Source organism: Mixophyes fleayi, chromosome 8 (assembly GCF_038048845.1).
Source record: "Mixophyes fleayi isolate aMixFle1 chromosome 8, aMixFle1.hap1, whole genome shotgun sequence".
Lineage (NCBI taxonomy): Eukaryota > Metazoa > Chordata > Amphibia > Anura > Limnodynastidae > Mixophyes > Mixophyes fleayi.
Window position 1 is genome coordinate 5,515,771 of NC_134409.1, and position 72,089 is coordinate 5,587,859.

Genomic DNA, 72,089 nt, shown 5'->3' on the forward strand with positions numbered 1-72,089 from the left:
CTTTAAGGTTTATTGGTAAAAAAAAAATATATTCCGCAAAGGGAGGGTACCTCTTGTGGGCAAATTATTATGGTAAATAGTTCAATCCTTGTTTGGATTTGCCATGTTTTATCATTTAAAGAAAAATGTTTTGTTTATGTCAGCAACAGTTATATAAAACACATGAAGTATCATTTATAGAAGTAGAAATATGAACCTCCCGCAAGGCTCGTGCCATCTGTGCACACGCACATATATGTGTGTATATATATATATATATATATATATATATATATATATATATATATATATATGTATGTATATTGTTTTTACAAAGGAGGGTATAGGGTTTTAGACCAAGATGAAAAATATATTTTCTAATGGGAGTAGCTGGATAGGCTGGGCAGCACAGTGGCACAGTGGCTCAGTGATTAGCACTTCTGCCTCACAGCACTGGAGTCATGAGTTTAATTCCCGACCATAGCCGTATCTGTGTGAAGTTTGTATGTTCTCCCCGTGTTTGCGTGGGTTTCCTCCGGGTGCTCCAGTTTCTTCCACACTCCAAAAACATAGTGGTAGGTTAATTGGCTGTTATCAAAATTGATCTTAGTCTCTGTCTGTGTATATTAGGGAATTTAGACTGTAAGCTCCAATGGGGCAGGGACTGATGTGAATGAGTTCTCTGTACAGCGCTGCGGAATTAGTGGCGCTATATAAATAACTGATGATGATGATAAGTTGGGAGTTCCTTCCTCAGCGCAGGCTAGGCGCATGAATGTCTATAGTTTTGTAGGATAATACTATTTAAATGAGATGGGAGGGGATGGATGTGTGAGTCGGGGGGGGTTGCACATTATTTTTCAACTTTCAGACGCACTTTACAGCATACAGTTCCATGAACGCATTCAAACACACAAAACTGACACGTGTAATAAGGACAGATCAATGTCCCCTGACTGCCATAATTAATATGACATAAATTAAGCTAAATTTAGTTTTGTTTTTATAAGACACATATCTAATGAATCTTATTTAAACATAAAAGAAACTTAAACTTATTTTTCTCTTATAAAACTTAATAGTAATTTCAGGGGAATGAAGGGGGGTGAGCCTAAAATGGTAGAAGGGTGGACTTTATACCCTGCGCATTTCCAGTCACACCCCCAAGCAGACAACGGTTGGTTTACCAGGGAGGGGAGGGGCATTTGGAAGCACCAGGATGTGGGCGTGCACCACTGAAATGGATACATTTGTGAAAACAGAAAACCTCTGAGCAGCCACGCGTTTTGCTCTTCTGTAACCTCGTTAGTTTACTTTAGTATCCTCTCAATCATAAATATTGTAGTCGGTCCTGTGGCTGTAGACAAATGCCCATTTTACCCTTTATTAATTAGAGGATCGTTAATCAATTCACAGAGTGGAGCTTGTCCATTGCACACGAGTGTAAGTGAAGGGGTTAAGGGGGGTCCAGGAAGGTGAACGCGGCCAGAGGGGCTGCTCTAAACACATCACATGAAGAGAACATGATCTGTTACATATTAAGCAACATGTGGCATGAAACAAACCTTCTCCGTTGCAGTAAAGCCATTCCTGCTCTCATAAATGCATTACTCATAGCATTGCGTGCTGATAGCCTGCCTCTGAGGGGGGAGGTCCCTGAGGGTCTTGCTGATATCCCTAATGGTATCCAGAAGGGCAGCCGTATACCAGCCCCTGGTACCCCCCTTGCCAGCTCTGATCTCCTAGATCACTAAGTGATTTCACATTTCTACTTTTTTAGAGAACAAAAACGCTCATTCCAACCATCTGGCCCCCGGTACAGACCCCTTCCCCCTCCTATTCTAGCACCTTATTGACTATAAATCTCTGGTATATAGAGCAAAGTCTAACAAAAGCAAGTCGATAACACAGTCTGATAGGTGTCAGTCTGCAGCAAGCAGGAACCTCAGATCTAAGGAGCTGAGTTGGAAGGAAATATTAGCTGTCGAGGTTGGGGGGAGACAGGAATAAATAAAACCAGACGTGATTCTGTGTACACACAAATACACATCAAATATACATCAAATCCACTGTAACTCTTATAACAGAGAATAGACGATGACCAGCAATTACCAGAGTGATCTCATAAATTGGGATTAGCGGGCTGTGTATCTCTATATATAATACCACGCGTCCATTTGCGTGACAAGATGGCTACTGTTACCAAACCAACAATTCTTGCACCTGTTAATAGGCAGCACCGAGCGCGGGATTGGCATTCGTTGGTTGGCGCAAGATACGTCTTAAAAATTAGATTTTGTTTTAGAGGAAGTCATATTCAAAACAGTTGATGGAAATTCTGTATATTTAAAGATCTATCTAAGTTTATGGAACAACCCTGGGCCAATAAAAAAGTTGTGTGTATCATCAAGCATGGTTGCCAACTTATCAGGAAGAAATTGGATCCTGTTATATTTCTGCCCAATTAACAACAAAAGAAATGAATGAAAGGTGGGTGCTAACGTTATAGTAGTTCAGCCTCATAAAACAATAGATGCACATTACCTGATTATCTCATAGAACGCAGGAGAAGGTGGTTATGTAATAAGCCCCAAAACCTCAGCTGATCTATGTCACCAGGCACGGGATGTGGCACCAAAATAATATGATTAGTAAATGACATACACTGGATTTTTTTCATTCTATCATTCAGCTTGTACTCCTATACAATAAGATGGCAATTACCACCAAAATGTGTCAATAATTAATAATATATAATTTGAAGGCAACTTGATACAACAACGATGATGTTAATTGTACAGGACATTTTGTACGTCTTGAAAACTGTATTTTGAAATTCAAGAATGTTTTTAAAAAAATTAGTATTGTCTAAAATCTGAATATGCATATGACTCACAGGACATGCTTTGACTTGTAGTTCCACAGCAGCTGAATAGCAAGCTCACTGAAGCCTGCTCTAAACATTAGAGATGAAAGCATCTTGTGCTCTGAATGCTTCTGTAAAAATTCAATTGCAAAAGAGCGTCTCAAGGTACAATCAGCTCAAAGAGAGAAATATTCCTCCGTTAGGAGTACAAATATGTATACTAATGCCCCATATGTTGCATATCACTTATGCAATATAATGCATGATGCAATTATGTATATAGGGCATGATTTAAATCAGAACGCAACTTGCACGCAAGTTGTGGCTTAAAAGAAAAGCACAGAACATGAACACAGTCCGGACTTTATTCAAATCCAAGCGGATCTCAAGATGCGTTTTGAATTGATTCTGGGTGTAAGTGCGCTCTGTCTAAACGTTACTTGCTGTATGTAGACAGACAGAATGTGGTGCGGAACATGCACAGACGTTTGTGCAGTACAAGGTCACGTGCCAATGCCTGCTCTGTAGCTGGTGCAAATGATACGGCTGAAACAAGCGTGTTTAAGGGAAACCCTGGACTTGAATTGGCCACAACTTTGTCGGAATGACAAGATGCAGGTAGTCATAAGTAGAGATGCTCAGGCTCGGTACCCCGAGAACCGAACACACCCGAACTTCGCAGATTCAAGTACGGCTCTGTATTTTTGCGCGTCCTCGGAATTGAAAACTATGCAAAACATCATAGTTACGTCTTTGGATCTCGGATTTCGCAAGCTTTGGATTCTACAAGTACCGCCCTCCACGGAGATCCAGCGCCATTTCACAGAGGGACACAGAAGGGGTAGCACAGTTCTTGGCAGTCTCTAGTGCAGTTGGGCAGCGTCATAGGCAGAATAGAAAGAGGAGGGGTAGCAGTGTTATTCAAAGTCTACAGTGACATTCAGGAGAGCTCCATTGCTCCATTGCTCCATTGCTAATTGTCATTGCTGAAATAGAAATAATAGGTCTGGCAGGCTTGGTCTTCTAAATCTGCAGTCTTTGTTTGAAAGTATATGAAAATAATATTGTGACCTGTGAGGTGGTCAAAATTGACTGTAAATGACTTGATAGTGTTATTGAGGTTGATACTAATGTAGGGGGAAAAAAAGCAAACATATGTGATTTTAGCAAAAAAAAAATCGGGATTTTAGAGAAAAATTGGGATCCAAAACCAAAACACGCAAGGGTGGTTTTGCCAAAACCAAAACACGAAGTTAATCCAGATCCAAAACCAAAACCAGAACACAGGGGTCAGTGAACCTCTCTAGTCATAAGTGTCATTTGAATTCCAACATGATTCTCGTGGAATCGCGGTCATTGATGTAAGTTCTGTTTCTGAATATGCAAAGAGCAATTTTGCACAAGATAGGGCACACAAAGGGACTTATGGATGAACATGAATCAGGCCCATTGTTTACTAAGGAAATCCTTTGTATTTGTTAGGAATAATCAACCCCCTACTGGGATACGAGAAACATCCTCGGATTTCTGTGCAGTGAATACAAGTACTCAGCTTACTGCCCTGTGATTTTATATGGTTACAGAACAGTAGGGTGCACATTACCCATTATATTCTGGAAGTCCCCAATTTCCTAACAATTATATTTACTAACAATGATACAGTGAAAATGTTTGTCCACCTTCATATAATCTTGTTCTGGGCACTGGAGCATAGATTGCAAGCTCTTGTGAAAAGAATAGGCATTAAATAGTATTACATTGTTCTTTTTGGCAATTGTATAAAAGATAATTAGTGAAAGCAGGATTGCACTGGCCAGAACACAGACATTTGCAACAAACGGAATTTAAGGCAATTAACAGATGTTAGTTATTATGGCATAGTGGTGATCTACTTACAGACAATGTTGCATAATTATTGTTTAATTGCAAAGAAAGGGCTCACTGTAAATTGTACTTTTGAAAAAATGAAATCTGGGGCATTGTCATTTTCCCAGCAAAAAAAATACTTTGAAGTTTTGATGAGATTTAGAACTTTAAGCTTATGAGGAAAACTATCCAAATGTTTTACACAATTGCCGGCTTGTTTATTTTTCCACTTTTTTTCTGTTGCAGAAATATGTACTGAATTAGCTAATTAAATTACCCCTTGTTGTCTGCACACAATTAAAGCAGATATTTTGCAGGCAATGTTAATAAATATGCTCTTTAGGAACCACTGGAAATGCTGTCTCATGTCTCAGTGATGTCACTGGTTCCTAGTGACTGGATAGGCTGCATTCTCAGTGATGTCACTGGTTCCTAGTGACTGGATAGGCTGCATTCTCAGTGATGTCACTGGTTCCTAGTGACTGGATAGGCTGCATTCTCAGTGATGTCACTGGTTCCTAGAGACTGGATAGGCTGCACTCTCAGTGATGTCACTGGATCTTAGTGACTGGATAGGCTGCATTCTCAGTGATGTCACTGGTTCCTAGTGAGTGGATAGGCTGCACTCTCAGTGATTTTATTGTCTCCTAGTGACTGGATAGGCTGCACTTTCAGTGGTGTCACTTGTTCCTAGTGACTGGATAGGCTGCATTCTCAGTGATGTTACTGGTTCCTAGAGAAGTGATAGGCTGCATTCTCAGAGATGTCACTTGTTCCTAATGACGTGATAGGCTGCATTCTCAGTGATGTCACTGGTACCTAGTGGATGGATAGGCTGCATTCTCAGTGATGTCACTGGTTCCTAGTGACTGGATAGGCTGCATTCTCAGTGATGTCACTGGTTCCTAGTGACTGGGTAGGCTGCATTCTCAGTGATGTCACTGGTTCCTAGAGACTGGATAGGCTGCACTCTCAGTGATGTCACTGGATCTTAGTGACTGGATAGGCTGTATTCTCAGTGATGTCACTGGTTCCTAGTGACTGGATAGGCTGCACTCTCAGTGATTTTACTGTCTCCTAGAGACTGGATAGGCTGCATTCTCAGTGATGTTACTGGTTCCTAGAGAAGTGATAGGCTGCATTCTCAGTGATGTCACTTGTTCCTAATGACGTGATAGGCTGCATTCTCATTGATGTCACTGGTACCTAGTGAATGGATAGGCTGCATTCTCAGTGATGTCACTGGTTCCTAGTGACTGGATAGGCTGCATTCTCAGTGATGTCACTGGTTCCTAGTGACTGGATAGGCTGCATTCTCAGTGATGTCACTGGTTCCTAGTGAGTGGATAGGCTGCATTCTCAGTGATGTCACTGGCTCCTAGTGAGATGATAGGCTGAACTCTCAGTGATGTCATTGACTCCTAGTGAAGGGACAGGCTGCATCCTCAGTGATGTCACTGGCTCCTAGTGACTGGATAGGCTGCATTCTCAGTGATGTCACTGGTTTCTAGTGAAGTGATAGGCTGTATTCTCATGAACATTAGTTCTCTATAAATGTAAGTTAATTTGTTAAACCTCAATTAATCACAAGTTACTGCAATACAATAATACATGTAAAAGGGGATGCAGACCATTGTGTACTGGGTGTCACATTGGAAGTTATTCTTCAAACTATGTGTTTTCCAAGAGCCTCAAATACATCTTGTGAAATCTGCAATGAGGAACAGTTAGGATTGTCAGAGAGAAATCCGTTTTACAGGTCTGGGCTCGTACACAGCGGCGTTGCAGAACAACTACAAACCTACAGTTTGTCTGCATTTCAACAGAGATTTAGAAGTGACTTAATTACCATGTCTCATAGCTTCCCTGCAGCTTAGAGTACTATGTTCTTATCGAACGCTCCAACACATTGCCGTTGTATTTGACGGAGCGTTAGCACCGCTAATTCTGATAACATGAAAACTGAAGCTAAGTGCTGTTCTAAAAGTGTGATACGGTCCCGTGATTTCGATTATTTTCTAGGCTATCAGTATCCAAACGCACCAAGGAAATGTGTCAGAATTGTGCAATATTTATGTCATTTAACAAATTTTGTTGACATTAAGTTGTAACTAAGGAGCTTTTTCATAGCATTTGCCCAACAGCTGTTTTCAAAACACAGTGAGATTCTTCATTTTGGTTAATATCCAATCAGTAATGTAAATGGTAACATTGTTAAACAGTGTGAAAGGTTTGGAGTCATCAGTCAACAGTTGTTATTTTTATTAACAACATCCGCGATATATCAGACTGTTTATATATTCTTCTTTCAAGACCATTAATATCCACCGGCCGGGCTGAACCAGCATCTCAGTATATTCCCTTGTTACGCCCTGTAATCCAAGGTGTACAGGTGACTTGCTGGTAATAATGTATCCAGTACTGGAGAAATGTTTGTGATTGTCTAGTACCCACCTTATTAGCAATAACATATACTGTATATTGAACAGTTATGTTAAATTCCTGTTTTTGATTGGAGCCCCCTAAAGACATCAGAACCTCGCAGTATCATACAATACTTACTTGTTTACCAAACTGTCTTATATAAAGATATTTCAATATGCTTTTAGGACTGAATCATTGGGTAGATTTCCTGAGCACAGATATGTCATATTTTGCAGTTATGTTTTACTCATTAAATTCCAACTGTAATTTACACTTGGAATAAACCATAAACTTCAAACTAAATATGAGAATATATATTTTCATATAGGAGATAGGATTTACCAATTACTATGTCTTCATGTCATAATGGCTCCAGTTGCTCAGATGATTCAGAAATTGCTCTATGCTTGCTGCCAAATATCTGTGAAAATCCAGCCCACATCCCAGTCACTGAGGAGGAGCAATAAAAAGTGTGAAATCACCTTTAAGGGCTTAAGTTTAGAATTTTAGGTGCTCGGTTCATAAGGTCTCCTATTATTTCCATATCCATTAAGGGAACACCCCTAAATACTAAAAATATATACAATAACTAAGTGTCAGTTAAGGAATAGTTAAAACCCCTCTGGTAAAAAAACAAACTCATTAGTAAAAGTCCATTCTGCAGGGTTGCATTGAACAGTGAATTCTCAATGTAGAACATTAAGGGTGTAACATTTTTTTTTTTAAATTATTTATTCATTTCATTTCCACTCAACTTAGAGGTAACATTGCTTGTAGTGGCAATGTTCTTTAGATCTCTAATGCAGTCAGTAAAGTAATAATTTGCAGATTATTAGTGGAAAATATATTAGGTACTCTGCAAATAGAGAAATATGAGGTTCAGGATGATACAAGTTGATACTTTTAGTATCTGCTAAAGGTACAAAACACTTATCCCTCAGTGTGACAGAAGCCAGTATTTACTAAATTGATGAAACATATGGCTACATATACATAACATAATTCATCCTTCACAGTCTGGATTTATTGGTACCTGTTAAACAGGGAATGCAGGACACTGACCATAGAAGTTTGGATACATTTTATAAAGCTTTTAAAAATCATCCTGTGCGCAATAAACTTACTGCAAACTTTTGCAGCCGGCAATCAGCAAGTAAATGAAAACTGGATTCATTTCCTCCAGCTGTTTGACGGGTAATTTGCACAGCCAGATACAAGTCCTCTAAACACAGTTAGGTAATTGAAAAAGTATGTAGAGATAAAATAACTTCAGATGAAAGAGACATCAGCTTGCGGGATGTCACCGTTCCTGAAATGACAGTTTCTCTTCCGGTAGTAAATCCCATTCACTGATATTATTGTGCTGCAGTGATTGGTGTTATTAAGTGATTAACACTTTACTGCCTCTTGTGATTTACCAGAAATGATCTCTGTTAGGCTCTGTACATGTATAAAGCAAAATTAGAGCTCAAAGACACAAAATAATAATTTTGTATTATGTAAATATAAAAATATATAAAATGTCTCTTAAAACAGCAGTTTGGCATTAACGGAGATAAGTGACAATCTAGGAAAAGATTCTCAACACCTTTGGTTTTCATAAGATATTTCCTTCCGTCTCCTCCACTAATTGGTCATGTGGTTTTAAGATGGGGTAATTACACTCTTTTAGGTTGTATTCATAACTAACATGCCCAAACTCTTTATCTTTGATCCCCCTAGGGAGTTTCTTTTCTGTTATGCTTTATTTTAATTATTAAAATTCTGGGTAAAAGTAAAGGGAATAGTTAGTTGTTCATCATCAAAACAGGTTATTTATTAAACGTTTATGAACGGAACACTTAGAGTTTTTTAAATAAACAAATCAATGAATCTGTATTATATCTATACTAAGGCAATCTATATTACAGAACATTTGGTAGTTATACTAAGACAATCTATCATTTAAAAAGTTTCACAAGCCTAAAACAGATACCATAACTTCAGAAAGTAACATGAAGGCTTTTGGGTAGAAGCTCATGGGAGGGCAAAACATAGTCTTTGCACACTCAACAAAAATCATGGGGAGGCAACGGCCCCCTCTGCCCTCCTGGTTTCTACACCCCCGCCTCTTGGCACAACCCTACTGTGCCCTAATGCATTTTATTCTGTCCTCATTATATAATACTTTATTAATAGTAGGGACAGACTCAATAGTGGATTTGTGGGCAAATCAGATAAATATTAAAGGTTTTTACAGCGATTTGGGTTCAACCAAATCTTTAAGATTCAGCTGAGTCCAAATTTAGATTTTCCTGTGGTCACCGTTCCACAGACACCAGTTGTTGATCCCATAGCTAAAGAAAAAAAGTATTTTATTATTTGAATCCCTTCTACTTCATACGGATATACAAGGGTTTGGAATTAAGTCAGGACTCAACATAATCTTTTGCAATTTAATATGGTGCCTGAAATGTGGATATGGTGCGTTCCTAATACATAGACAACAAGCCGAACTATTCCAGCCAGGGGATATTTGTCAGCTCCAATAGTTACCACTGACCTTGTGACCAAAGACATTTTGTCTCAATCCATTAAGATCGGAAGTCCTGAAATAAAACCACAGCAACCATAAAAGGGTGGAGCACATTGTTTATTTGACTAGTGAACTATAGTAGAATCAACATTATCAATACATAAGATTATGGAAGAAACACTCCCCACATTGTGACCTTGTGACCCTCAATTACTCACCAAGATGAGCTCCACCTGCACTCAGCTACTAAATTCTGCTCCAAGTATTGGGCAGCACGGTGGTTTAGTGGTTAGCACTTCTGCCTTACAGCACTGGGGTCATGAGTTTGATTCCCGACCATGGCTTTATCTGTGTGGAGTTTGTATGTTCTCCCCGTGTTTGCGTGGGTTTCCTCTGGGTGCTCCAGTTTCCTCCCACACTCCAAAAACATACAAGTAGGTTAATTGACTGCTATCAAATTGACCCTAGTCTGTGTATATTAGGGAATTTAGACTTTAAGTTCCAATGGGGCAGGGACTGATGTGAGTGAGTTCTCTGTACAGCGCTGCGGAATCAGTGGCGCTATATAAATAAATGGTGATGATGATGATGATGATGAAGTGCGTGTCCTGCTCTAACCACTGCCCTTTTCACCTCCTGTATTGGGACTTACACACACAGCCAATGCCGGATCCAGTACCGGAACGAAGCACTGCAGGAATTCGTTCCCGTTCTTTGTTTAAGTGCTTTTGAGGAAAAATATGATACAATCCAAAGTAAAGGCTCCTCTTCACCCTCTGTGGGCCTACTCCAACCCCTACTCACCAGACTGACTCGATTCAACCAACTTAGAAAATTCGGGTTCACGGTAGTGAGATCAACATAACAACATCACAAGTATGCTTCACAAACAGTTTATTATATACTGAAACTAATTAAACAGTGCTAAGCAAAAAGAAGACACATTGTATATTTTATAGAAAATGAAAATCCAAACCATTAAATTAATTTTCATCATATTGGATATTTTCACCTAAAGGGCATGCAAGGTAACAAATACACCACTGGTGGGTTAAAATGCAACTTTGCACAATTTGTAAACAAGCACTGATAGCACTTAAGGTGTCAACAAAATTATGTAAAGGGAATAGAATAGTTCATTATGTATATTAGGGAACTACTTTTGGATTCTATAAAGGTTGGTAAAACAAGACATTAGGCTTTAAAACAGAGAGTTCTACAATCTCCTTAGACACCTGTGCATTATATGCCTGGGAGTCTGCTGTTCTATCTATCTATCTATCTATCTATCTATCTATCTATCTATCTATCTATCTATCCAATGATGTTTACTTTGCTTCACTAAAGGTTAGCCTACAAATAATGAGTCCGAATCAGTGCCAAAATAACCACTACTCCCAAGACAATCATCACATTGAGAAGGCTGGGGAACAATGTTTCTTTGTCCACCAGAATTATAAACTCCCCACTCTGCAATACTTATATAGCTTCACAAGCCTGATAGAAATACCTCAGGTATAATACTAACTTAGACACTATACTGACTTTAGACATGAGATGGCAGTAGTACTCTATTTAAATATATAATGTGAACAATATGTGCCATTAACACTAACATTAACATAAACTAAGGATTATATTATAAAGGTATATTGCTTACATATTGCTTGACTTATTGTAGAAAAAAGAACAATACAAAGTCTGTAATTCAGTCTACTTCTAAGTGGTCTCATATATCAGTTGAATCTAGTCGATGTCTACCACATTGTCTATGAATGTGCAAATATTCACTAATATTCCATAATCTGCAAGTTAACAACGCCAAGTGGGTTTGCATTTCACATACGGTTTTACTGGCATTTCAAGTAAGACCCTGGCAAAGACAATTTGCAGCACTGAAGGGGTTAACATCAATTTGTAGTTAAGGTGAAAGAAAAGTGATCATTTATCCATTCAATTCAGGACAACCAACAGCCCTGACTATGCCAGAGAGCTAAGAAGTAATCTGTAACTCCCATCAGCAGCTGAAACTGATGTCTGTCTCATTAACACGCTCTGAAGGTGTAATATTATTTTAAAAAGAACACCTTCGGCATCTTGTCTAAGTCATATTCCGTCTGTAAAAAAATTGTGGGCTTTGTCTACGCTTTTATGTTTTTATTTAATGTCTTCTACCCTAGAAAATCTTTAACTTCTGTCATGGGATAAGCTTAGGCGTTAAATCCTATGTCTGGTACAAAATACTAAAGATAATTACTGCTGCCGCTGAGGTTGTACTTCAGGAGGGAACGAGGATGATGTAGATGTTAGAGAACATGTGTTATGTATGACTTATTACCTTAAGAGGTATAACAAACTGTAGATTATTCTGTTTGTTGAGGTAACACACCTAAATGTGCTGGTAACAACCTCTGACTTTGTTTCTTTGTGTTACAAGATGTCTCTGGAGGTCTTTGTTAGGTTAAAATGAATGTTACAAAATATTTGCTTCTGGTGATAGGTACCTTATTCCTAAAAGAAAATGCTAATGTTAGTAATGCAACATATTATGCTATAGTTCATTAGACCCAAGATATGCCATATGACAGTAATATTCAATAAAGAAGGTGAAAAGACTCTGCTCTCTAGAAATTAGTCTGAATGAAATGCAGGTCATCATTGAATAAATACAATCCACATGTTCATGTGTAGCACACGTTGTCGCGCAGATGTTTCTATCTGGCCAAAGAAGAGCTTGCCCTCGCGTAGTTGCATTTTAGTCCTAGCTTAATGCGCATAAGGACGCTGGTGAGGATCTGACAGACGCATGGGCAATCGGTACTTGGATAATGCAGAAAATAAATGCTGTATTTTCACTCTTATGCAGAGCATGTGTCCACCACTGCTTCAGCAGCCTACGAACCTGGGCTATTACAAGTCTGCACCATCAGCGATTATTTTTACCTTCCCTATACCATGTGCAATAGACACATCTTCTAAGAGGCCGTGTTTGATGATGTATGAGCCGCTTTTGCGCAAACACGACTTTACTTTCTGTTACCCAATATTAGAGCTTCCCTTCCCTCCCCTGTCACACACATGAGCGATTTCACGCGTCACACGCTACACAAAGTGGCGTAAATCCCATCCTGCAGCGGCCCCTAAGTGGGAAGAAGATTTGTGTCTTCTCTGGTGCTTAAGTGCCCATGTATAGAAGGACACCAAGTACCACTACTGATTGTCCTGTCGCTGACATTCCCGATAGCCCTGTAAATATCCCGCTGCCAACGGATTTGCTCCTGACCACTCTAATTTGCCTTCTGATCCCTGGTAGTCTGTTGGTTCTGAGCTCCTGACCTGTGTCTGGTGATGTTTTATGATGCCCGCGGTTACTCCTGACTTGGCGCTGTTTCTGCCAATGCTTTCACTTACCTCTTCGTTCAGGCCTCTGCCAGTGAGAGTGGGGCACCTAGGTCTTTGACATTTGGTTTTGCAACCTATCAAGCAGCTGTATGAAAAGTAAGACACAGTTGCTTGTTTTATACCGTGTAGTAATCACATATAACTCCACAAGGCTGAACTTTATCAAGTGCTCAGTAAACCTACCAGCTAGCATCTATACAAACATAAAGAGGCTAATTTCGAGTTGGACATGAGCCATTTTTTGTGTGTAAGAGACACATTTCAGTACTGAACATGTGCATCAAACTGCAGGGGCAAAAGCAGGATTTGCAGAGGGGAGTTTCCACACCACGCCAGTGGTGGATCCAGGGGGGGGCAATCGGGGCGATCGCCCCCCCTAGCAGACACTTGCTGCCGACGACTGCACAGTATGTGCAGGTCCATCCAGACGTGACAGGCAGGGACAGTGTGCTGCCCGGCTGCTCTGATTGTGTTTAAAACACAATCAGAGCAGCCGGGCAGCACACTGTCCCTGCCTGTCATGGCGGACGGACCTGCACATACTGTGCAGCCGTCGGCAGCCTAAACTGTTAGAAAGGGGCGGGGCCTAAATCGCCCCCCCCTAAATCGCCCCGGGTACAGTAGTTTTCTAGATCCGCCCCTGCACCACGCCGCAAGTGGGCGTGGCCAGCATGCATGGGGGCATAGCTATAATTTTAGACAGTGCTTGGTTGATCTCCAACTCTCCCTATCCCCATATAATACGTGGGCAATGCTGCGTGCACTACTGTTAGGTGCACGCAGCTATCTTTTTTCGAGCAGAACCCTGTGAAGTGGGGTCAGGGTTCAGCTACTTCAATTATACAGTGCCCCAGGGTTGGAGGGGGGTTTCCAGGCACTAGTAAACCCCCTCGGTTTGCCTATGAACTACGTACTCATAAATCCGTATGTACATTTTGTTTTATAATTGACTTGCCCGCCCTTACACCAGGTGGAGCGGAACAGACAAACAGACATAAGCTGGATACAGTAAGTGGTCTTATCTCTTGTGGGTCCGGGAAGGAAAGTGCAACAAGCAATGAGGACTTCCAGCGGCACAGCCATATCCTCTTCTGATTGCCGCTTCTGATTGGCTGATTGTGTATACACCCCACTAGCTGATAGTTCTTAAATCATTAGCTTTGCAGCGCTGTAGAAGATGACTATTTGAATTTTAAAGGGGTAAACAACAAACGTAGATGTGTTTGTATTTCATTATATATGGAAAATGCGACTTTCCCCGTTTATTAAGTACAATTAATAAATTGGTTACATACACTGTGATCCAGTTGAAAAGAAAACTGTAACTAGTTCCAGCGGACAACCTCCAGGATCACAAAGAGCGGCAAGGGAAAAATCGAAGCTTGGAACCTTGCTGCTATAAGTCGTCTAGTTTAAAAGGGGAAGGTTATACCGACACGTGGAGAGCCTCGAAACTCTAATATAAAAAGGAGGGGGATAATAGTTTACTCTGTGTGATACATATATCTCTTTTTAATAATGAAAAGCACTCACCCAGTGTTGGCGATAGATAGATATACCCTTTGAACAATATTGCACCAATGTCCACCATGAATATTAGATGTAGTAGAACTGGTTACAGTGTATAGTTTGCCAGGTATCGATCCGCTGTATCCTAAAAAATTTTCTCCTCTTGGGGCACGACATTGACTGTGATATTGCAGTATATGTCTAACTAGGGGGTGAATGCAAACCATTGTGTCTGTTTATACATGAACAGCTGTGCCAGCCAAACACATAATCAACCGTTTGAACTTATTTTTGCCAATATATGAAATAAACACATATAGCGAAAATTATGTAAATAAAACATCATGAAAAGCAAGCTGGAGACCGTGGCGTTCTCATCCCACAAATCTATCAGCGCCACTTGTGCTGTTCGTTAAATTAAAGGTTGCTCGTGGATCAGAGGGAAACTATTTCCTCATTCAGACCACATCTGTGTGGCTTTCAAGGTTTCCTGGGAGATTGGGAATTTATAGCTAGCATTAGAATTGGGCAAAGCAATCCGAATCACGCCCTTTCGTGTTAAGCCTTTAAGGATTGATATACTGTATGTTCTATACTCCTTATTAGACGGTGGGGAATGTGGTAAAGCTAAAGTCACAATCCTTGACCACTGGCCTTTTTTTTTCGGCAGGGGAATAGCCTGGCTTAAACAGATTTATTAATTTCAGAACTACGCCAATGACCGTCATAGATTTAGTTTGTCATTTTTATATTCATGGCTAATTTCTATACATTATCTTTATTTAGTCTGTTGCGCTAAATAGCAGATTGCAGTGAACACGGCTTATGTGTGTATCTCTCGCGGTCAGTTTATATGGTCATAAAGGCCATCAGCTCTGCTGTGACACAAATGATACATTGTATCTCTTTCCAACATTGGCTCATTTGTAGCATCAAAGTCTAGAGAATGAGGATGAATATTTTACTCTAATCTGGGCCAGAATGTAACGATGACCTGGAATCCAGCCAGTGTCTATAAAAAAAGGACTTATTATTATGACACAAGCAAGCCAGCAAAATGTGCTGAAATAAAGTCAGGTTAAGAAATAAAACAGATGTAAGAATGAAGCTTTTGATGTGTGCTGAAAATTTATAGAGTAAGGTACAAATATATAGGACTAGGGTTATATGTGATATATATTCTGGCTTTCTGATGAATTCTCTACTTTTTTTTTTTTTAACTCTCTTGAAAGGGTTTGTGCAATGGATTCGACTTTCTTTAGCATTGGGATGGCGGCCAGAATGGGTGTTGTATTAAAAAAAAAGATGCAATTTGGCAGATGTGTCCCAAACTTCTATACAATTCATGAAAAAAAACATGGTATACTCTCGGGTTTTGTTATTTCTGTGTTATCTGGAAAAAAACGCAGTGGATATTTATGTACAGTGTTTAAAATATTCTACCCCCCCCCCCAATAAAAATATTATAAGACATTAGTTAGTAAAAACGTCCTTAACTCCTCTCAGTCGGCTACCTAACTACTAGTGGCATGCTAACAAACTGTAAAACAATAAAACAAGACTAAATGTAATATATAATATATATATATATATATATATATATATATATATATATATGAATTATACAGTATATTGCCCAGTTTGCTTATAAACAGGGCAGTTCCCTACATTGGCTGTCATCACAGGTCTTATTTGTAGACATTTGCAGCATGGTTGCTCAGTGGTTAGCACTTCTGCCTCACAGCACTGGGGTCATGAGTTCAATTCCCGACCATGGCCTTATCTGTGTGGAGTTTGTATGTACTCCCCATGTTTGCGTGGGTTTCATCCAGATGCTCTGGTTTCCTCCCACACTCCAAAAAAAGTCTAGTAGGTTATTTGGCTGCTATCAAAATTAACCCTTAACTCTCTACCTCTCTGTGTGTGTGTGTGTGTTAGGGAATTTAGACTGTAAGATACAATGGGGCAGGGACTGATGTGAATGAGTTCTCTGTACAGCGCTGCGGAATCAGTGGTGCTATAAAAATAAATGATGATGAATGTTTTTACTTTAATTAAATATATTTTTTGAATGGTGTGTTGGTGTTTTATTTACGTTTTTTACAGAACCCCTTCAAAATGTGGCTCACAGCATTCTTATGTGATCACTATAATGGTTTTGGAGCATTAAAGTACCTGTTAAATGAGCCTACATATGTTTGCAGATGAAAACAGTTGCACTGTGATACGTCCTAGATGGTGAGTAGTTTCCAGATTTTTCAACATGGTGACCACATTCCCAAAACCATTAATGATGGTGCCATCCGGTGCGCTCTTTCCACCGTACGTTACAGTTTTCTGTTTCTCGTCAATCCAGAATAGTTGCAGTTGGAGACAGACAGAGCCAGGAAGAAAGATAAAGACTGAAGAATTGAAAGGCTGCCAGACACAAGCACACAGGAAAAGAGTCCGACCAGCAGACACTATTACTGAGATAAATATTGTGTGTTGTACGACACCGGCAGGTAGGAACATTGGTCTGTTTATACCATAACCAGAACATTTCTACTTTATGCCAAACTTACAGGAGTTTCGTATAAAAGACTTTGTTTCTGAAAATAATAGATAAATTTACTAAAGCTGCAGATATTTACTCTTAGTGCAAGATTTACGTTTGAACCACTGTTATCAGTGAAAGGAGAAACAATAAGATACAAACATAAAATAAACACAAGACTGTTAACAAATACATTCATCAATATAGACAACATCCCCAGTATAATTACATACTACTATTAATAATACTGATAATGCTACACACATACAACTGATGACTTTTGAGAAAGTTAATAAAATATTTTATAAATGTTTCAATGAAGTTTGTTTATTGTTAACATTCATCACTGTTTGGAGATATAATACAGTATAAATAAAATCTGCAATTAAACACAACCCCCGTGAGATGTCAGCGAAAACAAAAAAAGGAATATACCAAGTAGTAAAAACACCACAGCATTGTGATCTCTAAAAACTTATCTGAACTGATAAAACATAATAGAATGTAATTATACAATGGTAATACCTACAGTAACCATTCTACAAAAAACCTCAACTTATACATATTGCTACTAACAGACCATTAAATCACAAAATGAAAATGTTCAGATATGAGCCATGTGTATAAATACATTGCTCAATGTTACCCTGATAATTCCACTGCAGCTCTGTTATATGGTAAAGGATTATGTCCCCAACTCAGTTGTCTTTACAGAAGGCTGAGTTGGGCACGTCTAGGGGGCGTGGCCATGCGAATTGTATTATTAGGCCCCACCCCTGCTATACATTACCAATTTCATCCTATTATAGCAGGGGGCAGGGCCAGGATGACACAATTAGCACCGCCCAGACCCACTTCACCAACGAAGCGGGCTGGATTTGGGAGATTGACCTGCTCTCCCGGAAGTACGGTAGAGCCCAAGAAAATTTGGGAGAGTAGGCAACTATGGTCTAATGTAGGTCAAAAAGCAGAGACTGAGTTTTTGTAGCATCACTGAATCTGCCCGATATGTAGGAATCAACCAATCCACGCACAAAGGGGGGATTTACTAACGTGCGTTTCTTACCAAATCGCATTTTTTGGGGCGGTTTTTATTAGTAGGGTGTTGTAAACCGTGCAACTTACTATAGGCAAAGCCGCACATCAAACCGCATTATTTCAAAGCGCCAGTTCTAAAACCGCCATCAAGATTTTTACACGTAGAAATAGTACAAATTGCGCAATGCATCACGATATGTTTTGCAAAACTGCCAAAAAACAGTCAGAAATTTTAGATGTGGTTTTAATAGGAGAGATGCATTGCTGATTGAGCTATCCCAGCTCCTCATATATCAAACAGTATTGCCCCTGGTATAAAATAATATATTAATATTGCCCTCATAATAAAATACTATATTAATATTGGCTTAATCAATATTTTTTTGATTATTATCAATTATTATTGTCCCAGTTCTTAATAAGGCAAAGATGTCTCCCTAATAATAAATACTGATAGCTGAAACCCTCTTCTGTTTTGACTCAGAACCATAAACTTTGGCTAAAATTTGCTCTAAACCCCATCCAATTTAGGACTTTGCAAACTGTGATATACAGCATGGAGCCTGAGTTTTCAACCTTCAAACCACCACGTAGTAAATCCGGTGGTTTGGCTCTGAACACCGTATGCAATGTGTAGAGATTTGATAACTGTACATAAAACTGCTGCTTAGTAAATCTCCCGCCCAGGTTTACAAAGCTGTCATTCTCTCCCTGTCTGCTCTGTTAGAGAAACTCCTCCTTCCTGAGATGGCAACGTGCTGCAGCCCTGTGAAGGAGCACGGTGTTCACATTAAAAATAACACATTTTACTAGCACTAATAAATTACCTGAGCAATGATCTCTTTATCTCCCATTCCTGAGACCCCATTGCCCGCTGATGACTTTTTGTAACATATATATATAATGTGTATTGGTAATTCTGTTATGTTTCAGAATCTATCCAGATTTTAAACCACATCCCAGAAGTACTCGTGTTTATGCTGCTAATTCTCTGCCTATATTTCATCGCCCCTCTGTCAGTTCTCTTCTCTTAAAGGGAAGCTCTGCATAAATAGTTTATTCTTTTAATAAAGGGCCTAGGGGTAGGGGGCTTTAAAACAAGTTGTACTCACCTTTCTTAGACGCTTTTCACCTGTGGACACAATAGCCAAGGAAAGCCCACAGGAACCAGCTGATAAGCTGAAGAAGACCTCTTGAGAAAGTGAGTACAACTTTTAAAGCACCTTTTCCTCTTTGCATTTTATTAAAAGAGTTCAAAATTTATGTGTATATCCTTTGAGTTCTTTCATTGTTTCCTGTTAATTTTTGTATATAACACTTTAATAGCCCCTTTCTGAAATTATTCTAAGTCATTAATGTCTTTTTTTGTGGAGTTTATTTGTGTTTCTTGGGGAACCACAAATCTTGCCACGCCGGGATGTATCATTGCACTGAATTTCAAAGCCTATCAGTACAAGAGTGTTCTGTTATACAGATAAACCTGGGGCACATAGTGGTTATTATTTTATTTTCTACGTCCTGATAGAGCTGCCAAGATTCCGACAAGTACTGAGAATTATTCTGATGCAATTTATTTAAAACTTCCTGCTATTATCCTGTCGTTGCTCAACGGCTATTAACGTTTGCTGCCACTTGAGCTTTGCCAGTAGTACAAAGCTTTGGTAAGATGCCCTTTGCAAAAAATAATTAGGGAATTTATGTAGAAAAAGAATGAACTTTAAGACTCAAGAATGAAATACAATACTTATGTCACACAGTACGTACTTTATAACAGTCAGGTCTGTACAGGCAGGAGGTTTTGCTTGTCAAATTGCTTTTTGAAAGGAAATATTGTGACCTTTCTTTTCAATTATTAAATGTAAAAGACTTGTGCAATCCCTATCCCTCTATAATCATTGCTTAGATGCACTCACTAGTTTATACAGGATTATCTAAGCTGATTAAAAATCCTCTTTCTGGTGTTTCAGGGAAAGAGAGGTATGGTACTCGTCCCCAATAACATATCGTCAGACTAGTAATGGCTCACGCTGCACAATTGAAATCACTGATCTTCGTTGACATTGGTCAGATAATGCAGCCACACAGGAGGTTTAGGGTAAACTCAGGTATTCTTGGTGAGATACACTCTTGGGCTGATGTAGAGTGAGTGCTATCGCAGCTTATGTAGCGTATCTTGCGTGAAATCACTTTACTCCTGCCCAGAGCCTATACACATGCGCCCATAAAAATTTGTGTGATTGTGCCATTTACGCCAACCTGCGCCCAGGGGCGCCAAGTGGGTGAGAGAGCAGGTACAAAGTATTGGAGTCTAAGCCTCCCTATGTATTAGGAGTAGTCACCAACCTGGTGTGGCCCAGTCCCCTTCTGTGGCTATGGAATGTGTCACGGAATTGCAGAGATGGCCGCTAACCGGTATTGGCACAACTGAACAGGGAGATGCAGAGTCTAACGTACCCCCGGTATTCACCAGGGACCCCGGCAAGGGGGTCTGGGCTTAGCTGCAGAGGGTTTGCAGGTCGCGGTTCTCCAAGACAGTCACCGGTGTAGCGACAGTAGTAGACAGGCGTAGTCAGGCAATTCAGGTCAGAGCCAACCGAGCGGTGCAGTACACAGGGAAGATCCAGAGAGAAGTCAGGTCAAGCCAAATAGTCAAACCAGCCGGGCAGCGAGGTACCAAAACGAGACACAGGAGAATAGTCACAGGAAGCCAAGTCAGAACCGAAGAACACAGGATCAGAAGTACAGGAAACGCTGGAGCAGGAGTGAACCTATACTCTGGCACTAGACAGGTGTCAGAGGCTGCTTTATATACCCTAAGGTGCATCCTGATTGGGTTAGGGAGATTTTGGCGCTCACACATGGAGACTGCTGACAGAAAGGCAGAGATAGCGTCCTGCTGCTAGGCAATGCAGAGATAGCGCCCCGCTGCTAGGCAGAAGGTGCAGGCATCCGTCTTCTGCACCAAGTGTCAGTGTGGAGACGGCGCCTGACAGAATGGTTCCTAAGAAGTTGCTGTACCAGGGCCCGAAATTTCTCTTGGTGTCTCTGCCTGTGTCTGGAGAGGCGGAAAAAGAGCGTTCTAACATAGGCTGAGTACAGTAAGGGCGCGTTAACCTTAGAACGCCGTTCTATTTGTAGGTGGTCAGGGGAAAAGACAAATAGCTGATGATGATGACAACAGTCTCTGGCATTAGCGGACCGCTTGGGATTGGCCGCTTGTTATTGACCGCTTGCGATTGGACTGCTTGTGACTGGCCACCTGTGATTGGCCATTTGTGACTGGCCACCTGTGATTGACTGCTTGTGACGGGCCACCTGTGATTGGCCACTTGCGACTGGCCACCTGTAATAGGCCGCTTTTGACTGGCCACCTGTGTTTGGCCGCTTGTGATTGGCCACCTGTGAATGAATGCTTGTGATTGGCTGCTTGTGACAAGACTACTGAAGCTGTTTGTTGCTTTCTTTGTCACTCAAGCATATGCTATGCTTTTTTGTGCCTCTTTAAGCAACATTTTTTCCTTTGTGTAGTACCCAGTTGTTTTTGCTGTTTTAGAGAGATTTTTTTTTAAGCTGATGCCAAATAGCGATTTTCCTTTTCTTGTGCATAAAGCAATTGGATAAAAACACGTGCACAAGTGGGAGTGTCTGTGATGTGTGCCTGGCATAAACCTGGCATATACGGTATTGGTGCCAAGATGCTCACAGCTCAGCATATAGGTGTAAATGCACAATGTTTATGTCCTCTCTTTTTTTTAAAGTAAATTATGTCCATTTTGTGGTGTACCTAAACTGCAAACGGCGGGAATGGAGAGCGTGAACAAGAGCCACAAAATTTTAACCCACAGGTCGAAAACTTGTTTCTGGCTTTTGAACCTGTGAAATTACATTTTTGAGCATCTCTATGTCTCAGAGAAGAAAAAATGAACAGAGTAGACAAAAGGAAGCATCAAATTTTCAAGTCTTTCTGAGAGGGTGAAGTTCCGGCAACGCAATCTTCGCACCTCGCTCGTGCTTCTCCGTTCCACGGAATGACGGAATGACGGAATGACGGAATGACGGAATGACATACCGCACTGCATTGGTACAATCAATTATCTTGGAATTTAAAGCCTATGAATTGAATTTCGATGATAAAGGTCAATTCATCCTGCTGTGCGGAGGGTTTGGGGCAGGAATGTGATCACTTAAGTCCAAATTCTGTTGGCCAAACAGGCTAAAAATTGCAGCCAAATACGGAATGAAACTAATATTTGGTGTTTTTATAATTGTACACTCCTCTAATCACAACAGTTAACAGGAAAATTTTCTGTTTATTTTGCCTTTATCCCATCGCCCAGCACAACGGCGGGTGATTAATTCCCTGGTTATTTAAAGTCACAGCCAAGTACACAATGTGGAAACGGTAAAATGATCTCCATGCCCCCAAACATTCAATGCAAATTACCCTTTAAAGGAACACTCATCTGACATGTTGTTTCCATAAACATATTGCTTTCTTTCCCCCTTCGTCTTTCGCAATGCACCCCGGCCCCGTTCTCGATACACTCAGTGTGATGTGAATGATTCAGACTAATTAGAATCTCTTTTTATCTCTCCACAATGGAACGGTTTCGGGTTGTGGGAGTCACGCTGAGACGCTGAGTTTCCTCTCTAAACACAATCTGGTAACATCTGCAACCTGAGCACAGGCGAGTGACAAACAACTGGTCGCTTGGCAGATGGCTGTTACTGCGATCACTGGAGAAAGGCCGTAGATCAGGTCTGTTTTCTTGGCTCCGGCTCTCAGAATGTTAACGTGAGCGCACACTCTATAGCGATCGATGTGTGGAACATACACTGCAAACATCCACTGTCCTTTAATATGTAACTCTTTTACTCTTACTTTGAGAATGGATTGTCAGTGTTGAAAATGTGTTATTAGTTACTATTTTTGTTTTATAATTTGTGCTATTCTATATTTTTTTCAGCTTTTTTAAGTTTTTAGATTGGGACACAACAATCTTAATGAAAAGCTGCAAACACTATTATCAAGTTTATTATATGGTGGCTTTGTAATCGATTAATTCTTTAATTAACCCCACAGTGAGGTTACACAGGAGTGCCCAAATATTTCTCCTTTCTGAGGATTTTTTGATAAGTGTCTAGTTTATTATATATTGCTTAAATGCAAAATATAGATTTGGCGCTTAGGGAGGGCGGGGCTCTGCGAGTCACGTAATTGTGGCCCCCGCGACATAATGATGCAAACGCGTAATTTTACTGCCGAGGGCGGGACCAAAATGCAGCAATTCCCTGAGAATCGTGTAATTTTGGCTCTAATTCTGCCCACTTCACTAGGAGTGGGCATGAAGTGGGCAGTTGTGGGAGACTGCCCTACTCTCCCGGGAGTCCGGGAGACCTACCCGGAATTCAAGAGTCTTCCGGGCATTGCGGGAGAGTTGGCAAGTATGGTAAATCCTTGTTGAAATTGTAGTTTGTGATTTAATGCCTGAAATCAAGATAAAAATCATGTTAGACATCTTGTAAATAATTGTGTTGATATTTTAAGTTAAGCTTCCTAGGACGCGTGATTGCTACTGAATCGTTGCGTCTAAATACGTCACTATTGTACTTAGCGGACCTTGCAGCACCTTAATCCCTGTCGTGTTTCCTGAGTATCATAAGGTATTTTAGGCATAGTAAATACTACTCCTCAAAACATATTACTGTATAAAGCTCATAGGATTAAGAATACATAATAACACAAATCTTTAAAACCTGCAACTGTCCCTGATAATTTGGATCAGCTGATTATCGCTCTGATTTACGGCTCAGGTGTGTTGGACTGTGTTTGCAGCTTCACGCTGAGCCAGATTTAAGGCATATTTGCCTTTGTTAGGTCAGCTGCATCACAACAGCAAATTTTCCCTTAAATATCAGCAGGCATCAAAACGAAAACTTTCCTAGAAGCTGAACGTCATCTCCTTGTGGCCGACACATTTCTGTCCAGCCGCTCGGTCCATCCTGACTTACTCTGCATCAGCGGATGAAAGACATGATTAAGGCAGTGACAGAACTAATGAAATTCAGCTCAGATTTGATTAATCTCCTTCCCTTATAAATATGTAAATCTTTTTAAATTAGGAAAACTCATGACGCACTGGAATTAGAACTCAGTAGGATTTCCATGGAATGTTCTGTTGCCTAGTTCTGCCCTCTGTTTGATTTGTGTTCTGCGGACTGGCATAAGCGAGACTATCAAGAGATAAATGGGCAGATGATGGGCAAGTGGCAGATTTCAGAGAGTCCTCAAAAAAGCTCTGGGGTGATAAGTGAATGGAGGAACGTGTGTGATGTTGTGGGGCCCAGTTCATACTTTGTACCTGTTCTCAGGGCCCTTACTTCACTGGGGAAGGGTCTACAATCAATTGTTATAGGAGGAATATAGACCTTGTAAGAAATATAGGCTTTGGATTAAACCAATGACTGTAACACAATTCTTTATATTCAACTTCTGCTTTTGATTTAATCTGAGAATAATGCAACATATTGCTTATTAGGTAATAGACACTGTAAGGTTTCTGTAATTACCATCTAAATGCTACACTTTATAATAAAACCATTTATATAAACGGTTCTAGTTTGGCACATGGGCTATGCACTTTCCAAGAATTTTATTTGTTGAGTAAGTAAATATTTTTTAGACTGTAAGCTCCAATGGGGCAGGGACTGATGTGAGTGAGTTCTCTGTACAGCGCTGCGGAATTAGTGGCGCTATATAAATAAATGATGATGATGATGATGAGTAATGGTATAATGATGGTTGTCCATAGACTGTTGGAGAAGTTGTGACTCGGATACATCCTTTCTGATGTCAGACACACTCATACTTTGCCTTCAAAAAAGCTCAGACATTTAAAAAGAGAAATCATTTCCTTGCACAAGGATTGACCAGGTCGGGCTTAGCAAATAAAGAAACATCCAGGTGTGGCGGTATAAGAAGTAAATGATAATGAAAACCACACAGCAGGTACAGGTAATTTAGCTGAACAAAGATTAACAGCAAGAGCCAGGAATTCACAAGAACTGTAGATTTGCAGTATGTCCAGGTATAAAACAGATATCAGGTTAACATCTTGGTGACTGGGTACAGGTGAGTAGTAAGTGGTTACTGAATAGCAGGTACAGGCAAAAGCAAGAATTTCACAGGAACAAAATGTAGCAATATAGGTAGTCCAAGGGAAAAACAAACAATGACCAGCAAGGTGCCTTGTGGTAAGTAGTAATAAATAATCAGTGATGTGGAAATTAACAAGGTGCAGAAGATTAACTCCTGCCAGTGAAGGGAAAATGTTCACAGGTAGAACAGCAGCGCCTCTGGTGGCATAGAGGTACTGCGGCCAGGTGCATAACAATGGCAGAGACTTAACACAGAGTCCTAACAATTCCACTAAATATTTTCCCTATTTGGTTGCAAAAGTTTGTAGTTTTCGCCAATGGAATTTGGCATTAAGTGTTCACACGGCACCAGTCATACCACCTTGCTGAATAAATGCACCATTGTCATCCTAACTGTATTCATAAAACACAAATTCCGATAAATGTGAATTTGTGGCATTCTGCGAAATGGTAAAGCAAAGTCAGAACTCGAAGATTGTGTTGCCGAACGACACTCAACTGAGAAATTGCCTATTGCACCGTTAAACACTGCTGCTGTCTTCACGTCTTCAAGTGGTCGATGCTAAGACCAGCCTGAAGCCATCAGAACATTGCATTCTTTAGTTAACAGTCAACCTCTAGGTTTTTGTAAGAAAAACCGTGAACGTACCGACGTGTAGGTGATTTCTGTGAACTGAATATGTATCTGCTCTGGGTTGCATACTTCTCAATGATACTGATTTTGATGGGACTGTCCTGGTTTTTGTATGCAAAAAAGACTTTGTATGGACTAGGGGGGCAGGGAGGGGCATTTTGTACCAAATTTTCCTTTATTAAATATTGTGACGTATGACCTTGTACGTACACAACTACTTACCCCATTCAATAAGCAGCTTGTGATAATAGAGATAACAGCAAAACATATCTGTGAAACATGTTTCTATACCAGATGTACAGTGGACAACCCATGGCATTGCCGTTGTTGGGGAACTACAAGTTGCAGTAGGTCTTACCAGATATTACATCCTCCCATTCCTGGTTACAGAACTTTTTTCGGGCTGCACCCACTCTATGGAATTTTCTCCCTCGCACAATAAGACTCTGGTCTACAAACTTTCAAGTGTTCTCTGAAAACCTACCTCTTCAGACAAGCTTATAATATTCCTCAACCACCCTCTTAACCTCACTACATTACCCTATTACCACCCGTTACACAATTTCACACAAGACAACTACCCCCTGACCAACATTGTTGTGCGACAGGATCATTTAGCTTATGAGTCACTTTTACCTTTGCAGTCTGGCTGGGCCGAAATGCAAAATGTAGACTTAGCCTCTTGTATCTAACTTCCATTGTCCCATAGATTGTAAGCTTGCGAGCAGCGGCCTTCTCACCTCTTTGTCTGTTTTACCCAGTTTGTTTATTAGTTTGCTATGTTTGTCCCCAATTGTAAAGCGCTACAGAATATGTTGGCGCTATGTAAATAAATGATGATGATGATGATATTTTGGATAGCTACTAATTGGTCTGCTCTTTATGGAACAATAAGTTGTGTAAATTCTGTCACAACATTACATATAGTTAATAATACATATTTGAGGCTAAGCTTTGCATTTAATTTATCTGCAGTGATCTCCATACATTTCCCGAGATGACCTTTAAGTGGATATAATCTCAACATTTGTATTTCATTCAGATCGCTCGTGTTGTCAGATGCAACCTCATCATTTTATGAAAACATTTTAGTTTAAATAAAAGAACTGGAGCAACATTCTGGCTCAATCCCGTTGTGCAACAAATGGTCTACAAGCATCTTACAAATAGACAAAAGGACTCCGATACACATTTCGGTTACACATCCTCACAGCTGTCCTGGCACACAGATGGTTTCTACATATTCACAATGCAGCTTTGGGAAGGGAAATCTGTATATGAGTTCGGCAGACATTCAACCAAGGAGCATTTCAGGTCACCACAGAGATTGCTATAAGTGTTTAACTTACATTGTGCTGAAATCGAATTGGTCTAAACCAAACATAATGTTGTTCGCTGGCGTTGTGTAAGAAATTAGTTTGTTTGAGAGTTTACTTCACCGGACTTCACGAACAGCTTGAAGAAATCAATTTAACAAAACAAAAATCATATCAAGCTCATGTTTATTCATTTTACGTCAGCTCTCGCTGTTTGTGTTAATCAGTATGTCGGACAGATCATAAAACTTACATAGAAGACCATGGAATACAGATAAATAAGTGTGAATTTTACCAGCAATTTTACTAGGTGCCACACAAGGACATATACATAATTCAATTTCCAGGGTTTTTCTCTATAAAATTTGATAAATACGTTAAAAATATTAAACAGAGCATTATCATTAAAATGAAAGCTGTAGTTTGTTAGTTTTTTTCTTTTTTTCTTTTAGCATACCAGTGTCATCCAGTTAGTCCTTTTAGTCTTTAGGAATACCAGTGTCATCCGGTTAGTCTGTTTACTCTTTAGGAATACCAGTGTCATCCTGTTAGTCTGTTTACTCTTTAGGAATACCAGTGTCATCCTGTTAGTCTGTTTACTCTTTAGGAATACCAGTGTCATCCTGTTAGTCTGTTTACTCTTTAGGAATACCAGTGTCATCCAGTTAGTCTGTTTACTCTTTAGGAATACCAGTGTCATCCAGTTAGTCCTTTTATTCTTTAGGAATACCAGTGTCATCCAGTTAGTCTGTTTACTCTTTAGGAATACCAATGTCATCCAGTTAGTCTGTTTATTCTTTAGGAATACCAGTGTCATCCTGTTAGTCTGTTTACTCTTTAGGAATACCAGTGTCATCCAGTTAGTCTGTTTACTCTTTAGGAATACCAGTGTCATCCTGTTAGTCTGTTTACTCTTTAGGAATACCAGTGTCATCCTGTTAGTCTGTTTACTCTTTAGGAATACCAGTGTCATCCTGTTAGTCTGTTTACTCTTTAGGAATACCAGTGTCATCCTGTTAGTCTGTTTACTCTTTAGGAATACCAGTGTCATCCTGTTAGTCTGTTTACTCTTTAGGAATACCAGTGTCATCCAGTTAGTCTGTTTACTCTTTAGGAATACCAGTGTCATCCAGTTAGTCCTTTTATTCTTTAGGAATACCAGTGTCATCCAGTTAGTCTGTTTACTCTTTAGGAATACCAATGTCATCCAGTTAGTCTGTTTATTCTTTAGGAATACCAGTGTGATCCAGTTAGTCCTTTTACTCTTTAGGAATACCAGTGTCATCCAGTTAGTCTGTTTACTCTTTAGGAATACCAGTGTCATCCAGTTAGTCCTTTATTCTTTTGGAATACCAGTGTCATCCAGTTAGTCTTTTTATTCTTTAGGAATACCAGTGTCATCCAGTTAGTCTGTTTATTCTTTAGGAATACCAGTGTCATCCAGTTAGTCTGTTTACTCTTTAGGAATACCAGTGTCATCCAGTTAGTCCTTTTATTCTTTAGGAATACCAGTGTCATCCAGTTAGTCTGTTTACTCTTAAGGAATACCAGTGTCATCCAGTTAGTTTTTTTATTCTTTAGGAATACCAGTGTCATCCAGTTAGTCTTTTTATTCTTTAGGAATACCAGTGTCATCCAGTTAGTCTGTTTACTCTTTAGGAATTCCAGTGTCATCCAGTTAGTCTGTTTACTCTTTAGGAATACCAGGGTCATCCAGTTAGTCCTTTTATTCTTTAGGAATACCAGTGTCATCCAGTTAGTCTGTTTACTCTTTAGGAATACCAGTGTCATCCAGTAACTCTTTTTAATCTTTAGGAATACCAGTGTCATCCAGTTAGTTTTTTTTATTTTTTAGGAATACCAGTGTTATACTGTTAGTTTTTTTATTCTTTAGGAATTCCAGTGTTATCCAGTTAGTTTTTTTTATTCTTTAGGAATACCAGTGTTATCCAGTTCGTTTTTTTTATTCTTTAGGAATACCAGTGTCATCCAGTTAGTCTTTTTATTCTTTAGGAATACCAGTGTCATCCAGTTAGTCTTTTTATTCTTTAGGAATACCAGTGTCATCCAGTTAGTCTGTTTACTCTTTAGGAATACCAGTGTCATCCAGTTAGTCTGTTTACTCTTTAGGAATACCAGTGTCATCCAGTTAGTCCTTTTATTCTTTAGGAATACCAGTGTCATCCAGTTAGTCTGTTTACTCTTTAGGAATACCAGTGTCATCCAGTTACTCTTTTTAATCTTTAGGAATACCAGTGTCATCCAGTTAGTTTTCTTTTATTTTTTAGGAATACCAGTGTTATACTGTTAGTTTTTTTTATTCTTTAGGAATACCAGTGTTATCCAGTTAGTCTTTTTATTCTTTAGGAATACCAGTGTTATCCAGTTAGTCTTTTTAGTCTTTAGGAATATCAGTGTCAGACAATTAATCTTTTTAGTTTTTAGGAATACCAGTGTCATCCAGTTAGTCTTTTTAGTCTTTAGTAATATGCTTATTAACCTAAACACCTCATAGAGCAGAATGGATTAACACCGTCATTATCCTAGCTCTATTCATATATTATGGATCACACAAAATTTATAAAGTCATTCCAAGCAATCATTCAACAAGTATCATTTATTGTTGATTTACATTGGTAGGCTAAGCAGTATGGCAGCTAGTGATTTTAATAAATGCAAACATAAAGATAATAAAGTTAAAGTTAATAGGCTAAATATTGGTATAATCCGTACAATGACTGTGGAAGCAATGGGTGTACTTTACGTTTATCCAGTAGGAAGAAGGGGATTATAATAAAGATCTGTGGGCAAGTGTCGTTGCATAACAGTGAGAGTGATTGTACTTGAAGATTAGTTTCTGTATCGTCCCTAAGTTCCGGAGCAGAGTGTAGAAAATCTGCAGTTGGAGGAGAGACCATTCTGGCTTTCAGCTGCAGCTGTCGCTTGTTTCTTTTTCCTCTAAAGGACACCGAACTGAATCCAACCACTTTATTTATTTTTGTGATGATTGTAGAAGTAGGATGTCCAGCCCTGAACTCTAGGGAGTAAAGCACCTGAACTAGCACTACAGACAGTTCCCTCTTTAATATACAATAACACGCCAAGTGCTAGCAGGATCTGACCGTCGCCGCTGCCATCTGCAACAATCCAGCAGTTAAAAAGAATCGCTAACTATATCCTGTTTCAAACCTCCTTGGGTGTCGTCTTCTAAAGGAATAACTGCATTTAAACCATGTCAGGGAAACGTAACCCACAGCAAAATAAAACGATAGATAATAAAAATAAGAAATACAACTTATATGATATATGGATACTGGAAGAAATTAGCGTAAGATTTCAATACTTTAATAGAGGATTACCTCTATTTCATATTGTGCAAAATGTATTTTGCTATTTTTTTTATTATAAATTTATAGATGATAAATATGAGGATTATTTATATGTGCTGGTCATGTTATATAGAATATGAGGACACCTGTCTATCTTCATTGACAAAACGCAATGTGCAGAAATGTTAGTCGCTGTGTGTCGTTCAACTGTACTACGTAGTGAAAATTACATTTGGTTTTGACTCTTTAAAATTGTTTTTTTAAATTCTGTATGAATTGCTGAAAGGTTCTGAAAATTGCTTCTTTGTGTGTAAGTGAATCTACTTGTACGGAAAGTTATTTTAAAGCGCGCACCCACATCACAATCTGGGGACACTTTCTGCAAAATCAATGTGCGTCTACATTTGTGGGTTGCTGGATCAGCGCTTTTCTGCAGAAGCGGTAGCGGTAGCCTTCACATGAGGAAGCCTATTTACCCAATATACTGTATGTACAGTATATCTCATTTTTCTCATTTTCTCACCAAGGACAACTCTGACAATCTGAAATACTCATCCATATTTGTAGGAGTTCACTCCTGGGGGTAAATGTATCAAGCTGAGAGTTTTTTTGAAAAACTAATCAGATTTTAGCTATCATTTATTTAGTACATTCTACAAAATGACAGCTAGAATCTGATTGGTTGCTATAGGCAACATCTCCACTTTTTCAAACCCGCCGGAAAACTCTCAGATTGATACATTTACCCCCTGGAGAAGGATAAAGATCTTTACATCAATATTCCAGATACAATTTCTATGTAATAACTGATGTAGGTTTATTCCCTATTGTTTATTAAAGATATTAGATCTTATTATGCTAGATATCACTCTGTTTCTACATTGTATCATTTTGGGCAGCTGACTCCTGAGAGGGGTATTATAATAAAGTCTACAAGCAGACAAAGATCATCAGAAGCCTACATATATTTACCTGCACAGCAGTTTAATAATTGTAACATTTTTCTGGATGTATTAACCTTCTACACCACCAGGACACCCTCAGTTATTGTTTATTTATAGATTCAGCACCTTGTGCTTCCAAAGGGGGTATTTTCAATCGTCAGCGAGGTCTTTTTTTTGACAGCGTTAAGTCATTTTAATGCTGTTTTTTTTTATCATTTTCAAGCGGTTTACCTGTGATTCAATTCCATTTTTTAACGCTCATTTTTTTTTCATGAATCGGTCCTCTCGCGCTCCAGTAGACGGTCTATTGAAGGTATAGGGTGTGGGAGAGGCAGCCGCTTTAAAAGCTATTCAATTGTTTTTTAACGCTACACGTTAAACAGGAAAATATGCTGTTTTTTCTCGCTCCTCTTTGGGGTGTGCTTAAAATAAAAAACTTTTGAAAAGTATTTGAAATCATGTAATAATGTGAACAAAAAGTTAAAATTATGGTTATCACTAATGCCTAACATGTAAAAGTTGATTTTTGAATAAAAAATAAAATCACTAATTAATTAGATTTATGTATGTTTTTGGTACAAATATGAATGTAGTAATGTGTTTTGACATGGTATAGATGATTCTATGGTAAAAAATAGTTCAATTATAAAATATGCTAAAGAAAGTACTGTAATGTAGATATTATCAATGATTAATGCAATCTAATGTATGGAAATGTATGCAAATCCTTTTTTTTGCGTTATACATGACCGCGTTAAAACTCCCCTTCACTCTCCTAAAAACTCGCAAACACAATGTTTAACGTGCGGGGGCAGCGTTCGCTCTTTTTCAATTGAATTGCACGAGTTTTCGCACTGCGCTAACTAAAAACGGTCACTATTGCAGTTAAAACCTTGCAGGAGATAGTTTTTTTTTTACGCTCCAGGGGAAAAAAAACAACTTACGGACAATTGAATGCCCCTCCAAGAGACAGCTCCCACCTCACATATATGAGGGAGGGTCTAGTGTGGAGATTTGGGCTCAATTACCTTTGCACTATACTCTGGTTTATACTCTATTATCCCTGCTTCACAGACTGATAAATATGGACATACTGTATTCTTTCCCCACATTTTCAGATGGACTGTCCCAGTGGTTCCTCACGTAGCTAGTAAGCCCCCCAGAGGGCTCAATCTGACAACCCCTTTAAGTTTTTGACAGGTTTCCATCAACGTCAAACAACTAATAAATAATTCACTATTTCTGGTTACATTTCATCTTACATGTGTCTTATTTTCTAAACTCTTGATAGTAAATTATTAATTAAATGTGTACCTTTTAATGTATTTGTGACTTTTTTTTAAAATTATTATTTTTTTTTAACCTTTATTTATTTATTTTTATTTATTTATGGGATAAAACCATACATATATCAATGTTTTTTTTTAATTCTATGATAACATGTCTTTCTTGTTGTTTGTTTAACTTAAAAAAAGGGAACTTGGAATGTCTTTGCAGCCTGACACTGGTGGCGGCTGTACTAAACTTTCGGTGGCACATTTTATTTAATAATCGAGTGATTACGTTATTTTGCCATCCAGTTGTAATTGTAAAATCCCCACGAGCAGTTCTGGCCGTACAACGTTCAGCTAATGAAGACTTTTATTTTTGGAGTCATATTAATGTTTATATGAAGCCCTTATAATAATACACAATACCCCCTTTATGGTAACTCAGTGTGTTTTGGATTAAAATAGTTTAGATAACTTCAAACCGAAAGACAGATAGTTTGATTTCGTTCAAGTTGCTGCTCTAGACAATGTAACCGGACACTAAAGGCCGCCATTGATTGACTCCAGATTTGTTATTGGCTCTAGAAAAATCGCTTGAGCACAAGTGGTTTTTTCTCACCTCACATCCAGAACATACACAAGTCAGCAGAATGTAAATAGCGGATCCTTCCAAACCGAGATATTTCTGATGCCGCAGGATTGAATTTCATTGGATCAACAGAGTACAGTTTTAACAAAATCAACAATTGATCGTGCAACTTCAGGAAAAAAAAACTAATTTGATAAAAAAAAAGAAAAGAAAAATGCACTGAAAAAAAATAGTGAACAAAACCGTAATAATTTATTCATATAAAAATAATGAATAAAATCATATTAATTTTCACTTGGGGGGTTGTTCTTCCACCAAGTCCAGCCGTAAAAGTAATGCAATGCCTCCGAGATTTCCTAAACAAATCACTGAAATTAATTAGAATCCTGCTATACCTTCACTGTCAAATAAGCCAAAATGTTACAATGTCTTTTAACGAGATTGACTTTAACACCACACTCATGTAACCCTTTATATGCTGGCCAGATGATAGAGAGTAACATTAAGCAATATAATTGCAAACCAGCTAATCAATTTAATTAAATTGCCACGTTAACGGAAGCAATTTAAGTTTGGTCTTAAATAGACCCACAAGTGACTGGTGACTGCAGTAGGAAAACGTGGGATGAGTTCTGCTGGGCTAAGTTTTGGCGCAGTGATAAAACCGAGATCCTACAGCCACGCCGCAGCGATGCCGTTTTGTTTGGCAGCAAGAATAGTGCAGTGAGAGGAGCTGAGAGGTGCTGGGAATTAGTGAAATATAACACCCAGCTGGAGGGTCTCGCCCTTGTGGGTAGCAATCCTGGAGAACGCTGCGTTCCACAGGTCAGCACCACATTATTAAATGTAGTTATTTTAAATAGTTTTCTGCTATATGAAATGTTTCCTTGTCAGAGTGAGGGCTGTGCTGGGTTCCGCTGCTTCAACGGAAAACACACAATTATATTTAAACTGCAACTAAACTAAAAAAATAATACTTAATTGAAGAGGGATTTATCAGGTGATAAACAGGCATTTTATTCTTACTAAGCTTGCAAAAGTTTGATTATCTCAACCTATGCTGACAGAGGTTGTTGCAATATTGCCATATATTAATAGCATAAGTACGTCTATTCTGAGTGACTTATTTCTATGATGCCATTGTCTGAGCAGGACACATCATCATCATCATCATCACCATTTATTTATATAGCGCCACTGAATCTGCGGCGCTGTACAGAGAACTCATTCACATCAGTCCCTGCCCCATTGGAGCTTACAGTCTAAATTCCCTAACATACACACACAGACACAGAGAGACAGAGACTTAGGTCAATTTTGATAGCAGCCAATTAACCTACCAGTATGTTTTTGGAGTGTGGGAGGAAACCGGAGCACCCGGAGGAAACCCACGCAAGCACGGGGAGAACATACAAACTCCACACATGGTCGGGAATTGAACTCATGACCCCAGCGCTGTGAGGCAGAAATGCTAACCACTAAGCCACCGTGCTGCTATACCAAATTAAAGGTCTTGGTCTCTAGATTTGCAGAAAAATATTGGTGTTGTAATCGGAAAAGATCTGTTCGCCAATGCATTACCATTGTCCTCTAGAAAATGTGACAGTTTACGATACACCTGTGCACCGGTTGGTTGCTCTTGAAACTGTGACAGTTAGTGAACTCTTCCTGTGCACCTACTGGGTGACCTGGAGCATGTCACCTGCTGGGTGGTCTGGAAACTGTGACAGTTATTTCCAGCCCTGCTTGGTAACCTGGAATATGTGACCTGTGGGGTGGTCTGGAAACTGTGACAGTTATTTGCAGTCACATATCAGCACGTCTTGTGGAGACCAAGCCCAGCAATGTAACTTCGATGGAAGAAGTTATACATATATTGTAGAGAAGTAAAGAAGAAATTGTTTAATTCCTTTAATATAGTGATTGATAATATAATTATTTATTCATTATACTCTGTTGTTAAAATTTCTACATGTAATGTAGTGTATAAAAAAGATATTGAATTCTGTGAATAACTAATTTAGTCATTACATTTCAGTTTCATTTCAGGCGATTACCGCCGTTTTTTAAAAATTATTACTATAATCATCATTATTATTATTATCTCTTTCATGATAAAGTCCTGACATATCACGCAACGATGTATATTGAAGTTATCATGACACAACAAATATAGATTGCTGCTGCAGTTTATTTGTTGATCAAAGTCTGTGTGTCTGAGTCATTAAGGCAGGTATCTGCAGGGAGTAGTAATACTCCACACAGATAGGCTCTGCTTACACCCATAGTCAACAAGGAACGGATACGGATATATCTCAAGATACGTTCTTTGTTGACTACGGGTGTATCTTACCTCTCTGCTCTATTGCACAGGATGCTGCAGGATACGGACCTGTCTGCTCCTGCAGCAGCACAGTTTGAAAATAAGTCATTCAATGATATTAACCCCTGTGATTCCAGCCTAGTGCTGGTAGTCACAAAATCAGGGGGAAAAGAAGCGTGAGGTCCCCCCGATACTACTCCAGCAAGCCAGCCGGTGTGGCATTATAGAGTTGAGGTCCGCAAAAAAAAATAAAATATATGTGTGCCCCCTCAGTGCCCTATGCTTTGCCAGCTGGGGTGGCACTATAGCAGGTTGACCCGCATTATACCAACTAGCTCCAGGCTGGTCAGCACAGGACTTGATTTCCTAGCTGGGGTCTGCAGGGCCCCCCCAGATGGGCATAGGCAAACCGAGGGGGGGGGGGGTTCCTAGTGCTTGGAAACCCCCCTCCAAGCCTGGGGCACTGTATAATTCAGGTGGCTGAACCCTGCCCCGCTTCACACAGCTCTGCTTGAAAAGGTAGAGCTGCGTGCACCTAACAGTAGTGCACACAACATTGCCCATGTATATTATAAGGATAGGAGAGTTGGAGAGCAGCCAAGCACTGTCTAATATTATAGCCACGCCCCCATGCATGCTGGTCACGCCCACTGGCAGCGTAGTGTGGAAACCCCCCTCTACAAATCCTGCGTTTGCCCCTGCTAGGGTTACCCAGCCCCATGCTGAAAGAATTATGGCTCTTCCTACTCCCATGGTCGGTGGCATTGTAAGAAAACGAAAAGGACCGGCATGTATTGGTCTTGTGCAATAGGAGTAGATAGATATGTTTATGCCTCTATTGATTAATAAAACCTAACTTTTAATAAATTAAACTAAAATAGTTTGATATTAATAAAAGCAGCAAAATATACCAAAATGAATGTGAATAAAACAGTGAATTAAAAAAGTCTGTGTGTATTTCCGTATTTCCGTTTATTTGAATAATTCCTGCACTTATAATTAATCATTCTATAATGGTTGGTATATAAGAATCCAAAGTGATATCCTATTATTGTGGGTTCTGTTAGATACATACAATTGACAGATCGACAGGTATAGAATAATCCATCAACCCCATCAGAGTAGTTAGGATGAGAAAATATATAGTATCCGTAGCTCTCTAAATGTAGCTGACTGGGATTGTGACCGCTTGAGCTCATGCGGTTCCCTGAATGCAATCGATGAGGGGGAGTGATTTGCTATCTACCTATAATGGTCTAAATCTTGGGGTTTAATGAAACTACCAGCTCCACCACATGATTCCAAAGTGCTCCTGTCACTTATTATAAAGACGGAGGAAGGACACACAGCTCATACACCAGCGCGCGTTTCGCTGTAGTCTGCTTTTTGCAGGCAAACCCATTAGTTATCAGAGCAATATTTTTAAACTCTCCATGGCCAATAAAAAAATGCGGGTGTGGAAATCGGGTGTGGGATAATGTCAGTATCACAATTAACCCCTTTTGTCTTGTTCCTGTCTCACTTCACAAGGGCTTCACATTACTATGCAGTGTTTGTGCATATCACAGTGTGAAACGCGTTTCTGCTATATCTCCCCCAGATCGGTCTGTCACTTGCACGGGATTGTAAGAGTGTCACTCACCGGACCGTGAGTGCCTCTGCGCTGGTGCGTGGTTCTCTAGCCTTCCTGCCGGCGCCTGTCCTGAACCGCGGCCATCCGCCATCTTGATGCACTGCGCATGCGCAGCATCCAAGAACTTATGACCTTTGCTTTTAATCTCATTGGTGGATCAGGCACCTCTCCCTATTTAAGGCACCTGTGCTCATTACCTCGTTGCCTGATCTTGAGTCTCATTCCCTGTGAGTCTCTGAAGGTGTCTCCTGTGTCCTGCTAGTCTCTTCAGCTTCCTGCTGATTACCTGTTCTACTCATCGGTGGTTTCCATACCCGCTACTAATTCCTGTATCCTGCTCGTGTCCTCAGCTGGCTTCTGGATTACCTGCTCTGCTCATCAGCGGTTCTCATACCCGCTACAGACTCCTGAATCCTGCTTGTGTCCTCAGCTGGCTTCTGATTACCTGCTCTGCTCACCTGCGGTTCCCATACCTGCTACAGCCGTTCAGCGCCCCTGCTGTGCCTGCATATCCTTGTGGACAAACTTCTCTACTCATCAGCGGTATGCTTACTTGTTATTGACTATCAACTGTTACCTTGCATATCCGCTTAGGACAAGCTTCCCTACTCAGCAGCGGTATCCATACCCGCTATAGACTATTTGTTGTTACGCTGCATATCTGTTTGGAACAAGCTTCTCTACTCAGTAGTGATATGCATACTTGTGATTGACTATCAGTTATTATCCCGCATATCCGCTCTGTGCAAGCCTCTCTACTCAGCAGCGGTATACATACCGTTATAGACTATTAGCTGTAAATGCTGCATATCTGTTTGAAACAAGTTCCTCTGTGCTCTCAGTGTCTTCATACTGTTATTGACTCTTTTCATGCCTCCACTCAGCCGCACCTGAACAACTCCTCACTTACTAGCAGTGGTACAACTTGCTATACGCAGACCACTGACTTCCCTGCTACCTACCTGCACCTGGACTAGTCTTCTCACCACAGCAGTGGTACAACTTGCTGTACGCAGACCACTGACTCCCCGCTACCTACCTGCACCTGGACAAGTCTTCCCTTCACAGCAGTGGTACAACTTGCTATCCGCAGACCACTGACTCTCCTGTTACCTTCCCTCACCTGCTCACGTCCACCCTGGTCTCCGTGGTTCAAACCTGCCTTTCCACTATAGATGCAAGTCGCTGACTCATCTACCAATATAGCTGCAAGTCGCTGACTCATTTACCAGTATAGCTGCAAGTCACTGACTATCATCAATTCCATTGGCATCCTCTCTCCATCTGCTGTTATATACGTTCCACTATTCACCCTGCTGCCAGAGGATCGCTGTGCAAACTTCGCCTCTCTGGTAAGCATAGTCAACTGGTGAAATCCTGGGCAAGACTCCTAGTGCCCGTGACAAGGATGTTGTAAACTAAGGAGTATTTCACAATGGTGCGAATGGCAGAATTCATTTACAAGTAGATAAATGATGCACAACAACTCAAAATATTTGAAAAAATTACTGTAATTCATGTTCACCTTTTGATCGGTTAAAACTTCAGCATCAACTACAGTACTATATATATTTGATACTGTCAGGCTGTCACAAGCTATGGGATAGCTACTAGCTGGTATCTGCGCAGCTGAGCTAGGAGGCGCGGTGTCTAACGCACCCCCGGTGTTCACCAGGGACCCCCGCAAGGGAGTCTGGGCTTCGCTGCAGGAAGTTACGCAGGTCGCGGTTCTCAGAGTCAGCCACCATAGTAGTAACAGAGTGGACGGAGCGTAGTCAATCAAACTAGGTCGGGAATAAAATGGACAGCGAAGTACAAGGGGAGATCCGAAGAATGGTCAAAGGCAAGCCAGAAGTCAGGAAACCAGAACAGGCAGCCAAGTACAAAAACGGAATCCAAAGGAAGGTCAGAGAAGAAAAGCTGGGTCACAACAGAAGCAGAATCTAGAAACAAGAAGGTGCTAGAGCTGAGTGGAACCAATACTCTGGCACTCTAGTGGTACCAGAGGCAGCTTTAGATAGAACCTGTAAGCTCCTAATTAGTGCATGGAAGCCGGTGGTCAGAGACGCTGAACGTTGACAGGTGAGGTGTCCCGTTGACTAGAGACGGGACCTGAAGCCTTTCTGCACATGCGCTCTCAGCGTGAGCCCTTACGTGGACCCAGAAGGGTTCCGTTTGCTAGGCAACGGGATGCAGAGTTCGGGCGAGTCGGGCGCCGTCTACGGCACTAGTGACAGTGCGGAGACGGCTCCTGACAGATACTTTGTTAAATATTCTTTGGAATGAAGTTTAAACACATTATGCTCTCATGATAATACCCGATGGTACTAATGGTTAAGAGTACTGTAGTTCCATTCAACACTGTGCCGCCATCACAGCTTCAGAGCGTCGCATTTTATAAAATAGAAAGATGTGTTGTTATAAACTGCCCGTGTGACAACAACCTGAGACTTTCCTTCTATGCACTGATTTTCATTTTTTGGTGAAAGAGTTTCCATGATATAACTCACAAGATGACCACAGTTCCAAAGTGTACGAAACTATGAATATGAAAGATAACGTCACTCTCGGCACTGTGCAGCAACCACCCAGGCTTTACACCAGAAGTGACAGACGCACTCCTTGCACCGACACTAATATCCCTGTTATAATTATTTACTGAAGACTGCAGGTTTCATTCAAACCAGAGATCAAGCTTTCCATTTAACTAAAATAATTTGTCATGCAAATATTGTGCTTCAATTTACTGATTTTCCTTTTTATAAATCATGCTTGGAATAAGTAACTTTTCCCGAACAACGTCTAAAAGTTACACTTTCAACCATTTTCAACATCATAATTGGACAGGACATTCAGCATTGTGATTAATTACAATAATGGGGCTGAGGGTCTTACTTAGACCAAATGCCCCTCTGCTGAGTGATATAAATACATAAGGGGTTTAAGAGAGAATCTCTCCTATTACCTCATCCTACAAATGTTGGATACTTAATAGCAGGTCAGAAAAATGTCACTTTTTACCACTGCTAGAGTCATAAATTGTATAGATATCATTTGTGACAAGTGCTGGATTCGGTTGCATGAGAAAGTGGTTACAGGTTTGTACCTCTCAGTTAATGGGGCAATTCAGAGATTAAAACGTCAGATAAACGTTTCTCGTGCAAAAGAATCCAACATTTATTGCTTTTTTAGTTCTTAGGGACTTGATACAAACAAATCCCAAATTCATCTTCAATTAATGGTGATGTAGGGTGCAGTGCAGGTTTCAGAGAGTTTATCAGATGCAGCGCTGACAAAGTTCATGGACTCTGAACATTTTTTGATCTGTGAGGTCTTGATATATGAGATTTGTACTGGAAGAAATGCGTTAGTGACATTTTTGGTTATGGGCTAATTGTATAATAGTTAATCTGGGGGGAAAAACGTAAACATTAATGATCATTTATTAACTGCGGAATATGGGGACATGTATCAGATTTCTTTATACGTTAATGTGCCATTTTGCCCCATTAGGTTATATATAGTTAAATGCCTACTAACCCCCTTCCCCCCCCCCCCCCCTCCTGGTAAAAACTCTCTCTGCGACTGCTTGTGGCATTGCGAGCCAGACTGAGATGTACTTGGTGAAACTACAAGCTTTGCCAGCTGATAGCCAACTAATAGATGGCAGGGTATGCTGGGACTTGTAGTCACACGACACCTGGATAGCCACAGGTTGCCCAATCCAGGTATAGGTTGATGACAGGTCTCTGCCGTTTCCGAGGGCATGTAAAAGTCAGGATATTTTTGTGGGTGCAGAATGACTCCCCCTTCCCCCATGAATACACAATATCCAGCTCTTTAAGTTCATTTAAATATCTTGTCCTACAACATACAATCTTCTTCCTGTGCCTAGACAAAATTCAGCAAGGAGCACCCTGACTTCTCTAACTCCTGCTAACTATGCACTGGTGCTTTCTGCACAGACATCCGTTTTACAACTTTGTAAACTAGCCGTAATAAGTTTGCTTGTGATAAACAAACATACTCTAAAGTCATTAAATGCAACATAAACAAATAAATCAAAGAAATTAAAACTGGCCATTTCTTTTCATTAATATTAAATATTTAAATACATTTTTGCAATATGTGGGATGTAGTGAAGGACATACTCCATAATTATTCACTTTTGAATAGAACTGTAGAAACAAGGGATGGGGGTTAAACACTGGGGCCCTGAATCATTAAGGAATATAAATGCCAATACGTGTAGTATTTTGCGTAAAGTCACCCTGCGTACAGGCGTGTATACAGCTAGAACATGTGTTTGCAATCCAGAGTACCAGTAATAATGTATTTTATGACATGTAGACATTAATAACATCCTAATAAATGTATTTTATTGCAAAAAAATTTTTTTTATATGTTTTGCCATTAATGACTGTATTATTAACTGGTGTTATCATTTTTTTTCTTCCTTTCTTGCTCTCTTTTTCACATATATATTGGTCGTATCCTGCAGTGTATTGTCTGTTAGAACAGAACGGACCTAGACCCATATTCATCACCAGACGTATCTTCATATCCGCTCCCTGTTGAATGCGGACGTGCGTATTCCCGATATATGTGCATTCTTTTAAAAAAACGCTTTGCTTTTGTAAATGAATCAGGCCCTGGATATGTACTTCATGTTTACATATAGACATAGTTTATAAAGGAACATGGCCAGGTCCAGAAATTAAGGGAATATGACTGACAAAGAGATAACACACAACCCCTGAGTTTCCATTTAGACCGCTGTTTCAGACCAAATTATTGAAAAGCCAAGTTGTGCAGATACAAAACAATTACAGGACCCTGTTTGGTGACCAATGAGGAGCCCCTGTGTCCACGTTATTTGGTTTGACCACTGTCTAACTACATGTATGGACAGATTTGCTATAGATCTGGTCATCTTTTAATTGCTACATATGGGCAACATTACTCAGTCTTATCAGTGTTCTCAGATATTGTGGACTGGATATGTCAGTGCACAGTCAGCTTTAATATCACTTCATAATCATTGTTTTCTTAACACTTCCATGTGATTCGGTTTTGTGGAACATATAATGCTATATACATAAAACTCTACTTTATTAAATTTTTTAGTCTTTTCTTTGCACCTTTATTGTTTGTAAAGATAATTAATGTAGCATAGAATTATTGTATTCTCTTTTCCTTCATGAATACTTTCTTACGTCTACAATCCTTCCTGCTGTGTTTTTAGAAGTGTCCAGAAGTCTGACAGGCGTTCATCTCGGAGAGGAAAATCTTTCAATCCGCTGAAATGTGGAGAGGTGCTTGAAGTGGTCTCCAGCTAGTGAGCTTTCTAAATACGTGTTTCAACACTCAGCAGTATTATGACAAGGAGACACATTCCTCATGATCAGTACACTGGAAATATTCTTAGTACGGATCTTTTTCTACTGAGCCACTGATTGGTGGTATCAAGCTATTAGAGGTGTAAAATATTGTATGATTGCTGTATGCAGAGTAGATTTTTATACATATACAATATGCGCAAGAAGAGGGGCCCATTCCATTTTCAACCGAGTTGCATAATATTACATTTATCTACATTAAATGCCTAATTTTTCAATTTCACTTGCAGTGACTATCTGCTTCCTTCTTAACAAACCAATATAATTTAGAATCATGTGCAAATATCGTCATCATTTATTTATATAGCATCACCAAATCCACAGTGATGTGCCGAGAATATTTGTCATTCACATCAGTCCCTGCCCCATTGAGCTTACAGTCTAAATTCCCTAACACACACAATAGTGTTCTTTTTGTCAGCAGCTAATTAACCTACCAGTCAGGGCCATCTTTTCCATTGGGCACGATGGGCAGCTGCCCGGGGGCCCCGCGGGCAAGGGGGCCCCATAGGCACGGCTCTTAATGAGAATAAATAATCCTGCAAAAGGAAAAAAACCTGCAAAAAAAACCTTCAAGGGTCAGTGAGCAAGTACATCTATCTATCTCTATATATCTATATCTATATCTGTATCTGTATACATCTATATATCTATATCTAGGGGCCCCGGTGCACTGCTTTGCCCAGGGGCCCATAATGTTGTTAAGATGGCCCTGCTACCAGTGTGTTTTTGAAGTTACCCACGCAAACACGGGAAGAACATACAAAATCCACACAGATAAGGCCATGGTCGAGAATTGAACTCATAACCCCAGTGCTGTGAGACAGAAGTGCTAACCACTGAGCCACCGTGGATGCTGTGCTTTGTAGGTCTTTAATCAAAGTATAGAGAAGGATAGGGCCCTGACACTGTATTTGTAAATCTCCTTAAATGTGACCCATTTGACCTTTGTGCTTCTCTCTAAAATAGTTCCATCCCAGTCCATAATGTTTCACCAAGTTTATTAGATATTAACCCTTCTAAAAATCATGAATTTCGAAACCCTCCTACAAAACATCTTAAAACACAGGTCACATGTGTCATATTGTGACCAGTTTTATCTAAATGCCCACTTACCTGTTTAATAGGTATGGACCAGTTTATAATACCAAAGCCACAAGTCAGTTTCCCCCAGTTGGTTATTGTATCATCAGCGAAAGGTATTTTTTTTTTTTAATAACGATAAAATCATCTTTTTTTAAGTACTAGATTCAGTGTCCCAATGTAAATATGATTAGTTAACTCCCCCCTATAATTCGAGCCCCATGAAGCTTACTGACTTTCCCATTTCAATTATAATTGATCTTTAGTATAATTTTTATACTTAAAAATACCATTCAGGTGTCTTTCTTTTCATAAATGTATTTACCCATAAGAACTTTAAATCTTCATTTCCCTTGCAGCTAATCCTCCTAAGGAAAGGTTTTAAACAATATGTAAAAGATAGACAAACTCTTCCATCTTTTCTATCCGTTTGAAACTTGCAAATCCCTTCCAAATTTACTGAGACATTTTTGTTATGTCCACTATATCATAACCCTCCTCCAGTATACATCATTTAATAATGGTCCTAAAACATTGTGCGCAGGAGGAAGTGCAGGTGATTAGCGGGTCAGCATTATTGGTCCTAAGACAGTGTGTGTGGCAGGAAGTGCAGGTGATTGCTAGATCAGCATTACTGGTCCTAAGACAGTGTGTGCAGGAAGAAGTACAAGTGATTGGCGGGTCAGAATTACTGGTCCTAAGACAGTGTGTGCGGCAGGAAGTGCAGGTGATTGCTAGGTCAGATTTACTGGTCCTAAGAGAGTCTGTGCAGGAGGAAGTGCAGGTGATTGGTAGGTATGCATTAATGGTCCTAAGAGAGTATGTGCAGGAGGAAGTGCAGGTGACTTCTAGGCCAGCATTAGTGGTCCTAAGAGAGTATGTGCAGGAGGAAGTGCAGGTGACTTCTAGGCAAGCATTAGTGGTCCTAAAACAATGTGTGCAGGACAAAGTGCAGGTGATTGGCGGGTCAGCATTAGTGGTCCTAAGAGAGTGTGTGCAGGAGGAAGTGCAGGTGATTGGCTGGTCAGCCTGCAATTCTTCCTGCAATCAATTATTTCAGATAACTTGCTTATTCAAGGAATAAAAGCTAAAGCAAACTTGCAACCATGTGCAGTGAAAACCATAATAGTAATAAAAATGGCCCTTGAAATAAAGGCTTAACTAATATCTTATCTATCTTTGCTATCATTAGTTATTAAATATCTTAATGAGTGTTAAACAAGCTGAACATTGGGAGAATTTAGCAAAAATTCAGATCTCCAATTGGTTAAGGCAATAAATTCTGTTTATGTAAATGATCACTGATATCTGATTGGTTGATACAAACTGGCGCACATTTGCACTCTTTTATCATCATAACCATTAAGACAAGTACGTCCCTGTCAGCTCCTTCTACTTGTAAACTACAAACTGCATCATTGTCTGGAGAGGTAGCGGCCTAGCGAGATAAAGGAAAATATCCACTTTATGAGTTGACGTTTTTTATTTTCTATTTATCTTGAAACATTTACAACCCAGTGATATGATCAGTTTTATGAAAACAAAGTACATTCTGTGAAACCAATCTTATGTCAGAGTCCTCTGACTTACGTACAAGCAGTAAATGTCGTCAGCCGTTTCTCGTCCTGGAATCAGAAGCTGGGAAAGTTCATCCATAACACGATCCAGCAAACAGACAGCCTTTTACATTCATTTAGATGGATTATTCAACCACAAAATAATGCGATTTAGACTTAAAGAGCAACATGTGGGTTTAGTTAATCAAAGAGTTGTGAGTGGTAAGGTCTGAATAACGGCAAAGGACGAGGACCTGTTTGTGATCTGGGATGAGTTATGTGAACTGATAGTTAGTCTGTGGAAACTTAGATATACAATTGTGTAAGTGCAATCCAGAAAGGAATGAAGGAATAATGAGCATCATGATTCATTCAGATAGAAAAACACTGTTATGGTACTTGTAATGTTCACAAACTGCAAACTTATTTGAACATGCTATACTTCCCAATGTTTCATCCAAGATTTGTGCAAACTAACAAACTTTCAACTGCATTTAGAGACACACATAGATACCTTGGCGTCCTTTCATGTTCAAATAAGTATAAAAATGTGTTGTACATCCAGCTAGAATACCTCCAATTACGGAGAAAGAAAAAGACACAATGCTAATGCTGCAGGACTATATTTAGGAAATCAGCGTACACTTTTGGGTGCCAATGGATACATTTGTCCATGCAGATCTGAACATTATACAAGACCAGATAGAGCCATAATTTGGAAAGAAAGATCAGCAGGAAGGGTGGGGGGGGGGTCTGTATCCATAGGAGGCATGCTTCTTGCATATCACCCAACATTAATGAGCTCAAAATTGGGACAAAATTGACCATACCCATGATCTAGTTAAGTCTTATGATTCACCCAATCATTCGCAATGGCCATGCTCTGATCCAATAACCCATGCTTTTTTTTGCCCAAGGCTTAGGCTTTAGAAGGTGAATTTGGCTCAGGAGAACACTCCTTGGGTCTGATTCATTAAGGATCTTAACTTAAGAAACTTCTTATTTCAGTCTCCTGGACAAAACCATGTTGCAAGGCTAAAATGGAACCGGGGAATCCTCATACTCAATACACAAAAACACAAAGACTGGAGGTACAAAGCCACTGGCTAAGATAAAGACTAAGAGAAGGGCGCAGTGTGTCAAGGTCCAATGACACAAAGCATAACTAGAAATTTCAGCACCTGGGAGAAGAAAGAAAACTGACAACCCCATTGCCTCAAATTTCACTAAACTAACCTAAAACTTTTCCTGCATCCTGGTTGGTTGTCCCTCTTGTACAGTCATAGTTATGGGCCTGCAAAGCAGAGCTGGACACAGGGAAGGCCACAAAACGCGTCAGGTATCTCGAGTGTACTATCAGGCCTTATATACTTCTGGAGGTTTTTGGAATATCATCATAGCTGGGATTGTTGGGGGAGAAGGGAGATATGGAGTGAGTTATGCCTCTCTATCGGCTCTAACAGCCACCAACTTTGAAGCACAGTCCCGTGTTCAAATCCCAGCAGAACCTAAACAAATCTTTTGCGGGTCTTCAACACAGTAACCCTAAATTATTTCATTTTATTCAGCCTGCAAATTCCATGATATCCCCAAAAAATAAACAGGGCCAAATCCCTGTCCAAACAAGTTACGTCTCCTGGCGACCTCCATTTTGCGTGAGTCCATTTACCAGAAGACAGCCCAGTGCGATCTGTCCACACAGAGCGCCAGAAAGGTTCTACTTACTCTATAATCCATTAGTAGATGCCGACAGTCCTCTACAGATGGGATTGCGTAAGGTTCTCAAGACTTAATCCGGGGATTTTGTTTTTCCATTTATGTAGCTGGGGTTAGACGAAGGGTAGAGAAAATTGCTCAGAAATCGTTTGGAGCTTTTCTGAGCTGCTGGATTTGTTATAACAATAATTATGCAATGCATTGAAAATGAAATCAGTAATAATATTAAAAAATACCAAGCTATATGTCTACATATATTGTTATTTAGGAGCCATAGCAAATCCTTGGAAAGTGATAAATGATTATTTTGCAGAGATTTCCATCAGCTCCACAACTTGAGCTTTGCTGATTGGAAGTTGCCGTGATGTAACTTTGATATTGCTCTGATTATACTGACATCAAAAACAATCCATCATTATGAAAATTCACAAATTGCTTAATGTTTTAAAACAAATAAAAACATCTACCAGACATCATGTCTATTCCTATTGATCTTATCTGTATATTCTAGAGATGAAACAAAGCTTTAGAAATGTTTTCCGCCTCTTCATTGTGAATGCATTGTTAATATTACAATTTATTGATAGAGTGTCGATATATTATGCAGTAATGATAGGAATATGACATACATATTAATATAATGAAGCATTAGGTATTGTGGAGCCTTTTTTTAGAGAGAGTTTACATTATAAATGGGATGGAAGGAATTACTGTATGTACACAATTATGTACACTGTGGATACCATGGGGAGATGTAGTTGTTAGGGGATTATAGGTACAAAGGAAAATGGTAGATTAATGACAAACAGAGTCAAAATCATTAGGCGGCGGCAAGTCCAGAATCAGCGCTATGGTCAGGGCAGGCAGCAAGATTCAGAGGTCTGAGCTGGCATCAAATGTCAGAGGTCAAGACAGGCAGCAAGATTCAGACGTCAGGGCAGGCAGCAAGATTCATAAGTCAGGGCAAGCAGCAGGAGTCAGAGGTCAAGGCAGGCAGCAATATTCATAGGGCAGACAGCAAGATTCAGAGGTCAGGGCAGGCAGCAAGATTCATAGGTCAGGGCAGGCAGCAAGATTCATAGGTAAGGGCAGGCAGCAAGAGTCTGAGGTTGGGACAAGCAGCAATATTCAGAGGTCAGGGCAGGCAGCAAGGTTCAGAGGTCAGAGCTGGCATCAAGAATCAGAGGTCAGAGCTGGCATCAAGATTCAGAGGTCAGAGCAGGCAGGCAGCAAGATTCGTAAGTCAGGGCAGGCAGCAAGAATCAGAGGTCAAGGCAGACAGCAAGAATCAGAGGTTGGGACAAGCAGCAAGATTCAGATGTCAGGACAGGCAGCAAGAGTCAGAGGTCAGGACAGGCAGCAAGAGTCAGAGGTCAGGACATGCAGCAAGAGTCAGAGGTCAGGACAGGCAGCAAGAGTCAGAGGTCAGGACATGCAGCAAGAGTCAGAGGTCAGGACAGGCAGCAAGAGTCAGAGGTCAGGACATGCAGCAAGAGTCAGAGGTCAGGACATGCAGCAAGAGTCAGAGGTCAGGACATGCAGCAAGAGTCAGAGGTCAGGACATGCAGCAAGAGTCAGAGGTCAGGACAGGCAGCAAGAGTCAGAGGTCAGGGCAGGCAGCAAGAGTCAGAGGTCAGGGCAGGCAGCAAGAGTCAGAGATCAGGACATGCAGCAAGAGTCAGAGGTCAGGGCAGGCAGCAAGATTCAGAGGTCAGGGCAGGCAGCAAGAGTCAGAGACAGGGACAAGCACCAGATCGGGACAAGGCTGAGTAACATCACATGTTTACTGCTTGAGTTTCTTTTTAGCTCATAAATTAGTCAATTATATAGGAAAATATTATCCTAAATCTTCAACAACAGAATTAGGAAACATTTGCATAGTTCTTTTTAATATATGAAAACATACTGAAATACACAATTAAAATAATATCTAAATATTTTTTTCATAAATGCTCCGTTTCCTCACTGGGATTTGTAGTTCCACAGCAGTTGCCACAAGTCTCTCAAGCCTGATCTGTGTAAATACTTTTCATGGGCAATTTATAAATTCCATCTCATCAAATATCTTCAATAATTAAACAAATGTGCAATGAATAAAACTCTGATAATCAGAATAATCATCTGTAACATAATAATTACGTGCAGAGATATCCTGGAGATATTTTCCTTACTTCACTTTATATGTTTACAATAAAAAACCTGAGAGTTATAAAAGGTCTTGTCCTGCGGTCATATTTATCACTAATTGTAAATGTATTGTCTCTTTAACTCCAATTTCCTGTTTTGTCCATCTGGATCTTACTTTTCTTTGATGTCAGTCCGCATAATCATCCCAGACAGAAACAGGTATCTTGTAACACATGACACATGTTTACTGTCCATGTATGACCTCACAGGAGAACAACATAGAACACAATTCTGAAACACATACAAGATGGGGCATTACAGAAACAAGGGGGGGCATTTTTAACTGGATAGCAGATAGCCAATCAGTGCCCCTCATTTTATGCTGTCTTGTCTATGCCTCATTGTATAAGGTCATTGTCCATTTACTCAGATTCTTTTATGTGCTCATTGTATCTTTTTTTCATGTTCCCCCCCTGTTCTTTTGTGTTTAAACTAAGCATTTTTGTTTCATTCAAATAAACTGCACATTGGATCCTCATTTAGCTCTTAAGATACACACTGGCCTGACGTAACTGAACATATTTGCGAAAACAAGTCTATGGTATTAGTAACGTTACTTTTTAATCACATAAGCAACGTTATACTTTTTTTAAATATTGAAATATACATTCCCACAATGTTTGTAAGGTTTCTACACTGATACTGATTTTGTGGTTGAATTAACACCGCTGTACCAATGCCTCAAATCTTAGATACAACGCACACTCCTATAAATATCGCAAATGAACATGATCCTGTATCCCTGATATATGTGGACTCAACAAATAATATATTAAAACCTCTTTAAAATAAAAGCAAACATTAATAATAAAGCATTTGTGGATGCCAAAAATCTAATGGATGGAAGACTCCAAATTTGGATGCAATGTTAAATATCTTGTGAGGCGTTAATTAAAACTCTTTCACGGGCAACATTGCAAAGAGGTTCTAAATTCTATAGCGAACAATAAGAGGTTTGCAGCAACCTGCTCTTGTTGTTTGGACCACTTTCAGTTTGACGGGTAAGGCTGGGACTAGGGGTGAGCAAAGTTGTTATAAAATTCAGCAGCAGGACGAGTGCAACATTCTGTCTGTATAATCTTGTAGTACTGCGTTGCCATTTCATGGAATATGTCATTCCTCACTGTGGTTCTGGTTCATTAAGAAGCGTAAGTGCTGATATGTTTCGTAACTTTTTACATTTTTTAATGCTTTATCATTAATGACTATATTATTAACAGTTAACATTAATTGATTTTTTTTTCTGTATGTTCTTATTTGACTACATATTCCCCATATGTATTGGACGTATCCTACAGTCTGTTTTCTGTTAGAGCCGCATTCATCAGCAGATGTATCTTCTGTCAAAGTCGAATAATTGGATGAAAGAAAGTATATTGATTAATATTGTTTTACCGTGCGATTGCGATCAGTACGCCACGTGTCATGGCGCAATCGCAGGATAAATAACGCACGCATTTACACGTTCACTTGCATATATATTTCATATTTATAATAGTTCCAATCCACAGTTGTTTATGAGCAGATGTAATTTGGTATATAGTTAAATAGTATAAGGTTATATGTACACATTAGTGAGATCTAATGTTCAGGTCACAGGAAACATGTCATGTCTCGTATCATTCTAATCCCCTATTTATTCGCAGACGCCCGGTTCATTCGCCGAAAGGATCGCTCCTTGCGTATGCTAGTTATGGATGATAGGGAATAAATGATTAGAATGATAGTGTCTGTGTAATGCTAATAGACCAGTTTAAAATAGTTATTGGCGGGAACATTAGTATTCATCATCTGGAGAGCTGACCCCCACCCTTGGGAAGGTGACGCCCACTCTTGGAGGGTATTGTTTGAACTGACCTATGGACTGCTTAACACTGGACCTTCCTGAAGCCTGAACCTATAAAAACTTGCCAAGTCATCTGTATTATATTTACTGTAATACCAAATGTATATATACTGCTCCCTGGAATCATCTTGCAGTCTCAGGACTGAAGGACTGTAGCTGGATCCAGCAGAGCGGAGCACCGCGCAACGTATTTATCAGCTGTACTTATTTATTGAACTGTTATTCTTTTTGCTTTTGCTAAATTAATTGCTTGTGCTTTGGAACTACATAAATCGCATAGACAATGGTTATTGGAAAATGATGAAATAACTTTAATACTTCAGATCGGACGTGCGTATACCGGATGTACGTAGAGACTTGAGAATGACAGTCTCACTTCTTTCCGCTTTGTGTTTAGGAATATGATTTTTACAAGCACATGTAAAATATAAAACAACTCATATTCCTGGACCTTGAAGATCTGGATGTACCAGAATTAATATAACTACATTCCTTTGTGGCTATTGACTAGCGGCTAACACACCTATTGATCACTGTAAAAATTGTTCTATTGCATTCAGTAATTGTCTTTCACAGACTTATAAAGGGTGTCTGTGGTCAATTTTGGCCCCTGACAGGACGTTTTAAAATTTTGGGAAAACTGTTGGGAGGCACCTTTCTTCGTCCCCCTCTCTTTCCAAAGTTTATTTTCCCTCCACCCATCCATGTGTCATTACGTGGAACCGGTAAGGGAGAGTTAGGGAGAACTAGGAACCAAAATTATAGAAGAAATCAGCATGGAGCACTCAGGGCCAATTTTCAACTGAAAACATTTGCATCAGAAGCGGAACAAAGCAAATATTTTGCAGAACGATTTTGAACATTTTGTTCATCTTTAGTTTGTACTTTTCACTTGGCCACTTTTATAACAGAACAATAGAGTAATTCACAGCCAAATCCTCCGTGTTAAAAGTTCTCAACTATAATAAAACTTCGTATTTAACTAATTGAAGGTTATACAGCCAGGATGACCTGTTTATATATATATATATATATATATATATATATATATATATATATATATATATACACAAGTTAACCCGTGCATGATACTCATGCATTCTAGTCAAATCAAGCTACTTAAGGTGTTAAAAAGGTTCTTGTCATGCTTTTGGGCCTAGCCCAGGCCTCCTCAGGGGAAGAGCGTTACTTCCCGACGCAAGCGCCCTTTTTTAACGTGGTTTTGTCCACATGTCACCACCTCATCTATTTTCTCCATCACCTCATCCTTTATCTTCATCGCCACATCCTTCATCAAGCTACTTAAGGTGTTAAAAACTCCCCACTGTCACCCCCGGCAACCACCAACCACTCCCAACTGTCACTTCTCCTTCAAGAAATATATAGGTTAGTGTATAACTCTGCCCAGCAGGTGGCGATGCAGCTTGGTTTTTTTTTTCACACACGCCACTAGGCATTTATATAGTAGATATATATATATATGTCATATACACATTCAAAGCATTGCGTTAACTTCAGACACTAGATAACATACAACTTGTTGGTGCAGGATTGCATTAGACTCACCTTAAGCCCAGATTCTCCTGAGATGAGCTAGATATTTAAATAATTGAACATAGGTGTTGATTTCATTCAATGTACTTTGCTTGCATTGTGGTTTTACTTTGCAGAGATTCAATGCCTCCAACCAATATGTGCTCAGTATTCCACAAACATGAAATGTCATAAAAAGTGCTGATTCATCCGCCTCTAATGTTTAATAAAAAGACAATAGTCATAAAAAAGACATATTGGAAGAAAATTGCAACAAGTGGATCTAGATTAAGTGGTATATGTATGTTCTGAAAGCATGCACAAAAAAAACAAACAAGAAAGAGATAAAACCCTTAATAAATGTAAAATGAAAGTCAATGGATTCGCTGATTAAATATACAAGACGGGTTAATGAAAAGCACATCGTCATCTAACACATGGTGACATACGACTCTATATAGCTCCAATGTATATATAGTAAAGAAATAGCAGCTTCCTGAACATTATCAGTTGCAGAAGTTGGACACCAGTTTGTTTCTACAGGTGCGGCCTCACCCTGACCTCCTATCCTTTCCCCCTCTCTAATAGCGGGGTCAGGCGGGAGAGGAGCACGCTGCTAATCTGAGATACTCCACGGGGGTCCGTGTTTTCATTGGCTGAAGAATCAGACACCCCAGGGGACCATGTGTGTGTGTGTGGGGGGAGTATAAATGAAACATAGATGCCTTAGGAACAGGCCGGAGTATCAGCCATGTTTACTAAGAGCAAAGTTGAGGAACAGTGTGAAACTCTTCATGTCTCTTTGATGTTCCCCCCTTACTGTATGTGGGTTCCACTGGTGCAATCTGATTCTTGTACAACGCAGATTTCTTTTTTTCTGGTGATAAGTAAATTGTTTACTGGTCTGCAAAGGCTTAGAGGGGATTAGTGAGATCACTTACACAAAACAGCCCAGTTCAACTATAACATTGGATATTCACAGACAATATACATTCTGGTTTTCCAGCATCGTCCTTTCCAGCGTTTGCTAAACTTTCTCAGTTGCCTCCGGTAGCACTTTGTGAATCTATGTGTGCGGAGTTGATGCAGTAACAATTTGTCTTTGCAGCACTAAGTAAAATTATCTTCATGTGTATATAGGGTGATGCATCAGGGCACATGAATTGTGGCACACTTTATATCCTGTGTTACTTGCACTCTGCTCTGTGCCTCTGTATTGGGTGGATTATTGGTTTCTATATATCTACTGCTTAATGGGAGCCAAGGTGTCCAATAGACTGGGTCATGAGTACCTCGTGTGGCGGGGGAGAGAGGGGTATCAGGGCATAGCCATGAGGGGTACCAGCAGCGATGTGCAGATTCACCCTGGGAGGACGACTGTACACGTGGCTTCAGCTCTAACAGTTGGGCAACCAAAGGTGACGTACCAGGGATGAGTAAAAGGCAACAACGCGTTTCTTGAGAGTGTTGGTTTGGTGCTTATATGGTAGGCAGAGCAATATCTGCTGGTTGGATTCGGTAAATATATATTAGCCTTGCGCACTGCATTTATTTTTATGCGCAATGTGTTAATTGTGTAGATAAATCTGTGACCATTTTTTGCCCTCATCCACTGACCCCTGAGCTCTGCCTGGTTCCATCACCTAGTCCCTGTTGTCCAAGCTTCTACCTCACCGTCCGGTTCTAACCTCTCCTGACGGACCTTGATTTTGGGGGTCCACATCTTCAGGTTCTTGTAGAACACCTGGAGGCTCGTTTGAAGGGGAAAGCAGAGAGATTATAGGCAGAACTTTATTAAGGTGTCGCCACAGCTACCAGTAGAATTCAGGCAAAATTTTGTGCAAATTTAATTTTGTAGAAGAACAGGGCCATTCTGCAGAGGTACAACCTCTGCCCTTGGTAAATAGGCTTCCCCATAGGCTCACGGAAAAGGGTACTACTGTCCCCGGGGACTTTATTAAATAGGGAGAAGCCCTAAATACTGTGAAAACTCCTGGTTTTGCCCTAGGGCTTTTCTCCAGTGGGTAAACAGACTTCTTAGCTTTGATTGCCCTCATGTAACTTAGGTCCTCTACTTTCTACTTTATTACTAATTATTACCTTTGATAAAGTTACATAGTTACATAGTAAGGTTGAAAAAAGATACACGTCCATTGAATTATATCTTTTTAGTGTTGATTCAGATGAAAGCAAAATGGATCCCTCAACGCGATAGTCACCAACTCAGCGTTAAAGGAGGTCAAACATTTCTCACTTGATCATGCTCCCCTGTAATACCCTGTGCTAATTAATGATGTCTACTTTTACCATTTTTTGTTAGCAAGTCTCCAATGTTTTTTTACATTCTGTCAGTGAATTTTCCACCAGGACCTCATGTGTCGAGGACTAATACAGCTCTACCTCTCTTACAGTAAAGAATCCCTCCCTACGCTCACAGTGAAACCATTCTCTGTGCCAGAATTATTTCCAAGTTTGTGCTTTACTGAAAGGCAAAGAAAAACCGCAATAAATCTAAATTGTAAATCTGGTGTATTTTCCCAGAGAGCTGTCAGTTACGTTGCACAGAAAGTCTGTTTTTAAAAGCCAAATGAATACTGAAGTATTTTACACAAGATCTAGATAAGCAGAATTGGAACCCTAAGTTGCTAATTAAAATTAGACAGGAGGGGCCTAAATGTTTAAACTAATTTGTCATTTTAGTGCATGGAAGTGATATATTTAATCCATATGCATTGAAATTGCCGGAAGTTCGGACTGAGTTTCGTTTCACTGAAAATTAATAGCAATCTGGCTAAAACCCCTTCATCCTCTGCGAATCCCGCAGACTAAATTCTGGCTTCCATTCATCTCTAGTTAGAACACATGATCATTTAACAAGAATCCTTACACTAAGCATCCAATGTAATATGGACAGGATGGGTAAAGGGAGACAGAAATAGCATTTTTGTTTTTAAGCACAAAAATAATGTAGCCTGGCCTTTCTAAGATGAGAAAAGACAAATTCAATTGCCAATAGTCGATCGATCAAAGATGAAAACTCATGTCAGTTATCAGGACAGAGACACCTGCTGGTGAATGGCAGGAACTACAAGCAGTCCTAATAGTTTAATATACTTGTGCCTTTGCAGCAATATCTTACTGTACCTATCTCGTGCGGCTTCAGGCCTGGACAGGCTGTTCATATTAAACAAGTAATAACCACACTGTCACTGAAAGTATTTTATAGCGCAAGCTACATTAAGTGATAATCACACAGAGCAGATTTAATTGGAAACATTCCGTTTGTAATGTAACTCTGTTTGCAGAGTACAGTACATATATCCAATTTAATAGAGATTAATGGAGTGACTGCTGCAGCTGGGGGTAAATGCAGAGAAAAACGTTCCTGCAAAGTGTGTGAAGACTTTCCAGGGGTCCCGACCCCTCCAGTACTTTGATGAAAAATAATTTACCTTTGCGGCTATTTAAACCAATAAACACAAATTGAAAGAACATGGTGAATGACTATGATACAATGGGCAACATTGACCCTGCCATGTGTTTACGCATCAACCTAATGATTACTTAACCCTCATCAACATCTCTCAGCGGCTGCAAATTTGTTTTGAGCGCGGGGGTGAGATAACGTTGGGCATTTGCTGGGACTCTTCCATCGCTTGCTCACGGAGATATTTACATTACATGTTATTTGCTGTAATAAAGCTCATTCGGTTGTAGAAACAAGAACGTAGCTTACAGGAAGGGATTGTGGCGTAATCGTGGGGTTTAATTATATTGTGTTGTACTTAGTGGGTTACATTGTGCAGTCTCCTCTCATTATCCTTACAAATAAGCACTTTTACATCAGATACGTCCAGAATAAGAGATCTAAACGGCCTTGTATTGGTCATTGGTACTTGAAGAATGAAACAGTAGATCCATAAAAGCTGGTTAAGGGGTCACTAAGTATAAGATATACATTGTTGCAACAAGGAAAGTAATGTTCTGACATTCTGAATCAGCTGGTCCTTTAAAGTAACCAGAGTACAATGTCCGCTGGACACCCAAGAGTGCCCCTATGGCATGTTTGATACAAGGAAAACTTGATTGTCCTCTGAGCAGTGGTTGACGTGGGCTGGTATAAGGTGGTCTGAGATACCGCTATTTCTCCTAATACCTTGATTTGCTTCCATTTTCCATACCGCCACTTCTATATTTGCACTTTGATCATTGCCTCTAATATTGTAAGACCATGAAAAATTCCCCTTATTATAGATTATTGTGCATTTATGAAATAGATTGCATGCTTGCTAATATATATATATAAATATAAAAGGTTTCACATTCTACCTTGACAGAACTGAAGATGTTTGGCCTTATTTTAACATTTGTTATGTAACAGAGAGCAAGCTACTGCTCTCTGGTATCCACCATTTCGGACTCCCTGTAGTGTTCCTCAGTAAATTTATTTTTAATAGTATTTTGGGAGGGGTACCTTGCCCACTCCTGGCACTTACATATAGCAGGGCCTCTGATGGTCACCTTCAGTGCTCCGTAATAGGAGAGATCCGAAACAGAGGCTCTAATTCAGTGGTCAGGGAACAGGGGTAAATTTCCCCAAATGGAGTAAAAATGAAATTCCTGGGGGTAATGCTGCTGATTCACATGCTGTCAGTTGGAATGTAGACCCCTTTAAATGTGACATTGCTGTTGTACCAGAAGAGCCTCAAGGGTTGGCAGAGACACTTCTTGAGCTTCGATGTAATAATGAAGCACGTATTGCATTTGAAAACAAAGCAGATCTGTCATATTTTTGGATGTCAACAGCTGCAAAGGCATCAAAATTGCACATGAGGAGGCAGTTAAAAAGTTGCTGCCTTTTGCAACAACCTACCTTTGCGAACAAGGATTTTCCACTCTAACGAACATATAAACAAAGCAGAGAAATCGATTGGACGCTGAAGACTGTATCCAAATTGCTCTGACATCAAAATGCCCCAATATTGATGCTCTTGTATCAAAAATGAAGCAACATAATTTCTCCAAAACCTGAAGTTTTGAAGTTGAAGCTTTCAAATTTTTTTGAATAGATTCAATAAAATTTTGAATTCCAATAATTAATAATATATGATTTCCTTCCTTTCAAATCAAGGGGGTAACGTCGGCATTATCTAAATATATTTGGGGGTAAAAGGTAAAAAAGTTCCCTGACCCCTGCTCTAATTGAAAGTAAGATTCATATTCAAAGTGTAAAACCCCTTTAAATACCCGTAGTCTGGTGTAAATAGGATGTAATGATTTCCTGTTTATCGAAACGTAATCTTAAATATATTTAGTTCTTATTATTTCCTGAAGCTTTCAATGATATGTTTCGAAATATTATTAACATCTCTTATACACGGAGCGGACAGTCCTTTAGACTGAGTGGGTCTTTAACACAAGTCTTATTCTGCTGATTGTCCACTTAAGAAAAAGGTCACTACTTGAATTCTCTGCTTCCACTTTAATCCTCCATTAGGACCTCCACCCAAACTGCTTCTACCGGCCGGGTCAGCGCTGAGACCCTCACTGCGCTATCGTGGAGGTCACTCAGCATCTTGGCTGTCACCTAGGTTCCTTTCTTCCCAGCTGATTACATTAGACAGCCGACCCCTGGTACGTGAGATGTAAAAATCATTAACTCAAGAACAGAAACTCCCAGGATGCGGAGACCCCACGGAGGATCCAGGCCCCGGGCTGTGGTCCTCTCTTCCCGGCACGGACTCTGCTATTAATTATAGACGAGGATGAATGGATAAGATGTGTCAGATGGGTTCATCAGCCTGGTATTTCCACCCATATCTGCACCTGGTTATTGGATTTGTAATCCTTGCTGACTTTAATACATGCAGGGGGATCAACGTTCATCGCTCTAGTAAGTTAGATTAGTGAATGTCAGTTTGCGATGGGTTATTGTATATTTACACCTTTACTTACATTATATCTGTATATTAGTGACCTGCAATCTAATTGGGTAACGATAATAAATAATATAAAACAACAGCCCCTATCTGCCTTTAATGCCAGGCCCCTGCACTTCCCCTGGGAACGAGTATGGAGAATTCACTATAGCTAATATAATAGGGACAAAGTGGGCAACCGTTCAGGGCTCAGAGCAGAAAGGCTTCCTTAGCAGAGGGCGTGCAGTCACCCCCCCCCCCCCCCCCTCACAGGCTGTGTGCACCCCAGGGTGAAGACCTGTGAATGACACCTTTATATCTATACTGGGCGACAGTACACAATGTTCTGGTCATTTTGCAATCGCACCAAGTTCCTACATTAGCTTTGGCATTGCACAAAGCATGTGGGCTGGTGGGGTGTATACACCAGGACTGATATGTACCCCAAGCCCTGCTCATAGTTATTACTCTATCTGACATTTCAGGACATTTAACCCATTGTTTCCTGTCTGGGGCATTTCCTGGACATAAGACTGAGAACCTTCAGACCACAGCTGTAAATTTAGAGCTCCACCTGCCTCATTTATTGCAGGTCGGTTTCAGAATTAAACAAGTCCAGTTTCCTGTGTTCAAATCATTTCATGCACCGGACAAACATTTATCTGTAATAAAAAGTCATGTAAGCCCGGTGACACATGGCTGCGCTTTCTAAGAACTTCATTCCTATTATACATTACTGTGCGCGCGCATCTCAGAGAGACTAGTTATACCGGGAAAACGCTAATGCAATTATTACGCAGATCACACGATAAACGACCATTTGGTCAGATATTGCATTAGTGTGTACGCTGCCACGATCATGTTTTATCGTACAATACACACCGCATCTGTTTGTTTTCTAAACTTCCTAAAAAACACAATCAACAATGGAACGATGTCTGGTAAATGTGGCAGTGTGTACACACTCACCACCAGCAGTGTAGGCAGATATCTGTACAGTGTATGGAGTCAGGATCTTCTCAGCAGATGGTTATGAGAGATGAAGATCACAGATCTGAAGGTAAATTGTGTAGGTGTGTACACAGGAATCTGCATGATCATCGGGACTGTCAGTCGGTGGTAAAATCATTACAGAAATTGCATCTGAAGTAAGAATACATATGTGTGTACCCAGCTAAGTGTGCTGTTTTGTATAAATAATTATTGAAAGACTAGTTAGTATAACAGTATCTATTTGTGTGTTTGTATAAAGTATATACGACCGCTGACTATATATATATATATATATCTAATATATAAATGTCTAGTGGCGTCTGTGTGTGTGTGGAAAAAATAAAACCGAGCTGCAGCGCCACCTGCTGGGCAGAGTTATACACTGACCTACTAAATTCTTAGTGTGTGTGGGAAAAAAAATTCAAAAAGGGCTGAAATTTGGTAGGGCTCAAACTCATTTTCGTGAGGTAATTTTACCTCATGAACACACATGTGTAGAGGCGTGCGTTAGTGTGTGTGTGTGTGTGTGTGTGTGTGTGTAAAAAACTATTTTCTCAGAAAGGGCTCATCCAAGCCTGTCGCTTCCAACTTCGCAACATCGCCCGCATCCGTCCCTTTCTCTCTCAAGATGCTGCCAAGACCATCATACACGCACTCATCATCTCCCGCCTGGATTACTGCAACCTCCTCCTCATTGGCCTCCCCCACTCACATCTCTCCCCCCTCCGATCTGTACTCAATGCGGCCGCAAGACTCATCTTCCTCTCACGCCGCTCCTCCTCTGCTTCCCCTCTCTGCCTCGCCCTACACTGGCTTCCCTTCCCCTATAGAATCCTCTTCAAACTCCTCACCACCACTTACAAGGCTCTCTCCCAGTCTACTGCCCCTTATATCTCTAACCTCCTATCCATTCACACTCCTGCTCGCTCCCTGCGCTCAGCCAATGATCGCCGCCTCTCCTCCTCTCTTATCACTTCTTCACACTCCAGAATCCAAGACTTTTCCCGTGCAGCCCCCCGTCACTGGAATGACCTCCCTCGTTCCATCCGCCTCTCTCCTACTCTGTGCTCCTTCAAAACGTGCGCTGAAAACCCACCTCTTCCTTAAAGCCTACCAACCATCTGCATAACCCCTTCATCTCCTCCACTTGCTCTCTCCCTTGCCTCATCTGGCTCCCCTTGTGCCTGTTCTGTTTTCCCTCCCTTAGGATGTAAGCTCACTTGAGCGGGGCCCTCTTCCCTCCTGTCTCCTCACCTGTTCTTCGGCTCCGTGTTTATTGCTTTAACCTGCCTGGAGCTCCTGAAGTACTGATATCTCTGTTTATTGTTTTGTACTGTTTCACCTTGTATAGTCTACTGTTTGTATGGTGTACGGCGCCGCAGAAATCTTGTGGTGCCTAACAAATAAAGGATAATAATAATAATAATAATAATAATAATCCAATTGACCTGAAATTTGGTATACTGACATTATTTGACAAAAAAATAAGAATAGTCAAGTTAGTTAACTTCCATCATCCCCCCTTCCCCCCGTGGGATGGGTAGTAAAGGCTAAATTTACGAGTTGAGGGGTCAAACTCATTTTCGTGAGGTAAATTTACATCATGAACACACATTAAAAAGGGCACTTGCGTCGGGAAGTAACGCTCTTCCCCTGAGGAGGCCTGGGCTAGGCCCAAATGCATGACAAGAACCTTTTTAAGACCTTAAGTAGCTTGATTTGACTAGAATGCATGAGTATCATGCACGGGTTAACTTGTATATATATATTTGTACAGTATATATACACACACACACCTATAGATATATATGATTCTAAATATTTTTAAATTACTTATGAATGATGGTTAAAAGTAAAGTCAGCTTGTTACCATATTCATTGAGTACAAGTTTGGGTTTTGAGTCCCAATTGGTAGACCTGTATGAATCCCCTAGCTCTGATTGGCTATCAACACTGTTATACGATTGTTTACAAACACCCTCTCTAAACCTTGTGGTTAGAAAGAATAAACTCAGTTTTTTTTAAATATATTGTCACAATTCCAACTATACTTAAAATTTCTGCGGTTTTATGAATTGCCGTGAGCAGTGATAGTAGTCAAACATAGATATTTTTTTTTAGGAAGAATGGAATGTATTAGCATCACGAAAAAACAGCACATACAGTGAATACAGATATTAGACGTATTTGACTGAACGTAGAACACTTTTGTTAGTTCATGAATTTGTGAATATTAAACTAATCATCTTCAAATTATTGATGTGTTAAAGTATTTTGAAATATTGCAATATGCAGCAATAAAGAATTGTACAGGTTAGACATAGCAAACTCCAATATTTGGATCTGTGGCATCCCTTAATGAAGTCCAACATGGTGAAACGCGTTGGAAGGTGGTTAGGTCCGTTTGAAAGACAGACAGTGCAGCACCTACTGATCTTCCTTCATGTACCAACGTCCTAGATGGCATGTGGACTGCATGGCAGCACCATACAGTGTTATACAATTCTTTAATCAGCCTTGGTAACGTCTAACACATTATTACAGGACTCAGTTAGCTGTGTAATCAGGGCCAACTTCTACAACCAGCTAGCCATAAGATATGGCTCACTTTTCGTCACCACAATGAATATAACATTCCTGTGTCTGACGATCAGACCTGCAGGACATTTCCAAGCTGAGAGAAGGGAGCTGCAAACACACTATTGTGTGTGATGTGTAACTTTGATAACAATCACTAGATGGCGCAAGTGCTCACATTATTAACAATATAAAATACAGTAGCAGTTTGCCGGCCAATTGTTTTACACTCTAAGCATTATTGTACCTGTGACCATCAATATTTTGTAATGGATACTTATAGCATTAATAGTATGAGCAGGTTTATTTCTAAGGAGGAATCACTGAGGGAGAGACCTGCATGTGTTGTGGCATCACAAATTGTATGTGCAAACTGCAGGGGTCGTTTACAAATCACAAAATCTGAGCAACCTTTAGCGGGTCTGCGGGTCAGGCTGGAAACTGCGCAAGGAGAAGAAAGTCTAAATGTCACTTTAAAATCCATCCTAGTTCCCTAGTTCCACGTTAGGACCACACTGTTCATTCTTTTGACATTTTCGGTTTCTCTTCTGAAATATGGCTGAAATTAGCTTTATTCATGCCTTAAATACATCATCAGAGTGTGAAGACACCTGTACTGTATTGTGTGTCTGTTTTTGTGTATTATGCTGGTTATTACAATGTTTGGAGACGTGTGCTTCTCTGCTGGTTGAAAATGGAGGCGGAAAACAGGTTCTATTAAAGGTATAAGACAGGACTGTGGATCTCCAGGTGTTGTGGAACTACAAATCCCAGCATACTGTGCCAGGTGATTGCTGCTGCAGAATTCACTTTGTTGAGGGGCAAAGGCTGTGTGCTACTCCGCACAGTAGGCAATGCCCCTAAAAATATACCTTCTACATACAAGGATTTCACTTCACCCAACTTCTCCCCTCTCCCGGTGCCATCTCCTTCTTTTCTGCAAATACCAACATCTTACTCTGCAAACTTATGCGCTCAGGTGCAAATCAAGGTGCGCCGCAGGACCGAAGCTTCGGGCGCAGTTTACGCTTTGTGATTTCCTATTTTTAATATCAATTGTTAGCATCCACTCCGGAGATCTACTTGTCCGCCTGTTTCTTTAATGTACAATATTACGGGGGATATTCTATAAAACATGAGAAACGGAATTTGCGCCTGAACCTTCCTTTATAATTGTCCTTTACCGCTCTTTGTACTTCCTGCCACATGCTAATGAGCAAACAGTGGGCGCGATCTCGTTATTGGGCTACTAAAACATGTTACTTCCATTTAGTTATTTTTGATGTAATTGTTTTGTGACTAAATCAACAAATCTGCCTGAAAAAATAGGAAATGATTCTGTCAGCAGAGAATAGAGAACATTTATAATAAATATATATATATATTTATCTGGGGGGAAAAAATTAAACAGAATGGAAATATTTACTTCCTAATTACCTTTAGTGGGATATGGTGTCAATATTTATGATGGTTCTATTCAATATATGATTAGGATGAATGATTCATTCCCTATATGTACAGTATTGAGCTATGACAATGAATGAATTTACAGTAACTGCGATAATTATAGTAAGTATGGTAAAGTTATCAATTCCCAAATAGAGTTGCGGTGACTTTCCTGGACATGTGAATACCCGATATGCTCATATCCGGTATTCAGAGCTCCTGAGCCAGTGTCCGCATGACGTCAGCACTTCCTGACTGGCGCATTAACTCTTCTCATGTAAACATCAGAGTCCTTTCCCACCAATACAATAACTCAGACTAGGGGATATGATACAAGTCTGCGGTAACCGGTGTAAGGAGAGAAGGAAAATATGGGGGGGGGGAGGGTTCAATTATATATTACAGATAGTGCCAGATATGTGGATAATGTTGAAATGAAAGGATCATGCAATCTATTTATTTGAAGATGATATTTGATGATATCAATGACATTGTCTCTTTAAAAGACCAATAACCCCAAAGTACAAGTTATATTATATAGAAGAGCTGCTAATAATTGTCTCAAATACATATATAAATGAGTTTATATAACTTGAAATATGATACATCCCATTGTTTGTACATTTGCTGTGCAGCTGAGTGCACGCTATTGTTTGTTTATGTTATAAGCCACTTAATAGAGACAGGCTGCTTGCAATCCATTTTTATAAAGTTTAAAATGTTGAATACGCTGATGTGCATTGAAAAAAAATATCCCCCACTGTTGCATCTTTTATCTCAAATATCTTCAGTTCTGATAAGTTCTTGACACTTTAACAAATGTATTTGCAATGTTATCATTAATAATAGCCATTTTGTATCTCAGATTTACTAGTGCCCAGTTTGCAGAGTTTATGGTACGTTGCTAGCGAGCCATAAACTCTGTATAATATGACGGTGAGAGGAGTTCAGACACATTCTCACCGACAGAGAATTGCGCCACGATCTGTTTGGTTTAACGGCCGCTCTTTAAATATTCTGATGTGCCGTGCCTGGCAATTGTTTAAATGATCTTCTCAGCAGCTTGAATGGGGTAAACTGTGAATAAAATATTTATTTATAGAACGGGACATGGAGAAAGGGAGAGAGGGCGATTCAGAGGGCGCTCTTCTCAGCTCTGCAACAGCCGTAAAAATCGAGGATCCGTCTTCATAAAACACTAAAAGCAATAAAAGCGATCAAGAGATGAGGTTTTGGAAATCTGTCAAGTAGGTCAGAATGTTGTGTTTTGTTCTCCACGCAGACGCTTTTCAAATGGTTTATTTTTATATGATAGCACCAATTGTTTCAACATTTTTGGTTCTTTCTCCGACTTTTAAACAAAGCTAAAGGCGAAACATTTCTTTGTATAAACTGGCTTTGACTTTATTATTCTTTAATTGTTCAGTAAAACATCTGCTCAGATTGTTCTGCAGAGAACACGTGATGTCTCTGCACATTTGTCACGATTAAGGTGAATAATGATAAATATTGAATTAAATATCACCCATAGACTTCAATGCAACAGTGTTACTTAGTTACTTCAGCCACAATGTTTTCAGTTATCAGCCCTCTCACCCCACTGGCAGATCCAGTGGGGGTTCCCATGTGCGGGACTCCGACAGTTCCGGAACAACTCACCCATCCTCCGCAGTCATTGTCCTGGGACCAACAGCCTGGAGAACTGGATAATTCACCAGTCAGTACAAATATCTCAACAAAACTGATTGGACGGCTGCCCTGTTAGTTGTATGACCAATTCTATAAATCCTTAAAGTCTCAGGGTATTGAGTTACACTAGAGTCCAATACTAGTACCTTGAAGATTGTTATGGGAAGACCTCTAAACGTGGTGGTGTAAATCACTATTCCTATTTAATATACTCATATTGTGGATAGAGGTTGGCATAGCACCCGAAATAGTGTCAGCTAGTCTAGGTATCCGTACTCCGCCTAGTGCTATTGTCTGACCATTACTGACGCTGCTTGGGTCTGGCCATAATGATCTGTCTGCTGCCTGCCCTGACCTCTGATTCGTTACTGGTTATTCTGTCTGCTGCCCAGACCAACCTCTGCTTGTTACCATGGATTCCATCTGCTGCCTGCCTTGACCTCTGCTAGCTAATGGTTTTCCTGACTGCCGCCCGGACCAACCTCTGCCTGTTACCAGTGTTTCCATCTAACACCTGAATTTACCGCTGTTATTTATCCTGTCTGCTGCTGTACCGACCTTGATGTGTTACCATGGATTTCATCTGCCGCCTGCCCTGACCTCTGATTCGTTACTGGTTATTCTGCATGCCGTCTGTACCAACCTCTGCCTGTTACCATGGATTCCATCTGCCGCCTGCCCTGACCTCGGTTAGTTAATGGTTTTCCTGACTGCTGTCCGGACCAACCTCTGCCTGTTACCATGAATTCCATCTGCCGCCTGCCCTGACTTTGGCTACTTAATGGTTTTCCTGACTGCTGTCCGGACCAACCTCTGCCTGTTACCATGGATTCCATCTGCCGCCTGCCCGGACCTTGGTTAGTTAATGGTTTTCCTGACTGCCGTCCGGACCAACATCTGCCTGTTACCATGGATTCCATCTGCCGCCTGCCCTGACTTTGGCTACTTAATGGTTTTCCTGACTGCTGTCCGGACCAACCTCTGCCTGTTACCATGAATTCCATCTGCCGCCTGCCCTGACTTTGGCTACTTAATGGTTTTCCTGACTGCCGTCCGGACCAACCTCTGCCTGTTACCATGGATTCCATCTGCCGCCTGCCCGGACCTTGGTTAGTTAATGGTTTTCCTGACTGCCGTCCGGACCAACATCTGCCTGTTACCATGGATTCCATCTGCCGCCTGCCCTGACCTTGGTTAGTTAATGGTTTTCCTGACTGCCGTCCGGACTAACATCTGCCTGTTACCATGGATTCCATCTGCTGCCTGCCCTGACCTTGGATAGTTAATGGTTTTCCTGACTGCCATCCAGACCAACATCTGCCTGTTACCAGGGTTTCCATCTACTGCCTGAATTTACCACTGTTATTTATCCTGTCTGCTGCTGTACCGACATCGATGTGTTACCATGGATTTCATCTGCCGTCTGGCTGACTATTCTTCCTTTCTGCCGCCCGCCCTGACCCCGGTTTAGGATTCCTACTGTTCTGTTCATCTGCCCCTTTATTGTCTTTGTTTACCACAGGCACCAGTGCGATCTGCTTTTCCAGCTTTGGTTGATTTGACTTTTACATTTACATTTGTACAGGGTTTAGTGTCATAAACATCTTCAAATAATCTTATCTTATTGCAGACAAGACCCTGGGGAACTGAGTAGCGGTGAGCATATAGCGCTGTACGGGAAACAGGGGCAGCTATAGGTGAAGACTGGACCATGGTTCTATAGGTTTATTAGAATACTGTGGTGAAAATTTTATTTTTCTAATCAAATTGTTACTATTCACTCTGACATTCTTTATACTTTTGCACATTGTTATCTGGGTACTTGTTAGTATGGTTCTGTGCTGTTTATTTAAACTTGTTTTTATGTCTTTTGCATTTCTGTTTCATCCTGTACATAATCTTTATATTAATACCCTTTTCTGGGGCTAGTATGTAGCTGCGCTCACTTTGGTCCTTTCTTTTGGCATATAAATATAAGAGATTAGAATATTGCTCTTAGATTTCTTGCTAAAACATAAAATATTAAATCAACATGATCAGAGAAGGCGTCCACATAGCTCATAGAACAACATTGAAACAACAGCTAAATAGAGTAGACCCAAACTACTGTAGTTACAGAAAATATTGCAAATTGTATCAAGTAATAAAATATAATGCTATCTGCTCATTTTATGTTCCATGACAAACTTTAACAGAGGTTTAGTCCACATATATACCATACTTACCTACTTTCTTCAGCTCTCTTCCGGGAGCCAGCCAGTGGAGGGGGGCGTGAGGGGGCGGGGCGGCCAAAATCGCGTCATTTCGGCCCCGCCCCCTGTGACGTCATGACGCAAATTGCGTCATTTGACAGCGGGGGGCGGGGCTAAACGCCGCGATTCATCGGGAATCGCGGCGTTTGGGATCTAATTCTGCCCACTTCACTAGGAAGTGGGCACTTCCTAGTGAAGTGGGCAGAATTCGGGAGATTGCCACACTCGCCCGGGAGTCCGGGAGACTCTCGCAAAATGCGGGAGTCTCCCGGACATTCCGGGAGAGTTGGCAAGTATGATATATACAGGTTCTTGCACATAAGTCTATATCTGTTGTTCTTGTGATAAGTTGATCAGTCTAACAAAGTACTTTAAACACTATAACTATCTCGAGGCATATTTAAGGTTCATCGATGCTGCACACCAGTGGTGGGTGACATGGTATAAACCTCTCTACAAATTGTCCATGCTTCTAAAAAGGGAAATGTGCAGTTGTTGTCAAAAGCAATCAGATTCTAGCTATAATTCTCTAGAATGTATAATGTGCTATTGGCAACAAATCCACATTTCCTTTATAGAAGTAAATCTACCCTATGACTGTTACTTTGTTGCAAGAAAATGATGGATGTATTTATTTTGTTTCATAAAGAAATCAATCTGACACCACTATCTTCCAACATCAGTGGGACAGGATCCTCTAATGTGCTTTTGTGGGACCCTTCTCTTTCTACTATCTAACGTTCAGTCTGTGGCTTCCTGCTGCCTCTGTTCCCCTCCTCACATCATGTCACTGCCCCTGTCACATGCAGCCCTGTCCTCACTAACACATCACTCATCTCCTGATATACTCTGTGCTGCTGGAGGACCCTGCGCCTTCCACTATATAACTCTCAGTCTGTGACTTCCTTCTGCCTCCATTCCCCTCCTCACATCATGTCACTGTCCCTGTCACATGCAGCCCTGTCCTCACTAACAGATCAATCATCTCCTCATATACTCTGTACTGCTGGGAACCCTGCTCCTTCCACTATATAACTCTCAGTCTGTGGCTTCCTGCTGCCTCCATTCCCCTCCTCACATCATGTCACTGCCCCTGTCACATGCAGCCCTGTCCTCACTAACACATCAATCATCTCCTCATATACTCTGTACTGCTGGGAACCCTGCTCCTTCCACTATATAACTCTCAGTCTGTGGCTTCCTGCTGCCTCCATTCCCCTCCTCACATCATGTCACTGCCCCTGTCACATGCAGCCCTGTCCTTACTAACACATCACTCATCTCCTGATATACTCTGTGCTGCTGGAGGACCCTGCTCCTTCCACTATATAACTCTCAGTCTGTGGCTTCCTGCTGCCTCCATTCCTCTCCTCACATGCAGCCCTGTCCTCACTAACACATCACTCATCTCCTGTTATACTCTGTGCTGCTGGAGAACCCTGCTCCTTCCACTATATAACTCTCAGTCTGTGGCTGCCTCCATTCCCCAGGTCACTGCCTCCCACAAGAGCATGTACTGAAATACTTTGTGCTGCTGTGCGTGTTCCAACAACCAAATTGGCTTAAGATTGTTCTATGTCTGCCCTCTTCAAAACCAGGGATACATTGTTGCCAGAAGATGAAGACTGATAACAGAATGGGGGATCTGATCCTCATTAAACAAACCTTAAAAAGACCTAAACACCAGCATTGTTAACTCTCTAGATGCTGACAAATGAACGCCCCAGGCTGCCTTATCCCACTTTGTAGGCAGTTCCAATTATTATTTGACAAACCTATGGAATAATTAGCTAAACAGACCGTATTACACTATTTATGAAAATGTGAAAACTCAATGAGCGAAACTATTTCCAACTGATTTCAAATTCTGTTGTGATCTATGTGGATACAGCAGAGATGAGTGTACTGTAAATACAATAAAACATTCTAATTAGTTTCTTATGATTTGGCCAATTTCAGTTGCTCAGAGAGTTATTTTAGACAATTTACCATAAGGGATACAGTAATTAATAGCTGATTTCGGACACGGTAAACAATTCCTCTGATGGATGGTTCTCCCTCATATCCTTGCAGCCATTGGTATAATACCGGATAAATGCACATATTCTATACATCACAATATATTCCCCTCTTCTGTATAAACAGTTGTGTTTCATTGGCAATTGCAATACTTGCAAATTTATATTTTAGTTATTCAACAATTAAATAGAACAGGCTCTGTCCATTTAAAAAGCCAAGAAACAAATGTGGGGACTGACAGAATCTTGGCAACTTTTGAATGAATATGTTGCACATATTTGAAGTTGCAAATGACTTTAAAAGATAGCAAAGGTCGTCTGCCATAGGGGTATTGGTATATTTCAAATTTTTCTTATTAGATTTTCTTACCAAGGCTGTGGCAGTCAGACTGTTATACAAAATGACACTGCGGAGGTGATGAATCGCACAATTAATCATGGATTGCAGCAAAAAATGTTTCTGGAACAGAGGAAAAGAACTGAAGTCTCTCTGGATCTCATTTGCTAATGCTGCGGTTTGGTTTGGTTCCACTCTTTTTTGTTCTTGTGACAGAGAAATGAGAGTTGTGAGCTGGAGATCCGGTCACTTCCTCACCTCATAGGCAGAACCTGAGGCCCGGCGTTCTCTCTTTCTAGGAGTATTTAAATAAAGGTCACAACACATTGTCCTCGAACGCAGAAACCTCATTCAGAAGAGATCTCTGCTCCGAGTTGAGTTATGTTTCCTTCAAAAAAAACCCATAAAGTCTAAAATGTTATGAACCAGCAAATATACAGCTCAAATGTCTCCTTTTCTTTCTTTTCTGTGGCGACACAAGATATTTAAATGTGGTGCTGGAGTGCGGACATTGGCCTTTACGTTCATTGGCAAAATGCATTTCTAAGCATGCAAATACCATTGGAATTGGAAGATTTATATGTACAAATATGATACATTAAATTAAGAATACCGCTCTTACTTTTATGAGAGAGTTAAGACATAAATAGCTGCATGGTGACACAGTGGTTAGCATTGCTGTCTCACAGCGGTTGGGCCATGAGTTCGATTCCAACCTGGGTCCTATCTGTGTGGAGCTGGTATGTCCTCCCCATATTTATGTTGGGTGTCCAAAAACACATACTGGTAGGTTGGCTTCTAACAAAATGCACCTGAGCGTGTGTGCATGTTAGGGAATTTAGATTGTAAGCTCCAATGGTGCAAATCACCTGGTGCTCTGGAGTGCAGTTGTTAATTTGCTGAATGCACTATGCACAGGACCATAAGCCAAGAATTCCCTGCACCCCCCCTTATTTTGTCAGCTCACTGCAGTCGGAATGACGCAGCGATACAGGCTGGCAAAGGAGCCCCAGATCCCTTTACCTGCTTCAACGCCAATTTTCTCTCCCAGTCCCATAAAATAAACTGGGCTTGAGATTTGAGAAGACAATTAAAGGGTTACTGGGTTAATAATAGTGGGCAACAGTTGTGGAATCTCTGAGTTTGTTGTCTGTGTGTAATGTAACCTTCTGCGGGAAACAAATCTGTTTTTAGTGCTAAAACCCCCCCTTCAGAAGTGTTACAGTGAATTGTTTGTGCCTTACATGGCCTCTAGGTTACATACTTAGATGGGATAAATGCTTTGTACTGCGGTGTCAGATTGGTCGCCCCATCTATTTTGATGTCCAAGCTCTATTGCAATAAATTAATAAAGTGTAACTGATATCTGGACATTCAATTCCTTTATCAGAATTTTGCAGGTAGTATGAACAGTGTTAGGAGAGAGACGAGGTGGGAGGTCATTCCTGTGGAGGGGGGCAGCTCGGGAGAAGTCTTGAATTCTAGAGTGGGATGAGGTGATCAGAGTGGACGAGAGGCGACGGTCATTGGCCGAACGCAGGGACCGGGCAGGAGTGTGGATGGAGAGGAGGTTGGAGATATAGGGGGCAGTAGAGTGGGAGAGGCCCTTGTAGGTGAGGGTAAGAAGTTTGAAAAGGATACGGTAGGGGAAGGGGAGCCAGTGAAGGGCAAGGCAGAGAGGGGAGGCAGAAGAGGAGCGGCGAGAAAGGAAGATGAGCCTTGCAGCTGCATTGAGTATAGAACGGAGGGGGGCGAGGCGAGAGCGGGGGAGGCCAGTGAGAAGAAGGTTGCAGTAGTCCAGTCGGGAGATGATAAGTGCCTGGGTGATGGTTTTGGTTGCTTCATGAGACAGGAAGGGCCGGATGCGGGCGATATTGCGAAGTTGGAAGCGACAGGATTGGGCAAGGGATTGAATGTGGGGGGCAAAAGAGAGGGAGGAGTCGAGGGTGACGCCCAGGCAGCGGAGTTGGGGAACAGAGGAGATGGTGGAGTTATTAACAGTTATGGAGAGATCCAGATGGGATGAGGATTTAGACGGAGGGAAAATAATGAGTTTGGTTTTAGCGATGTTAATTTTGAGAAAACGTGAGGACATCCAAGAGATGGCAGAGAGGCGGTCAGATACACGAGAGAGAAGGGGGGGGGGGGGGAAGATCAGGAGAAGAGATGTAAAGTTGAATATCATCGGTGTCATCGGTATCATCAGT

At 40.4% G+C, this 72,089-nt stretch overlaps 1 long non-coding RNA gene across 1 annotated transcript; it reads left to right on the forward strand.

The window, feature by feature from the left end:
* The first annotated feature begins 22,788 nt into the window (after positions 1 to 22,788).
* On the forward strand, positions 22,789 to 45,112 carry LOC142098869 (uncharacterized). The gene is made up of 3 exons (XR_012678447.1): positions 22,789 to 22,894; positions 41,834 to 41,918; positions 42,578 to 45,112. It is a non-coding gene; the product is annotated as an uncharacterized LOC142098869 (long non-coding RNA).
* The last annotated feature ends 26,977 nt before the right edge of the window (positions 45,113 to 72,089 follow it).